The sequence below is a fragment of the Pseudochaenichthys georgianus genome, chromosome 11 (assembly GCF_902827115.2).
Source record: "Pseudochaenichthys georgianus chromosome 11, fPseGeo1.2, whole genome shotgun sequence".
Taxonomy (NCBI): domain Eukaryota; kingdom Metazoa; phylum Chordata; class Actinopteri; order Perciformes; family Channichthyidae; genus Pseudochaenichthys; species Pseudochaenichthys georgianus.
Genome location: NC_047513.1, coordinates 11,037,852 through 11,109,940, shown reverse-complemented (window position 1 = coordinate 11,109,940; position 72,089 = coordinate 11,037,852). Strand labels below are relative to the sequence as shown.

General features: G+C 41.7%; 4 protein-coding genes across 4 annotated transcripts in view; 3 read left to right on the top strand and 1 right to left on the bottom strand.

The window, feature by feature from the left end:
- LOC117454945 (CD209 antigen-like protein E) overlaps positions 1 to 8,393 on the top strand; it is a 16,768-nt gene extending 8,375 nt beyond the window's left edge. Inside the window, exon 6 of the mRNA XM_034094245.2 lies at positions 6,764 to 8,393. Coding sequence (XP_033950136.1) covers positions 6,764 to 6,944 — 181 coding nt within the window. The 3' untranslated portion in view covers positions 6,945 to 8,393. The remainder of the gene's footprint in view (positions 1 to 6,763) is intronic.
- Positions 8,394 to 23,929: 15,536 nt separating this feature from the next.
- gnb3b (guanine nucleotide binding protein (G protein), beta polypeptide 3b) lies at positions 23,930 to 31,155 on the top strand. Its single transcript, XM_034094973.2, has 8 exons — positions 23,930 to 24,013; positions 24,884 to 25,029; positions 27,077 to 27,140; positions 28,220 to 28,376; positions 28,480 to 28,546; positions 28,948 to 29,149; positions 30,284 to 30,500; positions 30,808 to 31,155. Exons 1-8 carry the CDS (start codon positions 23,945 to 23,947, stop codon positions 30,912 to 30,914), a joined length of 1,029 nt encoding a protein of 342 aa, XP_033950864.1. The 5' UTR covers positions 23,930 to 23,944; the 3' UTR covers positions 30,915 to 31,155.
- A 10,668-nt stretch (positions 31,156 to 41,823) lies between these two features.
- tpi1a (triosephosphate isomerase 1a) lies at positions 41,824 to 48,700 on the top strand. Its single transcript, XM_034094703.2, has 7 exons — positions 41,824 to 42,076; positions 43,499 to 43,622; positions 43,750 to 43,849; positions 44,820 to 44,937; positions 45,911 to 45,996; positions 46,376 to 46,463; positions 47,762 to 48,700. The coding sequence occupies exons 1-7, from the start codon at positions 41,965 to 41,967 to the stop codon at positions 47,878 to 47,880; spliced, it is 747 nt and encodes a 248-aa protein (XP_033950594.1). The 5' UTR covers positions 41,824 to 41,964; the 3' UTR covers positions 47,881 to 48,700.
- A 1,115-nt stretch (positions 48,701 to 49,815) lies between these two features.
- Positions 49,816 to 71,804, bottom strand: eno2 (enolase 2). The gene is made up of 13 exons (XM_034094646.2): positions 71,475 to 71,804; positions 64,563 to 64,648; positions 60,950 to 61,045; positions 60,061 to 60,119; positions 57,441 to 57,510; positions 56,027 to 56,160; positions 55,745 to 55,836; positions 55,472 to 55,602; positions 54,766 to 54,963; positions 54,484 to 54,685; positions 52,030 to 52,138; positions 51,436 to 51,494; positions 49,816 to 49,970 (listed from the first exon to the last, which is right to left on the bottom strand). The coding sequence occupies exons 2-13, from the start codon at positions 64,645 to 64,647 to the stop codon at positions 49,901 to 49,903; spliced, it is 1,305 nt and encodes a 434-aa protein (XP_033950537.1). The 5' UTR covers position 64,648; positions 71,475 to 71,804; the 3' UTR covers positions 49,816 to 49,900.
- Positions 71,805 to 72,089: the final 285 nt, after the last annotated feature.

Below are 72,089 nucleotides of genomic sequence, written 5' to 3'. Positions count from 1 at the left end.
CCCGAAAGCTCTCTTCTAAAGTAATTTTGCCACTTTCTAGTATTAATCTCTACTGTCTAAAAACGTCAGTGTTTAGTCCTCGTTCATGGATACATGTTTAAACTCAATGTCACGCTCATTTACTCTGATGCATTTCCACTACAGGGCCTCGCTCGGCCTCATTCGGTATGGCTAGGCCTCGTTAAGCCTTGTTAGGACTGGCTCGCTTTATGCTGCATTTCCATTACAGTTTAGTAGCTGGGGCAGTAACTATAGTAACGCAGTGTAGGCGGAGCTGTGACGTCATCTTCAATGAGAACCACAGAAAAACAACATCAGCTGTTAGCTGTTAGCACTCAAGCTCACAGGTTTTTCGCCTTCCATCTGTCTGCAGACTTGTCAAAGCATTAATTCATGGTTTTTACTAACCGGTGGAAACGCAACCAAAAACGAGCCGGGCACGGCACGCTTAAAGCGAGCTCCGCGCTGTAGTGAAAATGCGCCATTAGATTCAATGCAGAGTTCTTTTTTTAATTCTAGACCAGGGGTGTCGAAACTTTTTTCACTGAGGGCCACATACAGAAAAATATACCAAGGGCTTGCCCCTCACTCGAGGTGAGGTATATGTCCTCATAAATTAAGTTATAAGTTGGTCAAATCAATCGAATGTAGGTGATGCATGCTTGATACTTGAACACAGCTCTCCAGACGGTTTCATTTATTTCTTACAAAAAGTGTTGACAGCCCATTCCTCAAAACAGAAGCCTCAGATTTTTTACAATAAGGGGAAATATGAAGGATATATTTCAAGCTTGTTATGTAAATAAGTTATTAAGCTTTTTTATCAACCAAGATTTGTTTGAACATTTTTTTTGTCTTTGATTTACTGAATTTATTTGAATAGTGGTCTTTGATAACTACCGTATAATATATTTGTACATATATATCTAGTACAATATAAGACAAGCAGAAGTTTCTTGTATGGGCCATCTTCCATTATACTTTTAGAATTAGCTGCGGTTCGCAGTTGGGCCCCGGCCGTTTGGACACCCTTGTAATCTAGACTCGGCCTTCACGAACATCTGGAAACATCGCTACATTGTTGGTCGATTTCTAAACAATAGTCAAAGTACATGCTGTGAATACAGATATCATATATTAAACAATTGGTCAGTGCTTATACTTTAATATAGCATGAGGGACATAAGGAGTTGAATAAGCATGATGTAAAAAATAAAACACATTTCAAATTAAGTGTGCAAAATACACAAAAGTGTAATTCAAAGTGAAAAGTTGAAGAGTTGTTATAAAAGACGTGGCAGGATGTGATATGTAGCCTTGACACATGTTGAAGATTGAGGCTCTGCAGGGTGTCCGCGGGGTCTTCAAAAGTATTAAAAGTTAATAAATCAATTTAGCGAAAATTAAGGCTATTAAAAAGTATTAAACGGCATTTTCCAAGGTATTACATTTTGTAGCTTGTTTTCAATAAGTATATCAATTGTCCAAAGAGGTTGTATTCTACAGTGTGCCTGAATGTAATCATTGCGTAAGGCAAGGCAAGTTTATTTATATAGCACCTTTCAACACAAGGCAATTCAAAGTGCTTTACAAAAAACGAAAAACATTAAGACAATGACATTTAAAATCAGTCATTAAAAAGAAAAGATAATAAAATAAACATTAAAAGAAAAAACACATGGATAAAAGTTACAGTGCAGTTTAAGATGTGAATAGTTCAATTAAAAGCAGCGGCAAAAAGAAAAGTCTTTAGTCTGGATTTAAAAGTAGTCAGAGTTGCAGCGGACCTGCAGGTTTCTGGGAGTTTGTTCCAGATATTTGGAGCATAATAACTGAACGCTGCTTTACCATGATTAGTTCTGACTCTGGGGACAGAAAGCTGACCAGTCCCTGAAGACCTGAGAGTTCTGGATGGTTCATCATTTAGCAGGAGGTCAGAAATGTATTTTGGGCCTAAACCATTCAAAGCTTTATAAACCAGCAGCAGTATTTTGAAATCTATTCTTTGACACACAGGAAGCCAGTGTAAAGACTTCAGAACAGGAGTGATGTGATCCACTTTCTTAGTGTTAGTGAGGACTCGAGCAGCAGCGTTCTGAATCAGCTGCAGCTTCCTAATAGATTTTTTAGTGAGACCTGTAAAGACACCATTGCAGTAGTCGAGTCTACTGAAGATAAAAGCATGGACAAGTTTTTCCAAATCCTGCTGTGACATTAGTCTTTTAATCCTAGATATATTCTTTAGGTGATATTAGGCTGATTTAGTAACTGTTTTAATGTGACTGTTGAAACTCAGGTCAGAGTCCATGACTACACCTAGATTTCTGGCTTTATCTGTTGTTTTGAACATTGCAGACTGAAGCTCAGCGCTAACTTTTATACGTTCTGCCTTGGCTCCAAAAACCATTACCTCAGTTTTTATCTTTGTTTAATTGGAGAAAGTTCTAACACATCCAGTCATTGATTTGTTCAATGCACTTACTCAGTGTTTGAATTGGAGCATAGTCTCCTGGTGAAATTGTTACGTAAATGTGTGTGTCATCCGCATAGCTATGGTAACTTACAGTACAGTATGTTGTTATTTTTCATTATCTGAGCCAGTGGTAGGATGTCGATGTTAAAGAGAAGAGGCCCCAAGATGGAGCCTTGAGGTACCCCACATGTCATATTTGTCAACTCAGATGTGTATTTACCTATAGAAACAAAGTTGTTTCTGTCCTTTAAGTAGGATTCAAACCAATTTATAACTGTTTCCGAAAGTCCCATCCAGTTTTCTAGTCGGTCTAGTAATATGTTGTGGTCAACAGTGTCAAACGCAGCACTGAGATCTAATAATACTAACACTGAAGTTCTGCCACTGTCTGTGTTTAAGTGGATGTCATTGAAGACCTTTACAAGAGCAGTCTCAGTGCTGTGGTTTGGACGAAAGCCTGACTGGAACACATCGAAACAACTATTTAAATGCAAGAAATTACTCCACTGTTGAAAAACAACTTTTTCAATTATTTTACCTAGAAAGGGGAGGTTTGATGTGGGCCTGTAATTGTTCATTACTGAAGCATCTAGATTATTCTTTTTTAAGAGCGGTTTAATGACTGCAGTTTTCAGGGCCTGTGGAAAAATACCTGAGTGAAGAGATTTGTTTACTATATGAAGTAGATCTGAGGCCATCCAACGAAAAACATCTTTGAAAAATCCTGTTGGAATAATATCAAGGCAGGATTTCAGAAGTTGAATAATGTCCTCTAGGTTTTTATCATTAATCTGATGGAATTGTGTCATGGTGTTTTAATTGATATTAGGTGGACATAGGGACAACACATTTGCTGTACCTGATGCAGAGGCACTGACTGCTTGTCTGATTTTCTGAAGGTGTGTAGTGTGATTCTGTGTAGTTTATTTATGGCATCCCATTGGATTTGACATCATCTGAACAGGACATCGCACGCTCACTGCTTGATAGTGCGCGAAGGTCAGTTTACGCCGGTTGTTAAACAACATCGTTATGTGGAAATGCAAGTCTGCGTCCAAATGGTTGGAAGATAAGGAGGAAGGACGATCAATACTGTATATAGTCAATGTGAGGTAAAGTGTGTCGCCAATGTAACCGGTTAAAACTCAAAGTGGCGATGAGGTCTTAATGTATGGAAAGGGTCTTAAAAGGTATTACATTTGACTTCTGGATTCCTGCATATACCCAGTAGTGGATACATGGAGACATGATTAGCAGTTGATCAGAGCCCAACCTTTGAGTTCTCCTTCTGGATCCACAGTCTGTGAAACACACAAACTAAGACAAACAACCACAATCAGATTAACATACCATTGGACCTCTGCTGAGCACTGACCTCTCGCATGCCTACGCACTTTGGAGCAGTTTGTGTGGCCTACAAGCTGCACAGTGACTGTTGTTGTTGTGGTGGACAGGAAAGGCGAAGTAGAAGATTTTCCTGTTTCACTTGAAAATCATCCCTTCGGGGTCAGGACATTTTGGGAGGGCAAATATAAGTAAAGTTCCTGGACTCCAAAAAAAGTTTGGAAAACAAAGTTAGTTACATGGGTCCAACTTCTAGCTTTTCTTAATAAAGGACAAACCCTAGTCATTGTGCCTTAAAATCATGCAGATACCAGTTTATTCTTTTTAAAATGTCAGTTTGTTGAGGAAAATAGTACTGGAGGATTCCTATGGGCTCAGAACAGTCTCATAATACACACATGCACACAGAAGGATTCACACTTGTATTTCATGATCCGCAAAAGGATGCACACTTGTATTTCCGGATCCACACTTGTGTTTTTCAATGCACACACACACATGTGTTCCGTTTCATATACATGTAAATAAAATCCAAATACAGAAACAAGTCTTACATATGTATTTTTGATCCACACATATTAGTTTTCCGTTTAAAACCTCTGAACCTGCAAACACAAACCGCTTTCTGTGCACGGATCGCTGTGCATTCGTGTGTGGGTTTTTTGAGACTCCCCTGACGGTCAGCCGATTCGTACTTGTAATTTTTTCTATCTATAGCCAATCAGATGTCTCCTCAATTCTAAGCCAATCACATGAGTGCGCCCCCACGAGGGTAGATTTCTTGCGTTCATGACGTAGCGCTTCATGTACGCATTTTGCGCAGTCCGGAGCTGACAGCTCCATGGAGCCTGCCTGCAGGCGCTAATCTCAGGACACCTCCACTCTCAGTACAGCGCCACTTTCCGAACAGGAAATGCACGCAAATACAAGCCTTTATATTATTAAGGCACCGCGCCACTTTCCGAACCATTGATGAATGCTTGTGTACACAAAAACGGCAGGCAAAACCGTTTTAAATGTGTGTTTCCTGTGTGGCGAATACAGCTGCTTTATTTATGTCTGTATGAAGTTGTTAGCTTAGCCTAATCGATCAGTGCACTATGAAGCCAGTGCTAGACAGTAGCTGTCAACGGGGGGAGCCCCGCCGGTCATTATCGGCTGATATTCACTCTTAATAGTTTGATCGGTGCTCTCTATAAAGGCCGATCAGGAGAGCTGGATCTGATCGATATGGACATAAACGCGAGTGAAGTGTAACCGGACGCGAGAGAGAGATCAGATCAGCTGCTGAGTCTGACGGAGACACGCAGCTCTGCATAATCACCTGATGCTCCGCCCTCTGTTTAGCGAGCTGACCGGACTGCGCAAAATGCGTATATGAAGCGCTACGTCATGAACGCAAGAAATCATACCCTCGCGGGGGCGCGCTCATGTGATTGGCTTAGAATGAAGGAGACATCTGATTGGCTATAGATAGAAAAAATTACAAGTACGAATCGGGTGACCGTCAGGGGAGTCTCAAAAACCCACACATGAATGCACAGCGATCCGTGCACAGAAAGCTGTTTGTGTTTGCAGGTTCAGAGGTTTTAAATGGAAAACAAATATGTGAGGATCAAAAATACATATGTAAAACTTTTTTCTGTAATTGGATTTTATTTACATGTATATGAAACGGAACACATGTGTGTGCATTGAAAAACACAAGTGTGGATCCGGAAATATAAGTGTGAATCCTTCTGTGTGCATGTGTGTATTATGAGACTGTTCTGAGCCCATAGATTCCCATTGAAAAGCACATTGTATTTCTTTGTTCTTTCTAAAAGGGCCCCATTATGCTTTTCGGGGTTTTCTCTTTCCTGTATTGTGTTTTGTTCGTTTTTGTGCATGTAAATGGTCTGCAATGACTACAATCCCAAAGTGCATGCAAGAATGTGTTTCTCTCCCAACATTATTTTAGGTATTTATTTATCTATTATCTTTACTGACTCTTGACATAATTCAGATGTAACAGTGTGGTGCAGTCTTAAAGGTTCCTAATGTCTGAAGTGAGGTAGCAGCTGTAGGGAGGCCAGGATCGTGTCTGCCTGCTGACTGCAAACAGCAGCTCTGTGGAGCGTTATGTAACTGCTGCAGGGGGCTGCACTGCATGTGACCCTAACCTCTGACTGTTCAATGGAAAACAAATCTGTCAGAGCGTGGAAGGAAACAATTTTGCTTTAAAATGCAAAGCCATCTTAATCTTCTATTATGTCTTGGACCAGTGTTGATATGCTGTGATTTTCTTTGTGCCAACTCAACTTGTTTTTTAATAATCATCTGATTTCTCTTCCTCATTTTGAAAATGACTAACCTTTTATCATACCTCTTTCGGCCCCTAACATCCTCCTTTCCCGCTGAGATGTTTCTTTTTTCTTCCTCGTGTTTTTCTGGCTCGAATCTGTGTAATATATAACCTTTTTCCTTCAATCTTGAGCCACTTTTCATGCGTCTGCCGCTTTTATGTTTTTCTGCCGACAGCTTTTCTGGATAGATTTGTGTTAAATTCTGTGGAATTACTATGTGTTTTTTTCTTCATGGGCACTGCCTGACAGATACAATGAAGCACTGCGCATCTCCACATCTCTTCTTTCAACGTTGCTTTATAAAAGACAAATGACTTTTAAACAGCAATTTAACAACTTCCGCTGCATTCATGTATTCTGTAAAGTTGTGCACAGAGCCTTGTGATGAAAACAGCTAGATGCTTTTGTTTTATGGTTACCCTCCTGCTAACTTGCGCCGCTAAAGACGGCTGTCCTCTGATCCAATCGAGTTTGCCGCTCTCTCCGTAGAAATACAATGGTAGCGTCAGAGCAGAGCCGTTTAATTGGTTGTGTTTATGGATTCCTTTTAATATATCGTTGACCAGAGTGATTTTTGTCTTGTTTTCTTTCTACATACTAGTTTTTGGGAGGATTGCGAGCCCAACAACCACATCAACGAGGACTGTGGCTACATTGTGAAAACACAAGTGATGGAACGGGTAGCGATCCGCAGCTGGTACGACGCTCCCTGCACCATGTACTGGCCGTTCATCTGTGAGAAAGAGATGGTCCCAGGCGCCAGTACCGCTATGCCACACTGACACGACAACACCACTCTGATCGTCCGGGAAACAAGTTGACCATTTTGAGTTTCTCAACTGCACCCTTTGCATCTTAAACCCTTATTAGTTCTGACACAATCAAGTTGGATATTTTAACACATGTTTACAGGAGAAACATGAGAGCAATGAAATGTCTTGTTTTTTTAACTTCTTAATTTGAAACATAGGCAAGGGTGGTCCTATCTGTACCAAATAGCCCTTAAAAGTGTCCTTGAAATGGGTTTACAGCAGTACGAAGAAAATGAAAAGCAGCTGTGATCTGTTGCAGTTACCTTAAAGCTTTTTTTTTCATACTGATTTGAATCTTTACATAATCCATGATTTTTCTGGTCGATACAATACATAATTTAAAAGAATGTAAATATGATTATTATAGGCGTATTACCTTTTAGGTCTGTAGAACTCAAATAAACAAGAAAGCTGAGAGAGAGCTGACCTCTGCCAAGGTCATTTCCATTGGTAAGAAAACATCTTATCAGCTCAGAAATGTAACAGGTTCTTCCTTGGCCGATGCTACACCAAGCTTTATGACAATCAGGCAAGTGGTTTCTTCCTGCTGATCAACAGACAAACAAATCAAAACAAACTCACAAAAGACCTCCTTGGCGAAGGAAATAAACAAAAAAGAACTAATGGATTGTATACAATAGATTGTAGGACCTGACATCAGGTCAGCTAATGCATCCAGTTATGATTGAAAACCTTTTGATTATAACTGTGAACTAGAATGTATTTTAGAGGCAACACATTAAGAGAAAATGCTTTCTGCTGCAATATTGTACTGCCAATTGTTCTGTCAACCAGTATCAGGAGTATCAGATTATAATGTAAATGTTCTCCTGATATTAAATCATCTTTTAATACATTCTAATCATCTACAATGTATTAAAAAGTAGAAATGCTAAGCTGGAAGTCAGTGGCTGTTTCTGAAGCCTCGGAGCAGAACTGTGGTGCTGCCATGACTTATACTACCAAAGGTGTTACCTATGTATCAGTGCCTAATACCACTTAAATCATATTATATTCTTATATTACTTTTTTCTATAGATCAGGGATTCAAGATTGATTTTTCTTTATATTTGCAATGGGTTTTTATTAGCAATACATACTGTTTATAATAGATTTATATTTGCTGTACATAGTGCGAGTGTCATGACGTTGATTGTGAATCAGTATGATTGTGTGATGCGATGTGTTCGCTTTCATTTTAGAAGTGGAAGGGTCAAAACATGTAAGCTGCTTTGTTGATGGAAACTTTTTAATTGTTAATCAAATATTTGACATTATGCAGAAGAGTGTCCTGTGGATCTAGGAAAAATAAATATGAAAGATAATTGTTTTGTATCTTAATTTCTCAGATTGTATAACTTGTGCAATTCTCATCATGAAAAACACAAATGTATGTTGATTAAAAAAACGTTACTTTGCTATGAATTTTTTTTTCAGTATCATTTGCATTACATGTTGCTCAAAATGTTACCACTTTTCTATTGTTAGTGATAGTTATTATTATTTAAGTACTGAATAATTGTATTACTGTTGCTCTTTATCTTTCCTAATCTTCATTTGTTTGCACTAAACTGCTAATAGTGAAATTAAGTACTCAATCTATAATGTGCGAACCTTTGGAGAAAAAAGGAGGAATACAGAGCTTGTTAAATTGTATTTAGAATTGATATTCAACATGTTTACTCCTTAAAATATGGTTTACTGACAGGGCTAAACGCGATACATCGGCCCAAAACACTTCCATTAGGAGAGACGTGCTGCAGTTTCTAGAACAGTATAAAAAAATGTGCCATAACAACACATGCAAATGAAGAAACATCTTCACCAATTTGAAGAAACATGAGCAGCGTTTACAAAAGACACTGTAAAGAGACAACTCTGCAAGAAGCTAAAAACACAACTACAACATGGACACAGCTGGGACTGGAGCACTTGTTAAACTTCGGGAAAATACACACAGTTATTCAGTTGTGTATAAATATATATTAGCATGACACAAACTCCTACAAAAAGCTGATTGATACTTCCTTTTCAGTCATTCCAAAGATGTCCAAAAGCTTTCATTAGTAATTATTTTGTTGATTTCTTGAAACTCCTAAACAGCCAATCTGAGGTGGGAGAAGTACTCAAATATTGTACTTGAGTAAAAGTAGAAGTACCAGAGTGCAGTAACTGTTACAAGTAAAACTCCTGCATTCAACATTTTACTCAAATAAAAGTACAACAGTATTGGCATCAAAATATACTTAAAGTACCAACAGTCATTGTGCAGATTGATCCCTTTCAGAATAATATATATGATAATGTGTTATAATGATTGATCATTAAAGTGTTCTCAAAGCTGGTAAAGGTGCAGCTAGTCTGAATGACTTTGTATACTGCAGGGTAGCTTGTGGATTTACTCCAGGTGGAACTAAAGTCTGATTTAACGGTTGATCATATTTCACATTATTAATCCACATCTGTCAAGTAATTTACCATTTACCTCTGAATTGTAGTAGAGTAGAAATATAAAGTAGCAGTACATTTAAATACTCAAGTAAAGTACAAGTATCTCAAACGTGTACTTAAGTACATTACTTGAGTAAATGTACTTAGTAACTTCCCACCTCTGTAGCCAATACTTTAAAAAAAAAAAACACACATTTGAAGATTATGCAATGATTACTAACGGGTATGATTGTGAAGTGGGACTTAATTTGATAAATGAATAAAACAACTCATCTTCATGAAACATTATTTGAGGGTGTGTAAAGTCTCCTCTAATGTTTCCTTGGTGTGATTGTTGTTCTTGTTGTTGTTGTTATTGCCCAGCAGTAGGTGGCAGTCAAACTGTTAAATACATGGGAGCCTGCAGGTCACATTTAAAGACAGCACAGTGGAAGAGAAGGAAACAATTACATTATTCACAATAAATGAGTTAGATGTTTTCCAGCCAATTGAATATTTAAATGAGAAAGTTTTAGTGCTTAAATAGAACAAAATAGATCATGTATTTGCAGATCACACAGACATATACAGGGTCAACAGGCTTTCAGCTATTATTGTTGTGTTTTGGAAACCAAATCAGGCTACTGCATTTGAAAGTCCTTCTTGTAAGAATTAAGGAAATAAAAGGAAATACATTTATTCATTTGATGTTATGATTAACTCCAATCCGGCTAATGTACAAGAAGAAAATTATTGTACTTACAAATATAGGAGGGATTTTTTCTTAGAACAAAATGTATGGGAAAACGTTGACCTGTTCTACCTTGGAAAGCTACATAGTCCCCCTCAGGTTATTAGATTGTTCTTCTTAAACCTTTTTTAAGAAGAACAATTGCAACTTTATTATTTTAAAGGTATACAGAAAAATAAAAAAAACGTCCACACATACCCAAAATATTGTATTTGAGGATGTTCAGCTTTTCTATACGTATGTGGTATTATTTCTCAAATATGTATTTGGTGTGTTTCCATTTTGTAAATTAGAACAGCTTTATAATGTATTTTATGTCAATGCTCTTTGTTAAAACAAGTCTCAAAAAAGGGGTGCAGTGATGACTTGTTTTTGCAGGACAAACCCAGAGGTTAGCATCGTCATGGTTTCCGTGACAAAAAGCAATCTTATTGGATTCCGTATTTGGAAGAAAATAAGCTTGGGCCAACGCACGTTTATGTTTTCTACAGCAGGATAATCTCCACATATTAACACACATTTTAGATTTTTTAACCATAAGTGCAACTGGCAGCAATAAGAAGCTAACGTATTGCTATAAACAAACTATATTACAGTCACATGGCCAGACCCGGCGGCAGACATACTCTCTGGGCGGGCATTTGATTTACCAGGGCGGGAAATCTGAATTGTCAACTGGGGGGCTGTTAGACGCTCGAGATTTGTACATTTGTACACTAGATATCAGCCTGTGAGCAGTATGAACAGTGTGTATGAATATGCTAAGATATATAAAGTATGAAAACGGTAAGCAGTGCAAGTATAGTATAAAATATATAGATATTAATTTCATGATGATAAACATTGTGGAACAATGATTAAAAATGGGAATGGATGTGGCGACGTAAAACTGACACAAAACAACAACAACTTTTGCCGAGCCAATTGGAGAGTTTCATCAGCAGCACGGGGTAAAAACCACCGATGAGCGCTCAGCTCGAGATACCAGCGAGACGTTTCCTATCAAGTATTTCGCTTCCGCAGCCCGTGGAGAGGAACTGCGCCGCCTCGCCGCGCCTCGCTCTCAAGGCTGCGGGCGTCTTTGTCCCGCGAGATTTCAACGTCTCCTGTAGGCGAGCCTCCCTTATCCCCCATGGGGCCCGCCCATGACGCCGGGTCTGCACATGGCTGCACTTCAGGGATTCATAAGTGGAGTTTTTACTTTTATTTTGTGTCGGAGAACAAAATGTGCAAATCTCTTCAGCTTGTGTTAACCACAGACCTTATTTCAGGCTTTTATTACGCATTTCCACTACAGGGCCTCGCTCTGCCTCGCTCGGTATGGCTAGGACTCGTTAGGCCTTGTTAGGACTGACTCACTTTATGCTGCGTTTCCATTACAGTTTAGAAACTGGGGCAGTAACTATAGTAACGCAGTGTAGGCGGAGCCGTGACGTCATCTTCAATGAGAACCACAGAAAAACAACATCAGACAAGCTCACAGCTCCTCATATCTGTTCAGAAACTAGACAAAAGTTAAACAAGTAGCCTACAAACCACAGACTGTTTGTGTCATGGCGAATACAGTCGCTGGTTTATTTATGTCTGTAGGCCTATAGGCCGTTGTTGTGAGTGTGGACGGTCGGAGCATATACTGCGTTAGCTTAGCCAAGCTCCATTTAGAAAACACGCATTTTAAAAGGGTTTTTCGCCTGCCGTCTGTCTGCAGACTTGTCAAAGCATTAATTCATGGCTTTTACTAACCGGTATCAGTATGTTGTTACTTCGGCATCCTTTTGAAACGTGTATTACAATTAAATCACGGTCAAATATGTTCATTTTGTTGTAGTTGTAGCCCCCTTGCCAGCGATTCTCTCTCTAGTTTAGCATACCAACACAGTCTCACGGCATTTCGTGTTATAGTCACGAAATTAATCTATTGATTCGTGTTCACCAACACGATTTCGCAATTTTTTTCGTGTCACACAGAACGATTTTAAAAGCAATGTAAATAATAACAAACTAGAAGGAAAAACGGATAAAGAAAAATACAGATTTCAGAATTCTGAGGCTCTGAGCCCCATTTATTTTCCTCGCGGACAGCAAAAAAACTCCGACATCATACAATTTAAAATAAAAGGGATAGGGTTAGGCTTAGGGTAAGATATTGAGTAAGAACATGTTTTTATGAACCACACAGCTGGTTTTCCAAGACCCGACCGAACAAAAAGACGTGGCGCAGGCACGAAACATACTACCAATAGAAATACATTGCTTTTAAAATCGTTCTGTGTGACACGAAAAAAATTAGAAAATTGTGTTGGTCAACACGAATCAATAGATTAAATTAATTTTGTGACTATAACACGAAATGCCGTGAGACTGGGTTGAGCATACTCAGCCCGACTCAGCCTAGTTGTTGGCCCGCTAAGAACCTCGATTTTATGGGGCCAGAAAAACTGTGAAATGGTACCCGCTAGCCGGAACTACGCAACCAAAAACGGGCCGGGCATGGCAAGTTTAAAGCGAGCTCCGCGCTGTAGTGGAGATGCGCCATTAGCCACAAACAAGTTAAAAAAAAATGTTGACTTTGAGACAAGGGATTCAGAAGTGATGAAATGCTGAGGCTCTTTCGGGTTTTAGGACTCATTACTTCATCACCCTTTTTCCCCCCTAAAGTTTCGTCTCTTTTTGGCTGGAAGACCTACATTCTGATTTCCATGTCTTCTCGTCCACTTCTTCTCCTATGAAAGTGGGCCGAGAAGTTGAATGGATGTGTAGAGGGGTTTGTTTTGTGTGCGGTTTGTACTCCTTCCCCCTGAGCTCGTTACCACAGGGAGTAATCGGGAAGTCAGCAAGCCCTCTTCTGTCACACTTCATTAGCCCGGATTACAGGCCCGGCACTTAGTGCGAGCGCGAGGGGAAGGAGGAGCCCTCAGGCCCCCCTCTCACTCTGTGTAATATGTGACCCGCTCCATCGAAATCAGTCGGAAGTCGCAACGGCTCATTTCAAAATAAACGTGGATTTGCGTAAAAAACAATATGAAACTTTTATTTCCAAACTCACACGATAAATACATTCTTTAAGCTTGTAAAGGGAAGACGACAGGCAATCTGCTCTTCCGCAGCGCCGCCCCTCCTCCGGCTGACATAATGTAAGCGTAGAGTAATCATAAATAACACGGCAGGGTCCGTTACAGTTTGTTTTCATCTGATTTCAATTAAATAAAGTCTTGGCTTTCAGAATATTAAACTTGTTTTGGCAAATTCAGATGATAAATACAGCTTTGAAGCTTGTAACGGCATAATTACAAGCGGAGAACGGAGTAATTTAACGTCACAGCAGGCATAACAACAGCCGGTGTTTCTCGTGAGGGTTTTCCCCGGGAAACAAACGCAATACACACAAACGCAAAAGTACACAAACACACACGTATACACACACACACTCGTGAGCTCCCCCCAGACCAGTAATCGAAACGAAAATATCTTCCCTCCGTAGTATTTTGATCATTTGCTCCACTAATAACCAATCAGATCGATGGATTCCAGAGAAGAGAAAACTTTGAAGGCCTTTCTCTCAAAATGATGACTCAGTAACAGTCATGATATAATGCGACATATGTTGCTTAATATTTGGAGTACAAAAACAATCCTGATATCATTAGAAAGCTATGAATATCCTCTTTCTAGCAGTGTATACAACTCAAAATGTGTCAACAGAGAAGGCAACAACAGTTGACAAAATCCCCAAGTGGTCACGACTTGTAAAATCAGCGATACTGTCTCCAGTAAATATCCCTTGTCTGAAATTAAAGAAACAAATGTTTTTCATGATGTAGAAAGAATTGTGCACTCTTTATTTCAAGATTCAAGTAAGAAAGTGTGTTGTTGTTGTGATTCAAATTCTCAATTATGCAAACTCATAATAACGACTAAAAGATGTGACTCGCCGATATTTTACTTCCATCATTCCTCCTGTTCGCCGGCCTTTATAGGATATTCTCCTTAAAGAAATAGATGGGGACAAAATAATTTTAATTTAATGACACAAAAAGGATTGAAGAAAGGCTTGTTCGAAAGCAATGGTGTAAAGTAACTAAGTGCATTTACTCAAGTACAGTAGTTAAGTACAATGTTGTACTTAACTTAAGTATTTCAGCCTAATGCTTCTTTGTACTTCTAACCCACTACAATTCAGAGGTAAAGTGTGTACTTTTACTCCACAAAATGTATTTTGTACCTTTAGTTACTTTAAAGATTTGGATTAATGATGTGAAATATATATATGATATATATCTGATATATATCAGAAGGAGGACTCGTCGGCAACACCTCCGCTTCTCCCTCCCGCGGGCCCACCACCTACGGGAAACAGCGATGGGGTCGGGTGCGCTGCCAGAAGGGTGGCAGTGAAAGCGGAGGGTCTCGACGGACCAGACCCGGGCGACAGAAGCTGGCTTTGGGGACGTGGAACGTCACCTCTCTGGGGGGGAAGGAGCCGGAGCTTGTGCGGGAGGTGGAGCGTTACCAGTTGGATCTGGTTGGGCTCACCTCTACGCACAGCGTCGGCTCTGGAACCTTACTTCTGGATAGGGGTTGGACTCTATTCTTCTCCGGAGTTGCTCAAGGTGTGAGGCGCCGGGCGGGTGTGGGGATACTCACAAGTCCCCGGTTCGATGTTGGAGTTTACCCCAGTGGACGAGAGGGTCGCCTCCCTACGCCTGCGGGTTATGGGGGGGAAAACTCTGACTGTTGTGTGTGCTTATGCACCCAACAGCAGTTCAGAGTATACGGCCTTCTTGGAGACCCTGGAAAGAGTCCTGTATGGAGCTCCTGAAGGGGACTCTTTAATCTTGCTGGGAGACTTCAACGCACATGTGGGCAATGATGGAGACACTTGGAGGAGCGTGATTGGGAGGAACGGCCCCCCTGATCTGAACCGGAGTGGTGGTTTGTTACTGGACTTCTGTGCTAGTCATGGATTGGCCATAACAAACACCATGTTCGAACATAAGGATGCTCATAAGTGTATGTGGTACCAGAGCACCCTAGGCAGAAGGTCCATGATCGACTGATGAAGGAGGCCTTCAGGGATTTGTTATCCCGGGGGACTCCCGAGGCAGTTGCAAGGTACCGACAGGCCCGAAGGGCAGCAGCCTCATCCGTGGCCGAGGCAAAGCAGCGGGTGTGGGAGAAGTTCGGAGAAGACATGGAGAAGGACTTTCGGGCGGCACCAAAATTGTTCTGGAAAACTGTCCGACACCTCAGGAGGGGGAAGCAGAGGACCATCCAAGCTGTGTACAGTAAGGATGGGACGTTGTTGACCTCAACTGATGGAGTGTTAGGGCGTTGGAAGGAACACTTTGAGGAACTCCTGAACCCGACAACTCCGCCCTCTATGTTAGAGGCAGAGCTGGAGTATGACGGGGGATCAACACCAATCTCCCGGGGGGAGGTCACTGAGGTCGTCAAACAACTCCACAGTGGCAAAGCCCCGTGGGTGGATGAGATCCGCCCGGAAATGCTGAAGGCTCTGGGTGTTGAGGGACTGTCATGGTTGACACGTCTCATCAACGTTGCGTGGAAGTCGGAAACAGTACCGAAGGAGTGGCAGACCGGGGTGGTGGTTCCCCTTTTTAAAAAGGGGGATCAGAGGGTGTGTGCCAATTACAGAGGCATCACACTACTCAGCCTCCCCGGGAAAGTTTACTCCAAGGTACTCGAAAGGAGGGTCAGGCCGATTGTCGACCCTCAGATTGAGGAGGAACAATGCGGATTCCGTCCTGGTCGTGGAACGACGGATCAACTTTTTACTCTCGCAAGGATCCTGGAGGGGGCCTGGGAGTACGCTTATCCGGTCTACATGTGTCTTGGAGAAGGCGTATGACCGAGTTCCCAGGGAGTTACTGTGGGAGGTGCTGCGGGAGTATGGGGTGAGGGGGTCTCTACTCAGGGCCATCCAATCTCTGTACTCCCAAAGCGAGAGCTGTGTCCGGGTCCTCGGCAGTAAGTCGGACCCATTTCCGGTGAGGGTTGGCCTCCGCCGGGGCTGCGCTTTGTCACCAATCCTGTTTGTAATATACATGGATCGGATTTTGAGGCGTAGTCGGGGGGGAGGGGGTCTGCAGTTCGGTGGACTAAGAATTGCACCACTGCTTTTTGCAGATGATGTGGTTCTAATGGCTTCATCGGTCTGCGACCTTCAGCACTCACTGGATCGGTTCGCAACCGAGTGTGAAGCGGCTGGGATGAGGATCAGCACCTCCAAATCTGAGGCCATGGTTCTCAGCAGGAAACCGATGGACTGTCCACTCCAAGTAGGGAATGAGTCCTTACCCCAAGTGAAGGAGTTCAAGTATCTCGGGGTCTTGTTCTCGAGTGAGGGAACAATGGAGCGTGAGATGGGCCGGAGAATCGGAGCAGCGGGAGCGGTACTGCAGTCGCTTTACCGCACCGTTGTGACGAAAAGGGAGCTGAGCCAGAAGGCAAAGCTCTCTGTCTACCGGGCCATTTTCGTTCCTACCCTCACCTATGGTCATGAAGGATGGGTCATGACCGAAAGAACGAGATCGCGGATACAAGCGGTCGAGATGGGTTTTCTCCGCAGGGTGGCTGGTGTCTCCCTTAGGGATAAGGTGAGAAGTTCGGTCATCAGGGAGGGACTCGGAGTTGAGCCGCTCCTCCTTCGCGTCGAGGAGCCAGTTGAGGTGGTTCGGGCACCTAGTTAGGATGCCACCTGGGCGCCTCCCGAGGGAGGTGTTCCAGGCACGTCCAGCCGGGAAGAGACCAAGGGGTAGACCTAGGACCAGGTGGAGGGATTATATCTCTTCGCTGGCCTGGGAGCGCCTTGGGATCCCCCAGTCAGAGCTGGTTGATGTCGCCAGGGAAAAGAAAGTTTGGGGCTCTCTGCTGGAACTGCTACCCCCGCGACCCGACCACGGATAAGCGGGAGAAGATGGATGGATGGATGTGAAATATAATCAACTCTTAAATCAGACTTTAGTTCCACCTGGAGTAAATTCACAAGCTACCCTGCCGTACACAAAGTCATTCAATCTAGCTGCACCTTTAACAGCTTTGATAATACTTTAATCATCAATAATTATAATCAACGCATATGACATATATTATTCTGAAATGGACCAATCTGCAGAATGAGTACTTTTACTTTTGGTACTTTAAGTGTATTTTGATGCTAATTATTTTTCACTTTAACTTGAGTAACATTTTGATTGCAGGACTTTTAATTATAACAGTAAGTACTATGTACATAGTACCTATGGTACTTCTACTTTTACAAGACTATAGATCTACGTAGATCTGTGTTTAAAGAAAAATCTAAAAGGTTGAAACTGATTAAATAAAGCTAAAATGATAATAATAATAATAATAATAATAACAATAAAATCCCAGATTGCATGCCAGTAAATAGGCTACATAAGACAAACCATTGTGCATGCGTAAAATATTATAACAATAATACTAACACTTTGTTATATGTATGTAATGTATCGCGCAAAGTTATAGTATCTGTGCATGACATTTCATAGAAGAAGTGTGGAATGTGTCTCTTTACAATCAAAGACATAAATGTCCTCACAGTAAGGAAGCACAAATATGGCATGTGTACACTATATTTATGGGAATTGCGTAACATGACTTAAATATACTATATACTAAAATGACAGAACACATGGTCCTTAAAGGACCTTGCAGCCTTTTGGTTTATGGAAAGAAGCACAGAGCCAAGCAGGGCGACTAACAGTGATATCGCAATATGGCGTCACCAGGCCCGAGCTAACAGCCTGAATCAATTACAAAAAAAAGAATTGGTGCAAGTTGAGGCTTATTCTAAATGTCCCCATTAGAGGAGCCCATCAAACTTCACTGATGATCTCAGCGTGATGCATGAGGGCAAACGCAGGATTATCAGGATATTCAGCCAATGAGGAGAAGACCTGTGGAGCTGCAGTGTAGTAATTAGGCTAAACTACCTGAGGCTGAGCAGAGGGGTTAACATTTCCCAAGTGTTTGCACGTCTTGAGAGGACAAACAGCCAATTGGCACATTGTCAGATATCTCTTTGAAAGGTCAAATAGTGTCTGAATATCACTTTGGAGGTTTTAGTGTCCCGTTGGGCAAAAAAACTGATGCAACGCATTCTTTGCATCGCTTGACCTTGACATTGTCAGTGATTTTTCATCATATGTCATCACATTAAGGCCTCTGATCTGTCTTTAAATGCAGTCCTGTCATAACAAAAATACAAGGGTGACTAAGAAAAAGCATCTGTAGAAATAATGTAGAAACATGTTGTGCTTGGAATTAGAAATGAAAACCCAGCTTAGATATCTTCCTGATCACATTCAGAATAAGGTTGGAAATACATTTTCATTCATAATTTGTTTGTGTGTCTGCTCCATCACTATAGATCAGGGGTGTCCAAACTACGGCCCGGGGGCCAAATGCAGCCGCAGACCAGTTTGAATCGGCCCTCAGCTAATTAAAAAAAGTATAATCTAATTTGGCCCACAAATGAAACTTGTGCTTGTCTTATATTGTACTTCTTAAATATATATGTACACATATATTACACAATAGTATCCACTTTTCAAATGAATTCAGTCAATTAAAGTTGGGAACATTTTCTAACAAATCTTAGTTGATAAGAAAAAAGGAACCAATAACTTATTTAGCAAATAAGCTTGAAATAGACCCATCATGTTTCCCCTTATTATAAGCAAACTGAGGCTTCTGTTTTGAGGAATGAGCTGCCAACACAATACATGAACCCTTATGGAGAGCTGTGATAGGCTGCTTTTTGTTCTTAAGGCATTTTCAAGTATCAAGCATAATTGACCTACTGTACATTTAATTAATTTTGCTAACCTATAACTTAACTTATGGGACAATAAACCTCACCTCTAGTGAGTGGCCCAGCCCTTGGTATCTTTTTCTGTATGTGGCCCTCTGTGAAAAATGTTTGGACACCACTGCTCTAGATGAAATGCTTACTGAGCATCTTCCCTAATCCTCTGCCAAACTAATGAAGTAGGGACTGTCATGTGAGCTGTGACACAACACTCTTTGACTGAGGCAGGAAATAAAACCTCTCCCCCTCGAATGTAGTGCCGTATTTGTGCTACTGTGAGAGCTGAAGACCACGGGAAATCACCACCTGACACCTGACGACAATTTGTCCTAACTCCAATGAGCATTGTCATGTCTTTCAGATATTTGTTCTGGTTCTCAGATCAAGAGCTTTCAAACTTTGGTTCACTTTCACCGCTGTCATTAATCTTATTTGCAGAAGCATTGAGCAGGAAAAAATCCCTGATGAACACTGAACAATACCTGCTTGGATGGACACATTTCTAGAACAGTTGGTGAACAAAGTCAAACATTTAGCCGCTAGAGAGACAGATTTTACCCTCAGGAGGTGGTGGAGAACAAAACAGAGCTAAATGCAAGAGAACAATTGACTTCCACTCATCAGGTGGACACACATGTGACTTATATCTAGAGTTCAATAATCTGTTCAATATTTAATATTAATATTCCTTCTGTCATGTATTTATGTATATATATATTTGTATATATAATACCTTTTTAAATTCAACATGTATATTTTGTACTTTCTTGATTATTTCTAGTCTTTTAATGTGTATTGTATTGTGCATTGCCTTGTCTTCTTATGCTGCTGTAGCAAAACATTTCCCAAATTGGGATCAATAAAGTACCATCTTATCTTATCTGAGTAGCTAGTCCTGACCTCTGACCTCCTCAATGGATGAGTAAGGATGAGGGCAAATAATAATTTCTGTGGACATGTAATTAATATCACACAGAATATGTTCCACTTTTCCAAGAAGAGGAAAAAAAGGGGGACATCTCACCTTAAGACACAAGTCTGAATACAGGACGTTAGAAAGGGGCGGACCAAATGAGATCATCCCCCATTGTAGACCAATAACTGCTTTACTTCCTGTCACGGCTTGATCCCCAACCTCCCTCCTGTCCACCCTGTCTGTATGCTGTAAATAAATGTTCTTGGAAAAAAATAGTCCCTGCATTTTGAAGAATAGTTAAAATAGCAGCAACCACATTTTGTCAAACAATTATTGTCTTATTTTGAAGGCGAAACGTCTGACTCTTGATCCACTTGTCTTCGCTGTGTCAGGTGTGACGCACGTTTCGCCTGACCTGTTCTAATTCCCTAACGAGATTGCCCGTCCCCGGATATCCCATTAGACCCTGATTAACCAGGTTTAGCTCATTAGCTCTGACAAACCAATTCACCCATGTCCACCTCCGCCCCATGCATCCATCCCCGCTCCTGCATGACGGTAAACATGCACTGCAATGCCAGAAATCGGAGTGCAATATCACCTCTGTTATCCCAGGACACTGGAGACATGTCCTGAAATGAAATGAACCAAAGAAGTGACAATCATTTCTCACATTAATGAATGAAAGGTTGCAAACGTTTAAACGTGCGTCCTTAGTTTGATTACAAAGTTAGATGTTTGACTTGGTTCTGGCTTCTATGTTGCTGTCATTGCACCTAAAACATGTGTTAGCTAAAAACAACAGCACATTTTTTTAAATGTATGTTAAAGTGCGCAGCTGATTTGTCAGTGTTCTCCCCTATGGGTCAGATTTTTCGGTGCAACAGATTTTTGCAAACCTCCACAATCTTTTTTTCTCTTCTCTCATATTCTCACATTTCATCACCACCTGTTGCGTTTCCCTGACGCCTTCTTCTTTCATTTCTTCACCTGCTCTTGTCTTTCGACCTCATAACCTGATTTTCTCCTTCCAATCGGTTTACCTATAGCTCCTCTTGCCACTCTCCCTCTCCTTACCTCCCTCTCTCTCTCTCCCTCTCCTTCCCTCTCTATTTCCATCTTTGAGCTTTATCCCTTCATCCCTTATCTCCTTCATCCCCTACAATCCTCATCTGTTCTTCACTGTGGAGGAAGGGACACAGAAAGAGAGAGTTTCTCACAAGTAAGCTGCTATCAGTCTACCGGGGGAGAGTGTCAGAGGAGCCAGCGAGCAGGTTGTGCACCCTGGGATTGTGGAATCTAAAAGAGCTCAAAGGGGAAGGTAGAGCCGGAGGTATCTGGGACCAGGAGCTGCACAGGTGCACAAGAAGAGAAGGGAACCACATTGTGTGTACGAAAGGTGAGTTGTCTTCTTCTCTGCTTCTGTAAATGCACTCTCTTCAGGTGCTTCCTGGACAATGTTTGGAGCTGCATCATCTTACTCAGTGATATTTTAAATAAGTTCAACAAACAGGAAGGGGAGTAAAGCATCGGTGTGCAACACAGGAAACAAATGGGAAACTGGTATAGTATGGGGATTCTCTATCTGCACATGGCAAACAATGTAATGTAGCTGCAGCGCTTATTGTGCATATGGAGTGATTTTAAAGAAGCATTCGCTTTCCTACAATGTTGAATTATGGAATGTTTGAATTCAGTAGCCATTTCCTAATGCATGAAGTCTACTCCATTCTTATATTCGTAAGCCTATGTTAAAGCTTTTTGAAAGTCATATACTTAGTCCTTGGGTACAATTGCATCCAAAGTAATGGTTCCTTAAACCCTTTGAAGGTGATCTTTGGATTGTAGGGACACTAGCAAAGAGGATTGGTGCCTCAGGTGTGGCAGCAGTAAGCTGCTGCCTGATCTTTCGCACAAGGCCAAACCTCATCCAGCTCACTTAGTCGGCAGATTTCGATGCTGCAGGTGATATTGCTTGGGTTGCTAGTGCAAACAGGGCTTTTCTGTTTTACTGGTGCACTTTTTCAATTTGCTGTTAGCTTTAGAAAATGGTTTTCCTTGAGAGTGTGAGAGCACAAATGCACCATCATGTGTGTTAAGTAAGAGAAGGGGACAGTAGTGGAGGAGCCGTTAATGTTTGACTACAACAGACCCTCCACATCACCCACCGTCCACAGCACCCTCCCTCCTTCTCTCTCTGATCCCGAGGTAAAGAGCAGTCAGTAATCGGATGACAGGAGATTTTAGCAGTAAAGCTTCCCTTAAGATCTCCTGCTGGGATTTAAAGCCCTGTAGCCTCCCAGCCCAACTCCGCCCAGCAGCAGCACCACTGACCCTCCCAAATCCTCCACCACGCCACTGTACGTAGGCCTCACCCTGAAACTTTAACTTTACCGTTAAACTGATTTGATTTAGATTTATTTATTTGTGCAAGACACAATTTGATTGGACTGCAACTTCCCATGCTCCAATATTCTTAGGATTCAACTTTTGCTGTCACTTTGACAAGGTGACATCTCAAATATTATTGGGGTGTCAATTACATATTTGAAAGCATAGAGATATCAAATGTGTAATGACATACATTTGCAAACTACACCTCATATTTGAGAATCTGGAATTTGGCAATTTTTTGTATTCCTGCATGATCTATTTATATAAACTTCATATGTTGTTAATTTTTTATTTTTTCTATAACTTTCTTTTTTTACTGGCTTGTGTCCCCACACACTTAAGTGTTGAATCACATTTTTAACAAAGTAATACAATGCATACAAATAACAAGAAAAGGGTTGAAACCGATATAGGGCATTTAGATAACAAGTAGTTTTATTCAATTAATATGTTTTGTAACATGTCATGTATACATGGCCTACTTGAGATTTTCCCTATTAAACAGTAAATAAAGTATAATAAGTTTAAAGTTTCGAGAGAGTTTCCTTGCCAATATGCAGTTAATTGGGGTTAAATAAGTCATGCGTCAGTATCTTATTACAGAGCATTAGGCACATCCATCCAACTTCTGCACGAAGGGCTGGAGATGGAAATGATGATGTCGTAAAGGAACCAGCCAGTTAGAAAACACAGTGAGGACAATAAAAAGCAGGAGTGACCTTCAATATATTAATGTTGAAGTCCATGTACATGGCTTGGAGCCTGAGCTAACAAGCCCCTCAAAGAGATGAGCTTACAAATCTGCAAAACAAGAAAGCTGATTGCAAAAGTGTAATTGTTTCTGTAGAATTATAGACAACGTTTTTTTTTAGATACCTCAAAATAAATCCTAAAGCACCGCCTTAATATGAGTGGGTCATAAATTCCATGAGTCAAAATACTCAAAGTAATGTCAGTAAGCACAATTTAAAGGGGAGTTTGGGGAAATTCTAGAGATTTTTGCTTGAACATTTTCACTGTATAACTCAGAAATAGACTGATACAGTTCAGAGAATACTTTTACATCACTGTTTTAACATCACTGCCTTTGTTGTAAAAAATGATTAGGTTTAAGCTCTTAAATTCCCTCCTTTACTTCCTTCCTTTCCTTCTTTGTGCTTTGTTTCCTCCCTTGAAGCTATCGTTCTGTTTTAGGCCTTCTCTTTCCTTCCTTTCTTCCCTAATGAACATCATATCTGTCCTTAAATCTTCCCATGTCTTCTTTTTCCACATCTTTCCCTCCCTTCACACTCAAAACACCATAGCTGGACAAGAACAGTTACAACTTTGGTTTAGGGAGGGATTAAACCAGTCAGGTATGTGTCTAATCTTTGTTGGGACTTGGTGGTGTAACAGCGACCTAAGTGATCCAGATCAAAGAGTGATGCACTGCCTGCTCACTGCATCTCTGCGTATCTGAAATGTGATGTGCTGCAGGAGTTTGAAAATACTTTTTGTTGGTTGATTCTTTATTAACTTGATTTGTGTTCCGTTCTTCATTCCCATCCTCTTATTGTGTCCCTCTTTCCTGTTTCAGAGTGACAGTTTCATTTCTCCGTCAGTAATATCCCCAAGCAACCGTCGCCATGGCTGCAGAGAAAGCTGAAATGGATGTAATGAAAAAGGAGTGCGATGGCCTCCGTACACAGATTGAGGTGAGCAGCTTCCGTACTTCCTGTAGAAGTTTATTCCGATTTGTCATGTGAAAACAATGTATGTCCTTACAAAATCCTTATTTTTTCTCATTTGTTACAATGTATTTTTACAATATCCGTTTTAAAAGGGTTTATCTAGTTTAAACCAACATTTCAACCGATAAAGACACAGTTCATCTCGGGGTTTACATGAAAAGTTCAAAATCATCCACATTTCAGACACAGGGTTTCTATTGGACATACGAAAATAGGCAAAGAAAAGTCAATCTTGTTAGCTAATACCCTTACTCGCCATAACTATTATTAATACATGTTTAATTGGTAGTAATGCTATGTATGTATGTCATTTTAACACCAACTGTTGTAAAAATTGTCCATATTATTTGAAGTAGTTATTGATGAATACTAAATGAGTTGTAAACTTTTAAGAAATTGTAGTTTATAAACTTGTTAAATGGAACTTTGTTTGCATCTTTAAACTTTATTTAGCTGGTTCAAAGTTTGTCTCTTTGAAAAAAGATTAGGGTAAAGGTTATCTGTCTATGTAATGTTAGAAGAGGTTATACACAGGATTTGGTTACCATAAAGAAATCCTTAATAAAGTACGCCTATATAAAATGTTTTAATGTTTGCTAACCCTAACCCTAACCCTAACTGAATGATTGGTTTACTAATGTTATCAGGATGTAGTTGCTCTACCATTTAGCTTTCGTTCCTCAGCTATGGCACAATAAAGTTAGTTAATATTACACAAACTAATGCTACAATGGCAATTTTTATAATATGATTCTCTTTGTTAATTATCATTTAGTTGTTTGATACTGTGTCTGACGATTCATCCTAACATGTAATTCCCTGTTTGACCACCAGGCGGCCCGTAAGGCTGTGAATGACGGCAACATGACAGCAGCAGCAGGATCAGCAACCGAAGTAGGCCGTGTGCAGCTGAAGCTCAGGAAATCCCTCAAAGGTCACCTGGCTAAAATCTATTCCATGCACTGGTCTTCTGACTCCAGGTAAGGAGGAGGAGGGGAACAGGAGCCTCTCCACCATCACACATTGCGGGGGAACCACCCCCATTTTGGAAACTCATGTAGATTATTCCCATGGTCTAAGGCACATGTGTCAAACTCAAGGCCCGGGGGCCAAATCAGGCCCTTGGTGGATTTAATTTCGACCCGCAGGATAATTTGTAATTACTATTAGATCTGGCCCGCCAGTATATTGCACGCACACCGTCATTCAATCCTGAGGGTTTCCTCAGCTCAGAGCCTGAGCCCAAACATTGATGAACTTGCACCCAAGATGAGATGCCAAGTATCTGGCTTACGGTACGTCCACACAGCAGCTTTTCAAAAATCTTGAAAATCTTGGAGCTGGGCGTGTCTGACAGCTTGGGGATTTTTTGCGAGCAATGCGACCAACAACCAATCACATGAGTCTCCCGCCCCCGACATACAAAGCAAAAAACCCTGGGGATTTTATGCGAGCAATATAAACTCCCCAAACAGGCGAAAACCTACCAGTTTCACCCACTGTCTCTGCCACCTCCCTCCATGCCTGGTTCCTCCGGTTTGTATCCCGTTAATAGTTCTGGTCGTAAAGAACCGGGTGATTTGCTACCGTAATTTCTCGTTTGGAATATGAGGAAATGAACTGCGGTCTGGTTCTCCCTACTTACACGCGGTTTGATTGGCTAGCGCTTCTACTGTCAGATTTGCATAAACGTGTTTGATTGGCTGGCGCTTCCAGCTCAGCTTCAAAAGTTGAACATTGCTCAACTTTTGAATCCTGGAGATCCTGGACATCCTGGAAATCTTCGCTTCGCTCCCCCACAATGCAGTTCGGCGAAAAGCGAGGCAAAGTGACGTCATCCCCATTCAAAGTCAATGGGCAGAGAAGCGTTGGAAGCGGTGGAAGTTTCTTCTGAAGCTGCTGTGTGGACGTACCGTTAGTGTGCATCACAGAGCAGCACACTGAGTTTCAATGGATGTTTCCTTCTGCACTTTGTTTCTTGAGACAACACGGCATGTTTGGTTTTTTCTTTGAGGGGAATAGTTTTTTTGAAGCTGTTGTTGGCCTGTGGAAAAATGTAATCATAAGAAATGACTCTGGAAAAGCTGCAGATAGAGCCATAAGAAATTAATGCAACTGATTATGTAATGTTTCATGTTGTTTTTATAGGCAATAATTTAACCTTTGTTAGTTCCAGGTTTAATATGTGCAATAAGTTCATTTCAATAAGTTTTGCAATAAACATTGAACCAGTCCGGCCCTCGACTAGTACCCATTTTTAAATGTTGGCCCCCTGTGTATTTCAGTTTGACACTCCTGGTCTAAGGCAATCCTAGATGCGATGCTAATGTAAACACCGACCATATTACGTCCAAAACAGTCGGGCATTGTTTCTGATAGCAACGTTTCCGATATTACGTCATATCGGACGCAAATCTGGATCAGCTCCGTTGTACCTCAGTTTTTAGAGATTTGGGTACGGAGGAAAAGAGAGAGGGTTTTATTTTCTGACGCTGCGTGAGTTCCCCGACACACCGGGGACAAATATTTATGTATAAAAGACATCAAAAAGTGCATTTTGCATGATAGGTCCACTTTAAGAGAAAGGAGCTCATGTTAACACAAAACATTCATACCATAACAACATACTAAAAAAACTGAGCTTAGGTTGTGTTCCCCTTTAAAGTCTCCAGTTTCCACTGGTCAACTTTAGGAAAGCTTAGGCCTAACAAATAACTTTTATTATGCAAGACAGAGTGACAGTGAGCTAGCATGCAAAGTACCAGGACACTGAAACTTGACTTAGGTATTATCTTTATTTATTCAAAAGTTACAGACTAGATGTGGTCGTCTAAATATGGAAGATTCAGAAAGCCAACATTTCTGAACAGATGCTATGCTACCAAGGAATTTGTCCACCTGTCAGATCATTTATAAAAAAGACACAGATTATGTCATAAAGTAGTACATTTCATGATTAGAGTTTTTTTTAAATTACTGCTCTATAATATTTTATAATATTTTACTACTGTCTCGTCTCTCCCACAGGTCAATGATCAGTGCATCACAGGATGGCAAGCTTCTTGTCTGGGACACCCATACAGGGAACAAGGTACGATTACGATGTTATATTAAGTCTGTATGACAAATATGCTGAAACACTGACATCCATTGGTAGAGGAAGTACACTGAAGAAATTAGGTTAGTTGAAAGCAATAATATTAAGTTTAAATAAAACATTAGGTTCAACCTAATATCATTGCTTTCAACTAACATAATACAATTATATGTGCAATCTTGACATAATACATTTAATTAGGTCAACTAAGTCAGTGTACTCAGATGCTATGCTTATGTAAATATATATGATAATACACTTTAAAAACACTGTTGTGGTGTAACAAATGTTACTTGAGTAGGTAAACAGTCAAATGTAAAATGTATGTACAATCGACTCAGCTGCCCTTGTAAAATATCATATTTAATGTTGTGGCAAACAAAAACAATTTGAAGCAGATACGTTTGTGGAATTGAAGTACCCTCAATTCAAATTCAAATCAGATTGTACATTTATTTTTCACAAATGTTACATACAAACAATATTTTGTTTATTTTGGGAGCCTCCCATATGTCTTATTGTATTTGTGTACGGCTTAGTCGTCTTGATGTTCTTGATAGGCTTAGTCCTGTGTTTCGTGGTTCTTTGGAAGGGAAGTTATTCTTTGATCATGTTTTTTGAATATCAGTGTTTAAGGTAAAGGAGTTGATCTGAGCCTGTGATTGGTCGGTTTACTTTGCCCTTCCTGTAGGAGCTTCTAATCCTCAAATAATTTGATTAGTCTGGATTTCAGTGGTGAGATAAGTCACGTCAGGGATGGTTTAACTTCAGCTTCAACCTTGTCAGAAATAAAGTCATGATAGGAAGATTGATACATTTTTATGCTTGAGTATTATGGTCAGGCATAAAGGGAAAAATGAAAGATGTTCTCTATATTAAATAAATTCTAATTATCGAGAATAAAGACACACTTTTAGTATAAATGCCAGCCATTAATTAAATAGTGAACTTTTTAATGTATTTCTATAATATAATTTGGATTCAAAGTTGAAAAATTGAGAATAATCTTTTGCCCGTCACTAATTATCCTCCATAGGTTTTCAAAACAACTAAACTACATTTCCACTCCTCAGTTGGTTGCTGTCCCACTAAAGTCAGCTTGGGTGATGAGCGTCGCCTTCGCCCCCTCTGGAAACCTGGTGGCCAGCGGTGGTCTGGATAACGTGTGCACAGTGTCCAACATCAAGGCTGCCAGCCCAAAGACCCTCAGGGAGCTGGACGCACACACAGGTGAGGATACAACTCTCGCCGGCCTCATTTTCACAGAATCTCAACTTGTTATTAAAAAGCATACAAAGAAATGAGTCGTTCATCACGTCATCTTCCCACCCAGGTTACCTGTCTTGCTGCCGTTTCCTTAGTGACACTGAGATCTTGACAGCCTCCGGTGACACTACCTGGTGAGTAAATTATCATCATATCACAACATATATTATGGTTAGTTAAATTAACTGCAAACGCATTGGAAACATCTACAAAAGGACATGTCTTCATTGGCTCAGGCTATTACTTATTAATGGCCAACATAAAACAATGTGTCCCCATTTCAGGAAAAGATCGGAAACAAGAAGAGTAGATTTATATTTGATGATATATAATTTGGGTATCCGTCTATGTAGAATACAAAATTATTTTCCATATAGCCATTCAATCTAGCATCAGACAGTAATGTCAGTGTTCTATCATTGGCATGGCAGACACTGTTAATGCGTCGTGGACACATGATCACATTTGTTTGATTGTTGAAAATGTGATCGATCTTTTCTTTCTTTCCCTGACTTTTCCTCTCTCCCCTCTCCAGCTGTCTGTGGGACTTGGAGACTGGCAAGCAGAAGATGATCTTCACCAACCACATTGGAGACTGCATGTCTCTGGCCCTCTCCGCCGACGAGAACACCTTTGTGTCCGGAGCTTGTGACTCTCTGGCCAAGCTGTGGGACCTGAGGGAAGGGACCTGCAAGCAGACCTTCTCCGGACACACCAGCGACATCAACGCCATCCAGGCACGTGCACACATAGAAATCAAAGTGGGCTTCAGCCCCTGCCCTTGTTCTTCCTCCAGATAAAGTGGCCTTTTTTTCCCCCTTTTTTTATTTTTTATAAATGAATATACATCTACTGCAGTTTGCGCACAGTTTCCCTGTCCAAAAATATATTGATTGAATACAAAATTAAAATATCAGGTCGGGAGATTACTGTGAAGTTCCGTAGCTCGTGAATTGCATGAGTGTGAGGGTATTAAAATTAATTGGTCAGTAAGTCAGAGATGTGCAACTATATTTAACTTTTTTTTTTACATTTTTTTTTTATAAATGATTATGGGAAGTGCCCTTTTTCTCACTTGAGCACCTGCCCGTAAAATGTCTGTGCACGTCCCTGACGCCATCAATGTGAGGGACCCAAGAAGCATGGCACCTGAAATAATATCACTTTTATACCTGTTATATTGTGTGCACACATATCTATCACTAACCTGAATGTTAGTTCTGGGATTGTAATACCTGAACCTGTGCCTGTGACGAACCAGCTTTTGGTTTATGACAGTCTTTTAGAATTGCCTTGAAGGTTTTGTCCTGGCCCCGAATGAAAGGCAATGAAAAAAAAGAATTAAGGAAGTTCACAGGTATTGATTACCAAAGTCAAAAAAACGATCGTTTTACAACAACTCCTAGGATAAGGAAGTTTGATGGGGTGAAAAAATATTCTTTATAAAGATTGGAATCATTGTCTAAAACAGGGGGTCCTTGACCCTCAAGGGATCCTCAGCATTCCTGCAGGGGTCCACCAAATTATTGTAAATGATAATGGTTTGATTTTTGTTTTTCTTTTAAAGGTAAAAGTCTGAATTAGTACATTAGAGTAAAGTAAATCCAACATACAATAAGCAAATATGAATGTGTTAAAAAATCCATCAGAAGTTTGCATATTGGATTTGTCTGGTGCTAATTTCAAACCCTGATGTAACCTATGCATTATTGTGCATTAACGTGAGCGATATAACATGTGATAACTACTTTAAAGCACAAACTCAACTAAATTGATGTTTGGATTTTCTGAAAGTTAGGTATTGTATAAAAGGCGTTGAAAAGGCATTTTGAGCTGCCATTCACATTCTCTTCTTCTCTCCCTGCCGGCAGTTCTTCCCCAATGGAAACGCCTTCGTCACAGGCTCCGACGACTGCACCTGCAAGATGTACGATCTGCGCTCCGACCAGGAAGTGATCACTTACCAGGACGGAAGCCTGAACGCAGGCGTCACGTCTGTGTCTCTCTCCAACTCTGGCCGCCTTGTCTTTGCCGGCTACGATGACTTCAACTGCCACATCTGGGACTCACTGAAGGGAGAGAAAGTTGGTGAGTAGGCCTGATTTTTGAGGGATTTTCCCTGTCCCTGAAAAAGGTCTATATCTTCTTTTAGACTGAGAAATGTCCTCTGGAGGTTTAGAGTAGAGGTTGAAGGGAAGGGACAAACAATGACTGTCTTTCCTTTCCTCTACTTGCCTTTCCATTCCCCCTTTTTCCCTTTCTTTGATCTTCTTTCTTCACTTTATTTCCTTTGATTTTCTCTCCTACTCTCTTGTTTCTTTGCATACCTTCTCCCCTTTCCGTTCCTTTCCTTCCTTTTTTAATACCCTCGATTCCTCTTCTCTTTCTCCTCCAGGTGTGTTGTCCGGCCACGACAACAGGGTGAGCTGCACCGGTGTCCCTGCTGACGGTATGGGTGTCTGCACAGGATCCTGGGACAGCTTCCTCAAACTGTGGAACTAAAGCGCCCCGGAAAAACACCGGACGAGAGAGAGTAGGAGGAGGAGGAGAGGAAGATGAGGGCAGGGAGAGTAAAAGTGTGGAGATAGGGAGGAGGAGAGGAGAGGAAAGTAAACTAGGAGACGAGTGAGGTTAGAGGACGCAGATGTTTGAGCACAGATCTTTCTCTCTTTCTCTCTCCCTCTCTGCTTCTTCCTTATACATGTATGCAAAATATGAGAGGTTGCGAGTGTGTCACGTTGTATAAATGGCATCAGGTAAACAGTGCGCGATGCATCCCGCTGTATGTACAAGAGAGTTGTATTGTTGGCGGGACTATTCTAACACTGATAATGTAAACAAATAAAAGAGCACATTAATCAAAAAGGATTGCAGAGCAGAAGCTCCTATTGAGAATTAATTAAACGCATATCGATTTTTGACAATAAAAAAGAAGGAACACTTGAAAATAAGACTGTAGGCATACAGATTTATTTTTATTATTGTCGGTGACCTGTAAAAGAGCCCTGCACTTATTTAGATACAATATTGATATGTACATTTATTTGTATTGTATAGTTTAACACATTAGGATGGAGAGTCTATGTACAGTGTCTTTATTTTTTCTGTACTTTATTTTTGTTTTGGGCTGCACATATCCGGAGTATGTTTGTACGAAAGAGCTGCCATTTTCCTCCTGCCAACCACCGGCAGACTTTGATCAAACATGGCCGCTGCTGTTTCCCTGTTTCACCACGGAAAATCCAATGAGGCACCCAGAGAAATGAAGCTTCCAAGGTGGAGCCAGGCTAGCAGGCTGTGAGACGGTCCGACCTGTGAAAACATTCTGTAAAGACCCCGTAAACTTCATTTTACTCTCCTGGGTTCAGCTGCATTTTGTAGTACTTTTACACAAAAGACGAAATGTTTGTTGAAGATCTTTCTAATAAACATAGAATTCTGCATTAACACTATGTCCGAGTCGGTGTGTTTGTGCTTGCTAATGACTGTGGGATGATCCTAAATATGGGGTGAAATTACACTGATTATTAATTGTTATCTACACGTACACATAGGAAATGGTGGGGGTTTTTCCCCTGCAGGTGCAGCTCTCGAGCTCTGGTGGACAAATTAGTCTCCAGGGAAGTTTCATTTGCCAGGTCAACACACAGCAGCAGCGTGACTCACAGCTGAAGACTGCAGCAGGGTGGACATGCAAATGTTAATGCCTGGCTATACAGCAATGCAGCAGAATAGATTTAACTGTAATAATACCAACACCATGACAATAAGACAATGTCATCTCTGTCACAGAGTAAACCGATTTGACTGAACATCTGAGACTGGGAACATTTTAGTTTTTCCCACAATTAGAAGTTGCCAGTATTAAACACATTGGTGTTATCAAATGTAAAACATATAATTAATAAATGGGTAAAATCGCTTGTGTTCATAATGGGCAGCATTAATATATACCCACATGACAGCTCATTGTTACTTTGTAATTCTACTCCACTACAATTCAGAGGTTAACCTGGTATTTTTACTCCACTGCATTTATTTGAGTTACTTTGCAGATTCTGATTAATTATGTGAAATATAAACAACCCTTAAAGCAGACTTTAGTTACACCTGAGTACAATTCAGGGAAGGTGATTGTCAAGTGCCAACAATCAGGAGAGATATTTGATAGTTGGTGCTTGAGAAGACTAAACATTTATCTGCAGATCTCTATAAAGTATATTCATTACTCGTTATTCTCTACTAATAGTTCATTAAAGACTGTATATAATGGCTATTTTGCACGTCCCTTTCAAGATTTCAAGATTTTCAAAGGTTTATTGACATATCATACACAACTACGGTGTAGTTATGCAATGAATGAAAAACGTGGTTCTATCAAGACATCTATCAATATGTGTGTATACCTCCACCATTAAACTGTCATAGTCTGCACATTTCTTATACTATCTACACTGAGCAAAAATATAAACGCAACACTTTTGTTTTTGCTCCCATTTTTCATGAGATGAACTCAAAGATCTAAAACATTTTCTATATACACAAAATAACCATTTCTCTCAAATATTGTTCACAAATCTGAAAAGATCTGTGATAGTGAGCACTTCTCCTTTGCCGAGATAATCCATCCCACCTCACAGGTGTGGCATATCAAGATGCTGATTAGACAGCATGATTATTGCACAGGTGTGCCTTAGGCTGGCCACAATAAAAGGCCACTCTGAAACGTGCAGTTTTGCTTTATTGCTTTTATTCAGAGTGGCCTTTTATTACGGCCAGCCTAAGGCACACCTGTGCAATAATCATGCTGTCTAATCAGCATCTTGATATGCCACAATTGTGTGTTATTGTTGAGTAAATAACAGTGTGTGTCAAATTCGGTCATAGATAGTCATTGTTATGGGACACCTGGAACACATCCTTCTCGGGGTGTAGATGACACCGAGCCATAAGCGACAACAAATGTGATTCAGTGTCCTCAGCTGTTTAGTCTAACTAATGAAGAATGTTGATTACCCTTAGTGTGAGGGCTACAAGCCTCACAAACGAACACACATCCTAAAGGTTATGCTTTTGTTTACATCAGACATACACAGACACATTGATTTGAAATAGCTTTATTTTGCTAGTTTGAGTGCACGCAATCTTGTTTAAAATATCTATTGTTAATTGTGTTGTGTGTAATCCTATTGTCAGTGTCTTACAGCTCACCTTGCTCCTGGCAAAAGGCTGAGCTGAACACCTGCCTTTATAGATGTGTCAGCTAATTGGACTACGCCATTCTTCTCAAACCCTGAGGGGTGTTTAAAGAGCCCACTCAATTTAAGCCACCCCTTTTTAGAGCCTTTTCCCCCTGCACGCAACAATGGACTGGCCAGTATTGCTATAAATTCCTGCATTGTGGAGATGAGGGGGGGTATGTGAGTTGCTCTTGGGAAGAAGAGCACACAGGATGTCACCCATTTTTGTGACGTTTTGTTTGCGTTAAATGCTAGATTGTCTCTGTTTATATCTACACCTTTTTGTTTAAACCTAATTGATTTTATTACCCATCTTAAAACTGTACATTATAGAGCGGATGAATGGGAGTCGGAGGCAGTGTTTTAAGTATGGAACTCCACACTTTATTATACATTGGATCACAAGAGATGATTACACTTGCTGCTACATGTCATGCTAGCCAGAATGAACAACAACCCCGGTGCCCTCACTAACGGGTCCGGGTTGCAACACACACCAAACACACGGTGAATTATGTCCTATCACGTGGCACCACACAAGCCCCCCCCCCAGAGAGGAACGACACGCTGACGCCCACGACTCCTGCGCACGGGAGTCGGAAAAGCGACGTCCGCCTGTGCGGCCCCCGGAAGAGTTGGGTCCAGAACCGTAGGCCCCGATTCCGAGACAGGGTTCGAGGCCAGGGGGCAGCCCCGTCGCGGAGGTCGAGCCAGCACCACCAGCTGGTCTAAGTCCAGGTGAGCAGCCTTCACCCGGTCCACTGAGACGTGCTCGGCCTTACCACCTAGGTCGACCACAACGTGTTTGTCCCCGTGCTCCAGAACCCGGAAAGGCCCATCGTAAGGGGGCTGTACGGGTCCCCTGTGCGCGTTGTGCCGGATAAACACATGCCCCGCTGAGCGGAGCTCTACGGGAACCCGGGACACCTGAGTACCGTGCCGAGCAGTGGGGATCGGAGCAAAGGCCTCAGCGGCGTCCTGCAGGAAAGCCCGCTGGGCCGTCGCCGACCAGGGAGGCGATGCGTTGGGGAGGAAATCCCCCGGAACCCTCAGCGGCTGACCGTATACCAACTCCGCCGTGGAGCACTGCAGATCCTCCTTAGGCGCGGTCCTCAGGCCCAGCATCACCCAAGGTAGCTTGTCGACCCAATTACCGTCCGTAAGGCCGGCCTTGAGGACCGCCTTGAGGGCCGCCTTGAGGGCCGCCTTGAGGGCCGCCTTCATGGAGCGATGGAACCGCTCACAGAAGCCGTTAGCCTGAGGGTGGTAAGAGGTAGTCCTGTGCAGCTTAACCCACAAACCACTGGCCACGGCGTTCCAGAGCCCGGACGTGAACTGTGAGCCTCTGTCCGAGGAAATGTCTGACGGGGTGCCAAAAAGACACACCCACGTCGCAATGAAAGCTTGGGCAATGTCTGCGTCTGATGTTGACATGAGAGGAACCGCCTCCGGCCAACGGGTCGTCCTGTCCACCATGGTGAGGAGTTAGGAAAAACCCTGAGAGGAGCGCAATGGACCAACCAGGTCGATGTTGACGTGGTCAAACCTCCTCTCAGGCACCAGGAAACGGTCAAAAGGGGCCTTCGTGTGGCGGTGCACCTTAGCGCGCTGACAAGCTACGCACTCACCAGCCCAAGTCCTCACGTCCTTTTTCAGCCCATGCCAGACGAACTTCGCGGCCACCAAGCGCACCGAAGGCTTAACGCCGGGGTGTGACAGGCCGTGCACTGCCTCGAACACAGAGCGCCTCCAGCTGGCGGGAACGACTGGCCGCGACAGGCCTGTGGAAACGTCACACAGGAGGGTAACGCCCGCGTCGCCGAACACAACGTCCTCCAAGCGCAGCCCCGCGCCCTCCACCTTCGGAGCCTGGATGCCGGGGTCTGTGACCTGGTCCGCCGCCATGCGAGTATAGTCCAGGCCCAACTGGACGGCTCCGATGACGACTCTGGAGAGGCAATCTGCAACCAGGTTCGACTTGCCAGCCACATGCTTAATGTCTGTGGTGAACTCCGAGATGTAGGAAAGCTGCCGCTGCTGACGTGCCGACCAAGGCTCCGCCACTTTAGACATGGCGAACGTGAGCGGCTTGTGGTCGACAAACGCCGTAAACTCACGGCCTTCCAGCAAAAAACGGAAGTGCCGCATGGCCAAATAAAGTCCAAGGAGCTCTCGGTCAAAAGCGCTGTACCTGCTTTCTCTGGGCGTCAGCTGGCGGCTGAAAAGGGGAGTGGCTGCCAAGCGCCCTCCACCCACTGCTCGTGCACCGCACCAACAGTGTAGTCTGATGCGTCTGTGGTAATGGAGATGGGAGCCGTGGATGATGGATGCGCCAACAGGGCCGCCTGAGCCAACGCGGTCTTGACCTCCGTGAAAGCAGACGCAGCTTCCACCGTCCAGTCGATCGCCTGGATGGGGGTCGTAGCGAAAAGGGCTCGGAGGTGCGACAGGTGCTCTTCCACCGAAGCGCTGGCGACGAGTATGTCGTCCAGGTAGACGAACACGAACGGCAGGTCCCGCAGCACCGAATCCATCAGGCGCCGGAACGTTTGGGCGGCGTTCTTGAGCCCAAAAGGCATCCGCAGGAACTCGAAAAGTCCAAACGGCGTTATCACTGCTGTCTTAGGGACGTCCAGGGGATGCATGGGCACCTGGTGGTAACCACGCACCAGGTCCACTTTCGAAAACACCGACGTACCGGCCAGATGTGCCGAGAAGTCTTGAATGTGTGGCACCGGTCGGGTGTCCTGGCTTCGTTGAGGCGGCGGTAATCCCCACAAGGGCGCCAACCACCGTTCGGCTTGGGAACGACGTGTAGAGGAGAGGCCCAAGGACTGTCAGAACGGCGGACGATGCCCAGGCGTTCCATGGTTGAAAACTCCACCCTCGCTACTGCAAGCTTAGAAGGATTCAACCGCCGGGCCCTGGCGTAGACTGGGGGACCTTCGGTGGTGACGTGGTGCTCCACCCCATGCTTGGTGGTGAGCGCGGAGAAGGTGGGCAGCGTCAGGTCTGGAAAGTCAGCCAACAGCCTGAGAAAAATGTCCGCTCCCGACAGCGAGCCCGACAGCCCGTCGTACGCTGCCTTGCCAAGTGTACACACGAGGGAGGAAAACGTCAAGGCATCAACCAAGCGTTTATTTTTAACGTCCACAAGGAGTCCGTGAGCACATACCCCGAGGAGGGGGAAATAAATATCTGCCGTCACAAAATCCCAGTTGAACCGCTGTCCTCCAATACACAAACACATAGGCCTCACGCCCAGACCCGGCGCCAGAACAAATCTAAAGGGAGGCCATATGATTTTCATGGGAGGGCACACAAAACCGTCATGTGCTGCGGGCCTGCGGCAAAATATACAGTGGGGCAAAAAAGTATTTAGTCAGCCACCAATTGTGCAAGTTCTCCCACTTAAAAAAATGAGAGAGGCCTGTAATTTTCATCCTAGGTATACCTCAACTATGAGAGACAAAATGAGAAAAAAAAATCCAGAAAATCACATTGTCTGATTTTTAAAGAATTTATTTGCAAATTATGGTGGAAAATAAGTATTTGGTCAATAACAAAAGTTAATCTCAATACTTTGTTATATACCCTTTGTTGGCAATGACAGAGGTCAAACGTTTTCTGTAAGTCTTCACAAGGTTTTCACACATTATTATGGTATTTTGGCCCATTCCTCCATGCAGATGTCCTCTAGAGCAGTGATGTTTTGGGGCTGTCGCTGGGCAACACGGACTTTCAACTCCCTCCAAAGATTTTCTATGGGGTTGAGATCTGGAGACTGGCTAGGCCACTCCAGGACCTTGAAATGCTTCTTACGAAACCACTTTGTTGCCCGGGTGGTGTGTTTGGGATCATTGTTTTGCTGAAAGACCCAGCCACGTTTCATCTTCAATGCCCTTGCTGATGGAAGGAGGTTGTCACTCAAAATCTCACGATACATGGCCCCATTCATTCTTTCCTTCACACGGATCAGTCGTCCTGGTCCCTTTGCAGAAAAACAGCCCCAAAGCATGATGTTTCCACCCCCATGTTTCACAGTAGGTATGGTGTTCTTTCGATGCAACTCAGCATTCTTTCTCCTCCAAACACGTCTAGTTGAGTTTTTACCAAAAAGTTCTATTTTGGTTTCATCTGACCATATGACATTCTCCCAATCCTCTTCTGGATCATCTAAATGCTCTCTAGCAAACTTCAGACGGGCCTGGACATGTACTGGCTTAAGCAGGGGGACACGTCTGGCACTGCAGGATTTGAGTCCCTGGCGGCGTAGTATGTTACTGATGGTAGCCTTTGTTACTTTGGTCCCAGCTCTCTGCAGGTCATTGACTAGGTCCCCCCGTGTGGTTCTGGGATTTTTGCTCACCATTCTTGTGATCATTTTGACCACACGGGGTGAGATCTTGCGTGGAGCCCCAGATCGAGGGAGATTATCAGTGGTCTTGTATGTCTTCCATTTTCTAATAATTGCTCCCACAGTTGATTTCTTCACACCAAGCTGCTTACCTATCGCAGATTCAGTCTTCCCAGCCTGGTGCAGGTCTACAATTTTGTGTCTGGTGTCCTTTGACAGCTCTTTGGTCTTGGCCATAGTGGAGTTTGGAATGTGACTGTTTGAGGTTGTGGACAGGTGTTATACTGATAGCGGGTGTGGTACAAGGTGTGGCAACGCAGGTGGTGATGATGGTAGGGGCAAGGGGCTGTGCCTCGGAGGACAGCGTTGGTGGCGGCCGCCTTGATGAGTCAAGGCTTGGGCTCGCTAACTCAGCCCGGGGTTTGCCGAGGTCAAGCTTGTGACATTAAGGCGTGCTGCTGCAACGGCAGGTGCAGGGTCGCCAGCAGCACCATCGACTGCAGTTCTTTCATCGCTATTTCGTTTTAATAAATCCTTAGACCTTTTAAGCCAATTTCTGATGTCCATTTTGTAATTCAAACAGAAATGGGAGTCTACAGAATGCACAATAAACAAATCCAGAATAGGCGGAAGAGTGTGACGCTGTGATTGGTCTAAATGTGGACGAATCACAAATCACAACAGACACATGCATTTATTTGACGTAGCCTGCGATTTTTTTTTAGTTATTATCTGACATCACATACATGGTAGCATAAAAGTTCACAGTATATTTATAATGAAAAAAATATATATTTAAATTTTTATAAATAATAAAAAACGTGTTTATTGGGGTAGGGCAGGAATGTCAATTGGGGGGGCCTGGCGCTCCCTGGCCGTCTGGACACGGGAAGGCAAGTGGCCTAGGAATGTCTCCATGAATAAAATCCGGGGATCTTCCCCTCCTAGCAGATTTAGCATCCTCTCCATGAGTTGAGATGGCTTGCTATCCCCTAGGCCTTGAATTTCAAGAATCTGGCAGGCCCTCTCCTTAGCAGATAAGCTAACTGTCTTAAGGAGAAGGGCTTTAATCGCCTCATATTTGCCATGGTGTGGGGGGTCAGCGATAAATCCCACCAACCTGGATGAGTGGCGCTGCTATATGGTAGTATTTCAAATCCCCATCACGGACTTGTCGGCAGGCGAAGTGCGCCTCCACGTGTGCAAACCACGCCGCAGCGGCATGCTCCCAAAACTCCGGCAGCTTTACAAAAACATTGCGATTAGCCATGTTCATTGAGTCTTCGGAAACTTTCTCGAAAACGTCAGGGTCACCAGTGTAGAGCCGATGAATGGGAGTCGGAGGCGGTGTGTTAAGTATGGAACTCCACACTTTATTATACATTGGATCACAAGACATGAGTACACTTGCTGCTACTGCATGTCATTCTAGCCATGTATTATATTGGGTAAATAAAATCCTTATTTTTGCACCTCATGCATTCCTGATTTGTGCGTACCCTGGTCCTTCGAACTTAGCGAAACTAGTTAAAACATCATACGAGACTTGCGGTGGCGCCATGAGGTAGGAGACAGGGTGGAAACTAGCTCGTCCAAAAACCAACGAAAACAAGCTCTTTAAAACAATATTTAAGGCAGTAACCTAAGACAAAACTTGACGGATACAAGTAATTTTTAAAAGGATGGATAAAAGAGAATGGAGGGTTGAATCTACCTCATTTAAAATATTACTATTGGGCAGCACAAATTAGAGCAATAATTATGTGGATAATTGAATACACGGAAACAATTTGGGTTGATATGGAACAAAAGTTACGAAAGGAATTAAAGCTGTCAAACTCTATTAGCAGGGCCACTAAAATAGCTACAAACCCAGACTTTTACCATCTAGTATGGACTCAGGATTTAAAACATGGGGAAATAAGGGGTTAATATATATTACACAACTCTTTACTGGACAAACCATTAAATCATTTGAACAACTGAAACAGGAATTTAACCTACCATCCTGTGACTTTTATAGATTCCTGCAACTGAGACATTACCTTCAGAAGCATAAGGAATGGGAAAACATTCGCAAAGCCCCATCTAAACTAGAGGAACTGTTAATGACATATACAGGGGACGAGACAAAAAAGGGGCTATATCAACATTTTACAAGGTACTACATTATGAATGTAACAGCAACAATAAGGATGTCAAAGAAAAATGGGAGTTGGAAGCGAATATTATAATATGCGACGAGGATTGGGAAGAATCATTCAAGGTGGGACATACAATAACAAACAGTCCAACATAGAGGGAATTTGATTGGAAGGTGAAAATTAGATATTTTAACACCCCATCTATCACTTCAAAATACAGCAATACCTCTAATTTGTGCTGGAGGGGCTGTGGACGGGTGGGAGACTTCACACATATATTTTGGGACTGTCCAACCATTCAGGGCTTCTGGAAAGATGTTCAAAAGGAGATTAAACGGGTGCTGGGCATTACCTTTAATTTGGACCCAGCATTTTATATACTGGATAGTGGATATGGACAGAAATGTAGCTTTCTTACTAAGAATTCTTCTTCTAATTGCGAAAAAAATGATAATGGTCTCGTGGCTGAACCCGCAGCCCCCCAGCATATTGCACTGGAGAAACAGGGTAAAAAATGTTTATTTAATGGAGAAAATCACAGCAAGACTACAGCTGAAAACTGACAAATTCAAAGAAAAATGGTCCCCATTAATACAAGCAACAACAGATCTCTAGCAGCACCTCTTTACTTATTTATTTTTATTTATTTATTTTTCATTTATTTTATTCACTGCACTTGTACTTGTTTCATCTGGATGGTAAAGCACTGGCTCTTACTATCATAATGGTTCAGGTATTGTGCGATCATGTTTCCGATGAGGGGGAGTGATAATATCTGTAATATGTTGATAATGTTTGCACAATATAGAAATTGATGACATTAAGAAACTGTATGTCCTTTTGGTGCCCAAGGAGGGTATGTATGATTAATCCTGGTGTACAACAGTTGCAGTTATGTAAGCATATGTTCTATTGATGTTATGTATGAAAAAAAAAAAAGATGAAAAAAAAAAAACATCATACGAGAGGAAGAGTTCTTCAGAATTGATTGTGGCATTTCAATTGCCGTGTGGTCAACTCGTGGCCCGTGACATGTCGCGTGAATTCTCCGGCCGAAGCTCCAAGATAAACCGTCAGTGTTTGCCATCAAAGCTCCAGCTCTCCATCGTGTCTCTCTTTGAGTCCTGATCCAATTGCTTCAGAAGTTTCCCCCACAGTAGGCACAGGGTTATTTATGTTTTTATTGTTATTGGAAATGGTAATTGGAATGGCAGTCTACTGTACATTCAATACAGCATGCTTAAAAATATTTTACATGTTTAAGAAAAGCTATGCTACAGAACAATTGCAAAATGACATATTGCCTACAGTACACATGCATTAGATTATAATGTATATTATTCTGTAGATGTAGATAATATAAAGGAAAGATACCATTTATATTACATTCAATTATTAGTTATTACAATTAATTGTATTTATGGGAACATTTCACATTCAAATGTAACAACCTTTTCCCTAGAATATAAACACATATTATATAATGAACATTAGTAATAAAAAGGAAACCAAACCACATTTGTGTTTGACAAATATATATTTTTTTAAATGTACACGTTTGGGGTGTTTTCATTATTTTTATCTTTTTTGTTGCCTTTTCTTTTTTTAGTTAGTTAGTCCACAGTACTTTCTTGTAACAACAGGTGGCGGTAATTCACCGTGCAGCGAACAAGAAGAAGAGGGATGTTTTAGCCGTCCCGGAGTTGAGTTGTGATATTTCCTACAGCCCCTCACATACCCACCAGCAGCTGAAGTGATCCTCCGGACTGCATCTCCTCTCCTCCCCGGGTATCAGACACCTTCAGCCGGCCATGGCGCAGAGAAACTTCTTCGTGGGAGGGAACTGGAAGATGAACGGGAACAAGGAGAGCCTGGAGGAGCTGATCTCCACCCTGAACACCGCCAGCCTTCACGACCAGACCGGTAAGTAACGGATAATGTGTCTGTGGGTTTATTCTATCTGCTGCACATTAACTGCAGGTTATAGGGTGCAGAGATAATGCAAATCTATAAAGAATGACAGTTAGGAGATACTGCTGCTCGGATGAGAGTCATGTGATCAGGATGAGTTGCATAAAGGCCTAGACGTTTCTGTCTTATCCTCAGGGCTGGAAAGTAACTAAGTCAATGTACTAAAGTAGCTGATATCTTTAAGTCTCAATTGACTGTACTTTTTGCCATGTTGTACTTTTATTCCACTACATCTCAAGGTACAATATTGTAATATTGTCTTTTGACTCCACTTCGAGCGATAGAATTACTAACAAAGCACTTTTATACTAACAAAGGACTGGCTTATCTAAAGCCGGTTGAGTAGCACTTGAAATGTTTTAGCTCTATGAAACCTGATGTACTTAGGCCGATATGATTCTGTTTTCTTCAAGCTTGTATCTTGTTGGTCGAACGCACTTATTGTAAGTCGCTTTGGATAAAAGCGTCAGCTAAATGTAATGTAATGTAATTTTTGCACCACTGCATTTTATATGTTCTTAGTTGTATTGAGTTTGGAAACTAATAGAAAGACCCTGTAAATCATGATGATGAGAAACAATCTTAAAGTAATAATTTAGAAGCTCACAATGATACATCAGTGGGTATACCTTATTCAAAATATCAATAAAGGTTCATATTATTTTTATATCAATATTTCTATGCTACTGAGTATTATTTTGGGATGCTCGGTCATTATTTTGAGATATTAAGCCAATATTTCTGAGATTCTTTTGAGATATTTGCAGATACCGTGTGCAGATTTTGGGTAAATGCTTTGAACAAGGCCATATACAGTAGGCCTATGTTTTTACAAACTCAAATATTTTTTTAGAGTTTACGTCAATATTTGAAAGATATTGAGCACTTTTTTTGATATATTAAGTCATTTATTTGAAATACCAAGTTGTTGTATTGAGATAAACAGGTCAATAATAAGAATAAATAAATAAGATATATTTTGAAGTCATTATTTTAAGCTTCTTTGTAATTATTTTAGAGAAGTTCTCATTCTCATTTTACTAGTGGACATGGACATCCATAACTAATAGTGTAAGAATATGTATTCAGAGTAGAAAACCAAAGTGACAACACCATCATAGTTTCAATAAACTTATCACAGGGAAAATAACCCAAATCTGTGTGCAGTGCTCTAACAGGAGTAGCTTTTACTTCCACTCTGCTGCTATAAGTGATGGAAGTCCCCTGAAAATAAATGTAACCCAATTAAATGTAATTGTATTAACCTTATCAGCCCAGGGCCTAAGGCACATGTTGGCATCAACGTGAGACATAGAAATAGAAGAAGTCACAGATGAGGATGAAATTAAAGTCACGATGAACTCATTTTTTCAGAGGTGGTGTGTGGAGCCCCCTCCATCTACCTGGACTTCGCCCGCTGCATGCTGGATCTCAGGATCGGAGTCGCAGCCCAGAACTGTTACAATGTGGCCAAGGGAGCGTTCACGGGGGAGATCAGGTATCTCACCCACTGGATGAATGCAATATGAATGAATCACAATGCATCCCATCTATTAATAATCCTGCAGGCTGATGCCTTTTTAAATAAATGATCACATGAAGTCACATGTTTGTTCTCCTTACAGTCCGGCCATGATAAAGGACTGCGGAGCAGAATGGGTGATACTGGGACACTCTGAGCGCCGCCATGTTTTTGGGGAAAGTGACGAGCTGATTGGTCAGAAGGTGGGCCTCTTCCTCCTGCTGCTGTAGGAAATGTGTGAAGGTGGACACTGCTCCCCGGGCGCCGTTCAAAATGGCAGCACACTGCTCCTAACACTAGGATGGGTCAAATGCAGAGAAACAATTTCCCCATGAGGGATTAATAAAAGTCCATCTTAGTATATATACAAATAATAATATAAATACTGGCAAGTGTGTAGGGAAGAAAATAAGCTACACCTGTCAGATTTAAATGTCCCCTATTGTACTGTTTTTCATCAATATATTATAGGTCTCAGATATATACAAAACATGTCTCTGAAGTGTTTGGCTCCAAATACCAAACAGATCATTGCAGCATTACCCATAATCCCCTCTGTTTCAGCCCTGTTTCAAAAGTGCTGATTCTCTGTCTGTTACTTTAGATGAAAATAAGGAGCCCCTCCCCACGCCCCTCTGAGAGATATTTGGTTAAAAAGAACACAATGGTGCTCTAGGAGATTCAGGTGATAAGGGGGGGGGGGGTTACCTTGGTTGGTTATTGGCTAATGGTTACACAAGACAACAAAACGTTATGATATCATATAAGTAAATATAAGTGGCCAAAATCTAATCAGCTCATTTGCAGACAGGTTTTTATATAAATGGATCAAGACAAAAAGAGAGAATATTATTTCCTGAAACTTTCAGAATCCTTTACACAGAGGGGACCATGTTTATGTATAAAATAAATGAAACGTGGATTTTGCACAATAGGTGACCTTTTAAGGAGGTAAAATATTAGATACTCTTTAATTTAGCTTTAATTTGACTATTTTTTATTTAAAGTTAATAAAATAAGATAATCTACAGATTAGTCAGACTCGACAGCTGTTTACTTCCACCTGTTTGCCTAGATGTATAGGAGCCACAACAAATCTTTTTAAGTGAGTTAAATCCGGCCTGTTGTTAAATGGTGCAAACACGTCAGGTAAAGGCTGTGGTTGATCCCCAGGTGGCCCACGCTCTGGAGAGTGACCTGAGTGTGATCGCTTGCATCGGGGAGAAGCTGGAGGAGAGGGAGGCCGGCACCACCGAAGAAGTCGTCTACGCTCAGACGCAGGTCATTTCAGGTAAATACAGGAAATTGAACTGAATATAGTTAATTTCAAAAGATTTACAAAAATGAAAAAGAAATATATACATTTCTTAAAAATGTTTAATAAATAAGAACGAACATATACAATAGACTTTCTATAAGCAAAATAAATTAACATTTCATTTCCTAAAAGCAATAGGGAAAAGCTACATGTCAAACGCTTATAAATGCAAATAACAAATATGTTAATTAATTTACAATAACATTAAGTATCTCTTTTTTTTTATTGGCACTTTCTTATGTCATTACTTTTTTTTTTTCATTCATGCTAGTAGATATTATTATCATTTATTATATTACATTGTTGTTCCTTTGGATTTTTTTTTCTGCTGTAACTATTTGCCTGCTGATTTGCCTCTACGGAGAGAATTAACTGATTTATTATTTACCCTAATGTATGTTTCCAAGGCATTGCTGAACATTGACCATAAATAATGTCAATTTTGTGGCTGGTGTACATAATCCTCATGTGTCTGCATATAGGTTCTTACGACCGATTTATAGTATTTTATTGTTGATCTTTCCCTGGTCAGCTCTCTATCTTCATGCAGCCTACTTCTGCAGTCAAAGTGGGCTACACGCTGATTTAAAATACAAATACAGTAGGTCAGTAGTCTCGTAGTAGAGGAATATCTTGAGACACATTTGTCTTGTTCCTCTGGTAATGTGAGATTTTGATGAATGTTTACTGCGCTGCTTTGCCTTTAGGATGTTTCTTATTTTGAAATATATGTACCTTGTTTGTGTTCCATTCTTTCCCTTCTGAAAATGGGGACTGGGAAACAACTCTGAATAGACTTCAGAATATTCAGCTGTTCAGTACAAGCATTATCTTCTGTTCTGTGTAAGATGGCTCAGTGTTTTGGGGTATTTTACCTCAGTTAGCATGGCTGCATACTCATGTTAAATATCAGGAAATACTTAAAATATTAGTTTCTGTTTTCCAGAGAATGTGAGCGATTGGGGGAAAGTGGTGCTGGCGTATGAACCTGTGTGGGCCATTGGGACAGGCAAGACAGCCTCACCTGAACAGGTAACATTCTTAAGGTTATTTTTGTATTGTTTTCTAATTCTTTCTGGCCATTTAAAAAATAAAAATGCTATTATTCAAACTGACTGCCAGTTATTTCTTCACAACAAACCCCAATACTGTATACTCACATCTGAGGGCTGACATTTAGCCAGTGTCAGCTCCAAAGAAATATCTTTGATTTCTTATGGAATTAATATGTATGTAAAAACTAAAAGTTGTCCATGTTCCAGATAAACTAACGAACTGGAATAATGAAGGTTAATTAATTAAAGGTTTTAGATTTTGGTAAATGTGTTCCCGTTAAACAGGAATTAAACTGTAATTTCCTTGTCTAAGGTTCACATTTTAATGTGCAATTTTGTGTGGTATGTGTGTCCAGGCTCAGGAGGTCCATGAGAAGTTGAGGGCGTGGCTCAGATCCAACGTGTCAGACGACGTGGCCGACTCTGTGCGCATCATCTACGGAGGTCAGTAATATTTATGTCAGTTTAACCTAGGCCCTGTTTGGATGGTCTTAGCGATGTGTGTATTTGCCAGCCTGTCCTCCTACAAAAAACAACCATATAGGTCGATTGTTCAGCAGCTTATTACGACCCATAGTCACGTTTTAAAATGTAGCACCTCTAGTGGTCATGTAAGAAACAACATGCTCCCGTTGATTGCAAACGCTCCGGAGGGTCGTTTATTCACAAATAACCCTCTCTAGAAAATCCTAAATTGTGGAATAGTTTGGCCATTAAAATGCTTTTTGATTCGATTTCTAGCGAGAAGTGTATTTTGTACTTTTAGAATCTACGTCCAGCAGATGTGTAGGATCTATAGTTTGATAGATATTACGAAGATGATTTGAGGTCTCGCCAGGAGAACGTGTATGCAGCTTCCATGTAAAGTTAGCGTGGGTGAAAACAGTATTTCCGGTCTCGAAGTTTAAATAATAAAACCGGATATATTCCCCTCACTGTCAAATGATTACACAGCGATATCTGCATTACTCATCCACTAAAAAACATCAGTTTATCCTTGTTAATTACACAATATTGATTGGTTTAAATTGTGTACAATGCTTTTGTCTTTTTAACCTTCGATTCGGAGAAACAAATAGTTTTTTCAGAGTTTAGACACTACAGAGTTTCCGAAGACACTACACTACCCAGAATCCTCAGCTATCATTTGGGACTATAACATCCGCTTTCCTTTACAAACCCCGTGATTAGTCCTCAAGCTCTGTGATTGGATGTTGGAGTGGCAGTGCGACAAGGTTACACCGAGCGTCAAACAGCTCTTTGAAATGGAATGTAACCACGGCAGACTATCCAAAACTGGACTTGGACGGGTCCAGCCCCACCCCCCACCCCCCAGAACTACACATGCTGGCTATTGTGTTTCGCAAAAGGGCAACCATGGCAACCATGCTCGGGGGTCTTCTTCGCTGCTTTTGGTGTATTATGTGGCGAAAGCAGAGCGCCACTTACAGGCCCGGCATATGTACTACAGCGTCTCCAGCGCTCCCGAGCGGTCTCGTGTGAATGGAAGACTTTTTTGATATCGTATTCGGTTCGTTTGCGTTTCGTATGCGTTTGAGTTTGCGTGTAAATGGGGTCTTAAAGGCCTTCACACACAGACGGGTGGTTCCATGTAAATTATATAGTACTCAATTCATTTAGTGGAACTATTGTTTTCTCATGTTTTGCACAGAAGGTGGCACCCTTGCTAATTTGATCATTTCCCACATAATCCCCTTTGTTTCTCCCTCTGTGTCCACCAGGTTCAGTAACGGCAGGTAACTGCAGAGAGCTGGCATCACAGAACGACGTGGACGGCTTCCTGGTGGGTGGAGCCTCTCTGAAACCAGAGTTTATTGAAATCATCAATGCACGTGCTTAACGGACGCAACTTTGGCTCCATCAGCCAGCCCTTCAGATTGACAACATGTCTCTGTAAACTGGGCTGACTGATCAGCAGGTCCGAAAATAAAGTTTTATTTTGCTAAATATATGTTATGAAAGAGGTATAGAATTAATTTAAAGTAAATATCTTTATTTTTGTGGTCTTTGGTTGTCATATGTTGTATTTTCCTCTTTAATGTATTGCCCCGGAGTATTTTGATGTTCTCAATTGTGTCTTAAACTCTGTTTAAATGTTGTATTAACGATGCACTCTCACCCATATGCACTAACTGTTACTTCAGGGCCCTTGACAATAAAAGCTTTTCACAGACTGTACTGTTTATATATCTATATACTATATAGATTTATAAAGCTATATAAACCTGAAAATCGAGTACTCAGCTTTGAGTAGTCAAGACTTTTATTGTGAAGTTGTTACCGATAGGCACCAAAGATTGATGTAGTAATCACTGCACAGTGCTGCTGTATGTTTAACCCTTTGTGTTCCGTGTTTATCATAGGAACTGGAAGAATAAATTAATCAAATGTGAAACACGAAAATATGTTACCTTGTTTTGCATTGTTTGCTCTGCTTATTATGCTTTCTGGAGTTTTCCTTTTCCTGTAGTTAGTTCTATAGGTTTGTGTGCATGTTAATGGTCTGGAAAAAAATAAAGACCTTTTTGAACATTAAAGCATGTAAACATGTCGCAGTAGAGGCACAAAACACTAATATGAACCTGAACATTTGCATAATAGAGCCTCATTAAGAAATTGTGCTTTATTCTGTTCAGATAAATAAAGGAAGGTTCATGTGATTGTGTATGCATCCCTGCTCTTTCAGATAGCTAAAAGTCACAACAAAGTGAGCTAAATAAGCAACACAGACACAAAAAAAGACAAAAACCTTAAAACTGTGATTGAAATAGTAAATTACCATATTTTATTTAACATATTTTCACATTATTTTCAATGACAAGCGTTCTTTTTTTAATTTTCTTTCTTCTTTTTCAACACATCTATTCTATAGACATTCAGGAGAAACAGAATGAACGAAGGGATTCAGGGGTTTAGATTTTCTTTTCTTGTTTCAAGCATAAAGACAAATAATCAGAATCACATCTGGACGGGAAGAAAAAGGGATTTAGAAACTGAGAAACAGACACGACGAGGAGATAAAGGAGACAAAGAGGGGATGAGGACAGAAGTGGGTGGAGTGCAGGTACTTCAGTGTCCAGGTGAGAGTGTGACGCAGCTGAGTGTGTAAGTGTTCTCGTGTTTGTTTTCTTCTTTTTTCACTCAGTCTCTGAAACTGCTGTTTCTTTCTGCGGGTGCATCGTCCTCTTTTGGTGCTGGAAGTTGTATTTTTGTTCATCTCTTTCAGTTGCGTTTCAGTCTACATAGTTCTATTATATTTCTACTTATTGTATTTGTACTTATTTATCTCTCTGTTTTTACAACAATAATCTTTATTTTTGCAGGTCTATCCTCTGGCTGTACATGAACTATTCCTTTAAAACTACAGTAACAGTGCATGTCTGGCTTATACATTAGATATTTCTATGGTATTCCCCTGCATGTGCGTGAGCGTTTGTTGCATCTGCTTACTCTATGAGTGTGTATGGATACACATCCCATCCTTAACTATCCAAAGTCCAGTGCATAATTCATTTTATGGGGTTTTTTGTTTTGCTTGTCTCTTTTGCTTATGTGTTTTCATGAATCTTCATGATCTTTCATTGTACATGGCTCAATGTTAGTTGTGTGTGTGTGTGTTTGTGTACGTGTGTGTGTGTGTGTGTGTGTGTGTGTGTGTGTGTGTGTGTGTGTGTGTGTGTGTGTGTGTGTGTGTGTGTGTGTGTGTGTGTGTGTGTGTGTGTGTGTGTGTGTGTGTGTGTGTGTGTGTGTGTGTGTGTGTGTGTGTGTGTGTGTGTGTGTGTGTGTGTGTGTGTGTGTGTGTGTGTGTGTGTGTGTGTGTGTGTGTGTGTGTGTGTGTGAGTCATTCCTGTCTGTCAGTTTCACAGGGCGCTGGGGTTCCTGAAGTTATGGCCTGCGAAGCGAGCCTGGTCGCCCAACTCTTCCTCAATCCTGCAGAGAATGAAAAACAACGAGGAAAGAGTTGAGAGAATTATTTATAGTTTTAAAAGCATTTATCAATAACAAATGTCTCAAAAAAGAGCTTATCTCGATTGGACTACTTTGTTGCACTTCTTTTGGATAGCGCTCCAACACATTGTACGTGATTAAGGGGCGGGACATCTCCAAACTGTTCATTAATCACAACAGAGCCGGCCAGCTAACCAATCAGAGCAGACTGGGCTCTGGTTTCAGACAGAGGGTGAAAAGAGCTGCTGCATTATGAGCCAAATAAAGAGCTTTTTTGAATATTAAAGCAGGTAAACATGTCACAGTAGAGACACAAAATACAAATATGAACCTGAAAATGAGCACCTTTAGAACGTGTGATGTCATCTCTCTGTAATTTCTGACTATATCCTTGGCAATACATATAGATAAAGACGTTTTCTTGCTATTTAAACAACTGCTGATCAGTGGAATAGTAGGGCTTACAACAAAGCTCAACCAGTTTACTCCTGCTTTGTTTTTGGCAAATCCAATAACTCCATCCCTGTTAAGGATTAAAGGAGCACAGATCATTTCACTTGTCATGGTTGAAAGGCAAGATCCAGTTTTATTTGTTGCTAACAAGGGAGTAAAAGTCAGACTGTCACCCCTCCTGCTTTTGACTTTGACGCTCCTTCAAATGTATGGAATTTCAATACTAAATCACTGGATTACTTGTTAAAAAACATGTCTCCCTATGTGTGACAATTTGTCACAGTATAAATGATTCATTTCTTTCTTGTGTGTCTGTACACTTTAGTGTGTGTATGTGCATGCTTCACTGCACTGATTAGCTTTTATCGCTGGTTAATGCCTCTGTAAATCTTTCCACCCTCCACCTTCTTGTATCTCGTCAGCGGTCCGATGGGATTACAACACTGAGCCAATCCCACCTCCTCCCCCCTCCCCCCTCCTCCCTCTTCCCTCCTCCTCCCTCTGCTGCTGACTGGCTCGGACACATGGGCTGACACTGGCGCTGCTGTCACGTCAATTAGATCTGTGATGCTAAGCGCTAAAACAAAGCGTGAACCTGAGGAGCAGTGTTATACAGAAGCAGGGCCACCGCCACATTTGGAGCCACAAGAAGATACTGAGAATGAAATATTAACTGAAGCAGCAATTCTGACTGTAAAAGAAATGCTGAGAACATGCAATATTTAAACTTCCAATTTCACAATTTATCATTGATTAAATTAAGATTTGTATAGGTTAGTCTAGATCCTGATTTTCTTTTAGCTCGACTAAAGTCTTGTTACGAGGGGAACAAAACTAATCTGCAACATAACAATAAAGAATGTACTAATTGGGTATTAAACATTTTCCAAATCAGGAGAACTCAAATGTGCTTAGAGAGAGAGAGGCTTTGAAGAGATGAATTTGAATAAATCAGAAACATTTGTGTGTTGCAGGAGAGACATTTTGAGATTACCTCATGAGTTGGTTGTACTTGGCCAGCCTCTCAGATCTGCAAGGGGCACCGGTCTTAATCTGCATGACAAAAAAAGGCAAATATAATAAGGCTGTATCAATTGAAAACTGAAGTGTGTGTAGTCTAATGAAGAGAAGGAAACATTTCATGAATAATGTTTTTTTTATTGAAAAGTGAGTTATTACATGCAAGGACGTAGAACAATAAAAGGATATTGAAGCACATTCCTTATTTCTGATTCGTTATATTATTCTAAATATGTGGGAGACAAAAGTCAAAGACAAAAGGAGAAAAGGAGAAAAAGACAAAAGTCTGCCATTTATGTAATGCTCCATGCTGAGTTCTTTAGGTAAGTGTTTTATGAGAAAGACTTTAGTTAGTCATTTTAAGACGTGTATTGAGGAATCAGTTAGTTTTCAAAGTGAGATGAAATGTCACGGCAAGTTGCGTGTTGGTAAATAAAGATGTGGCATCAGTATTGACAGTTGCTTGTTAGCAATTAAAAACCTGTACTCTAAAAGAAAATATGAACCTGTGAAATGTAGGTGTATTATTTGTGTGAGTGTGTGTTTGTGCGTGTGTGTGTGTATTTACCTGTCCAGTGCAGAGTCCCACCACTAGGTCAGCGATGAACGTGTCCTCTGTCTCTCCTGAACGATGGCTGACCATCACACCCCAGCCATTAGCCTGAGCCAGTTTACACCTGAGAGACACACAGAAGGATACTTTACTCAATAACTGTCATTAAGTACCATTTTAAAGCACTTACACTCTCTATGTTCTTTTGTATTTCAACTTAGAGACCTCCCTAAGACATTTTGTACGGGGGCGGGACATCTCTAAGTGGTTGACCAATCAAAAAAAGAGCCAGCCAGCTAACCAATCAGAGCAAACTGGGCTCTGGTTTCAAACAGAGGGTGAAAATAGGTGCTGCAGAATAGTCAGGCTTTTTGAACATTAAAGCAAATAACCTAAAAAATGCATATATGTCCTCTAAGCGTCCAAAGTATTGTTTTCTTTCATACTTAATTCAGTAGCCATCATGTGAATGGGTGTATGAAACCACCATTGTGGGAGTTTCTACTTCTGTTCATCAATCTTAGGGTTAATTTATTAGATTGTGATTTATTAGTGGCGACAGCTCGTCTGACACTTTAACCTGCTAGCATGAAAATTAGGACTCTGGGTGTCTCGGGACAGATTCGAGGTTCTAATAAATGAACAAGCCCTCGCTCTTGTTCCTACTTATCCTACTGAGATATTAGAGCAATATATCATATTAACCACATTATGTGACGGATACGATGCATCACCTTTCCTGTCATCAGCACCATTTCATTTCACCGTGCTCCTCTCTTCCTCCTCCTCCTCCTTCTCCTCCCCTCCTGAAGTAATCCAGCTACACTGTCATGACTGATAGCTTCATAACCCTGAGTGACGTTTTGTTAAGTCAGAGATTGATGACACACACACATTCACAAGAGGGCAGTCAATGCTATAGCTGCATCAAAACATTTGATTGACAGCCTATTGTCATTTCCTGTCCTATGTTTATCTCCCGCAAAGGCCGGTGTGATGCTCCTCCTCTCAAGGCACAAGGTCAACATGGCTGACAGGTAACAAGTGATGTGACTAACACGTGTGTGTGTGTGTGTGTGTGTGTGTGTGTGTGTGTGTGTGTGTGTGTGTGTGTGTGTGTGTGTGTGTGTGTGTGTGTGTGTGTGTGTGTGTGTGTGTGTGTGTGTGTGTGTGTGTGTGTGTGTGTGTGTGTGTGTGTGTGTGTGTGTGTGTGTGTGTGTGTGTGTGTGTGTGTGCGCGCGCGCGCACGTGTGTGTGTGTGTGTGTGTGTGTGTGTGTGTGTGTGTGTGTGTGTGTGTGTGTGTGTGTGTGTGTGTGTGTGTGTGACTGATGGCAGAGCAGCTGGCTATCTATAGGCGCTTTCACACCGGAGTACTTTTCCCAGTATAGTTCTGATAAAACCGGAACTAGAACTTAGTTTATGAGAACCTTTTCACCCCCTTTTTAGTCCCTGCTAGAGAGGTACTAAAAAGTAGAAGCTGCTAGGAGTCCCGGCAGCTTCTACTGAAGCCAGTCCCCAACTCCGGGGACTTCCGGCCGGGGACTTCGGGTGCCAGTATACGCCGTCAAGTTGTGTGCGGCCTGCCAGTAAACCTCGCACGGCTTAGTACGGTATAGTTAGGCCTTGGTAGGCCAGGCTCACTTTATGCTGCATTTCCATTACAGTTTAGGAACTGGGGTAGTAACTATAGTAACGCAGTGTAGGCGGAGCCGTGACGTCATCTTCAATGCGAAACACAAAACCAACATCCATCAGCATCTTTCTCTGGCCTGTCCAAGTTCACAGGGCTGCCAGAGGTGGCCATTTTGGTTTTTGGTTTTCTTACTGAGAAGAAAGTGCGTGTAGCGTGGGCACAACGCTGTGTTCACAACGTAGTGGACTGACAGTGGTGAATTGTGTTCATAGATGTGTGGAGCCAACCCAGTCTCACGGCATTTCTTGTTATAGTCACAAAATGAATCTATTGATTCGTTGACATGATTTCCCCATTTTTTTCGTGTCACACAGAACGATTTTAAAAGCAATGTAAATAATAACAAATTAGGAAAAAAAGATGTTTAAAAATACAGATTTCAGTATTCTGACACAGAACGATTTGAGAAGCAATGTATTTCTATTGGTGGTATGTTTCGTGCCTGCACCAAATAATAACAAATTAGAAGGAAAAAAAGATTTAAAAAATACAGATTTCAGTATTTTGAGGCTCTGAGCCCCAAACTATTTTCTAAACATTTCAGATTTTTGCTGGATGTCCTGTGGTGGGGTGGGGACCATTCTTTCAAATCACTGGGTTGCACTTTCTACCGACTAAGCTAAGATGTCAGAAGGGGTACTAAAAAAACGTTTAATAAACAACTACAATATTTAAATTCCAATGTTTGTTCAACAATGCAAATGATTTGTGATCGCCTTGGTAGTCAATCACCCACTCTCATTAACCTTTCAACATTACAATAAAGCAGACGTACGCCTGTATGGCCTCAGTGACCGAGCCGATCTGGTTGACTTTGAGCAGCAGGCAGTTGCAGGCTCGCTCTTCAGCAGCTTTCTCTATCCTCTTAGGGTTGGTCACTGTCAGGTCGTCCCCCACCACCTGGATCCCCACCTGGGCCGTCAGACGGGACCAGGCTTTCCAGTCATCCTGGTCGAATGGGTCCTCGATGGAAACCACTTGGGAATTAAGAAGAGAGGTGAAAACAGAGGACAAGATTTTCTGTCTCTGATCAACATAAACAAGCAACGTAGCCCACCTGGGTAGTTGTTGACGAAGCCCTGGTAGATTTCAGCCAGCTCCTCTCCTGAGATGTGTCTATCTGGATCTGGTGGGGATTTGAAGTCCAGGTCGTATTTGCCATCACGGTAAAACTCGGAGGCAGCCACGTCCATCCCGACCACCACCTTGTCCGTGAAGCCAGCTTTCTCTATGGCCGTCTGCAGCAGTTCCAGAGCTGAGTAGTTAAAAGAAGAGGCGGAGAGTTAGGAGTAGGTTCGGAGATAGACGGAATTGTAAGGCAGGAAATACAAAATTATAATAATGATGAATTTTCTAAAAACAGGGTTTTCTGAACCTCTCAATCCACCCTTAGAGACAAATCTGAAGACACGACTGAGGAATAAAAACTGTTGATAACTCTTCGACATGTTTATGAGGGGTCAGAAAACGTTAATATGTATTTGCTTTGGGGTGACAATGCGTGATTTCATTATTCTCACAAAAAGTTGCCATAAAATTTATCCAAATTTCACAAGCAAAGGACATCTTTGTCTTTCATCTTTGCAATGACTGCTTTTTACTGATCAAAAAATCAAAGCTTCTTTCATGCAACAATTTTCTCAACATATCAGAATGTTTAGTTGAGATTAAATGGTACCAAAGTGTAAATTAAGCTTCATCACACAACAAACACTGTACACACTGCATTATTAGTGATATTTAATATTGACGAGGAGCCTTACCCTCACTGTTCTCCAGGATGTTGGGAGCAAACCCACCCTCGTCTCCCACATTGGTTGCATCCTGGCCGTATTTCTCCTGGATCACCCCCTTCAGCGTGTGGTACAGCTCCGATCCTATCCTCAAAGCCTCCCTGAGAGACAGGTGGAGGGAGCGAAGAGAGATTGTGACAGAGTAGAAAGAAATGACAGTGGATACCAACATCAGCAGGAGAGAAAGAAATCATGAAGAAATCGAAGAAGTTTTATTAAATTGATTTGGAAACGAACACTTACTTGAAAGACTCAGCTCCTACAGGAAGAACCATAAACTCCTGCATGGCCAGTTTGTTACCTGCATGGGAACCTCCATTTATCACATTGAAGGCCTGAAGAGGAGAGGAGATGGGCGGAAATGAGGAAAGAGGGGAGATGAGAGGAGGAAACAAAAAACAAGTTGACAATGAGAGCAGAGAAAAAAGGCGAATAATAAACTATTTTTAGCACCCTATGATGTCTATCAACACCTGTACATATGTCCAGTACATTTTTAACTTTATCAAAAAGCACGTTTCTTACAGGAACCGGCAGCACCAGCTCTGTGTTTCCAGCCAGGTCGGCTATGTGGCGGTACAGGGGGACCTCTTTCTCCGCAGCACCGGCCTTACAGATGGCTAGAGACACCCCCAGGATGGCGTTGGCCCCAAATTGAGCTGTTGGACAGGATAGAAAACAGGAAATGAATTGTTATATTATGTTATATATATATATATATATATATATATATATTGTTATATATTTTTGTATATTCAACGAAAGTGATTTTTTAAAATAATGTTGACCAATGAACAAACTAAAGTTTTGCAACCAAAGTGCAGTATTTCTTCTGACTAATAAAATAAATGTAATTTAAGTGTCATTATTTAATCATTTCTTCCTAAATGCATTCATATGGTAATAATCTTTTAGTTTGAAGTAAGAGACACACATTTTCCATGTGAAGCATTTCAATTATTTAACCATTGTGACAACAGATTGTGGTACCATATGTCACACGAAAAACAAAAAAAATGGTTGTATCATTAGTCATAGTATGTAGGTATTTTTTTTAAGTACTTTCTATGTACAGCTGGTCAACTTTTAATCCCCAAATGTCAACAAGCGGCACATACCCAGCTGTGTGCATCACTTTTTAGAGCCCCCGTTTTTGTTATGTTTTTTTTTTTTTTAATTTGCAGCGTTTTGTATTTGCAATGCTTTTAGTAAATTCTGCACATTTTTTGTCAAGTTGGCGATTGTTTTCTAAATGCTGCTTATGTGTTATCAAGTTGGTGAAGCTGTTTCTTCATTGGCATGTGCTTTGTCATATTTGTGTTATTTAATTTGAATCGTTTTTGAAACTGCAGGACGGTTCTCCTAACGGAAGTGTTTTGGGCACCTGTCGGCCACCGTACTAACCTCACGTGAACGTTTTAGAAAACTATACTTTTTGAAATTTATATTTTCTATTAAAAAAAATATATTCCTCCACTGTGAGTGGCACAAAAACCTGATATCCCTTTATCGTTCTAAACCTGCTAACAATGTTGTCTATTTATTTATTGGCAGAAAATTAATAAGAATATGTCTCAACACATTCAGCTCCATTCTGACACGTATTCAGTCCTCCCAACACTAATTATTTGCATTCTGTTTACCTTGCTGCCTGAAATAATTAATTGGCATGATTGTAGATCAAAGTAAATGACCATTACATTTATTTATTAAGGGGCTGAGTTTGTGCCAAAGCCTGTTTGGAACAGCAATGTATTCACTCTGTCTTGTAACCTGTCTTTTTGCCTCTTGTTACTTTGTGACAAATGTGCTGTTGGTGAAAAAAAAAAAACCTTGTTCAAAAACGTCTGTGACTTCTGACAACGAGGAGGAGGGTTTCCAGGTGGCTGAGGGAGTCTGACGATGCCGTGTTAAGTCATCACGACTTGTTTTGACTCACATTTGTTTTCTGTGCCGTCCATCTCGATCATCATGTTGTCCAGCTGCTCCTGCTCCACCACGCTGATGCCCTGCAGACACACAGAAGCACATCTTAATTAAACGCACAGTTGGATAATGTATAACATAAATCAAGGTTTTAAATTCTTCTCACGACATCTTCTTAGGTTCATTATAGTTCAGTTTTGTACCTGAAGTTCAAAGGACTTTTATTTCTTAAGTTTTCGACTGGGTAAAGGGGTTTTGAATAAAGTATTGGTGTGATTTACATAATTGTAACACACGCACGCACACGCGCGGACGCACGCACACGCGCGGACGCACACACACACACACACACACACACACACACACACACACAGGGCCTAACTATACCGTACTAAGCCGTGCGAGGCCCTGCAGTGGAAATGCGCCATTAGTTCCTAGTACTTAGTTCATCAGAACTCTTTAGTTCTGATTAACATTAAAGAGCAGATCGCGTTCACACCGGGATAAATCCCTGAGGGAGGATTAGGCAAATGAAGCCGCTGATGTCACTTCTTCTTCTTCTGCTTTGGGTTTACTGGCAGGCCGCAAACAACTTCACGGCGTATACTGCCACCCGAAGTCCCCGGCCGGAAGTCCCCGGAGTTGGGGACTGGCTTCTCCTGAAGCCTTCCGAGTAAATTTCAAGAACGCCGACACCTCCTCATCACTCCACCGCTCCCATGTTTTTTTTTGTGTTGCCATAAGTTAGTCTCTCTCCGTTGGTGCGCTGGGCTAATGCTAATGCTAATAATACTAATGCCAGCAAATACAATGGCGGCTTCACAAAACTTTTCCAAGTTTTACGGGGCGTGGTTTGCAATCCGCCCAGCCAATCAGAAATCAGAACCTTTTTCTCCCATGAAAGTACCTGCTCTCTAGAGCCGCGTTCACACCATAGGGTTCACAACGACTACTTTTCACCCGTACTTTTCGCATTTAGTTCCGTTAGTACCCCTGATGTCGCCTTCACACTAAAGAAATAACTAAGTGCCGGGAACTTTTCACTCCATTTTTAGCGCCTGATGAGAGCAGGTACTTTCCTGGGGAAAAAAAGTACCACAGTTCTGATTGGCTGGGCGATTGCAAACCACGCCCCGTAAAACTCTGAAATGTTTTGTAGAGCCGCCATTTTATTATCCTCGCATTAGCACTATTATCATTAGCATTAGCCCAGCGCACCAACGGAGAGAGACTAACTTATGGCAACACAAAAGAAAACATGGGAGCGGTGGAGATGAGGAGGTGTCGGTGTTCTGGCGATTTACTCGGAAGGCTTCAGTAGAAGCTGCTGGGACTCCCAGCAGCTTCTACTGAAGCCAGTCCCTAACTCCGGGGACTTCCGGCCGGGGACTTCCGGCCGGGGACTTCCGGCCGGGGACTTCCGGCCGGGGACTTCGGGCGGCAGTATACGCCGTGAAGTGGTTTGCGGCCTGCCAGTAAACCCAAAGCAGAAGAAGACGAAGTGACGTCAGCGGCTCATTTGCGTAATCTTCCCTCAGGGAACTTATTCTGGTGTGAACGCGATTGGCTCTTAGTTCCATAGGGAAACTAAGTGTTGGGAACTAAGTGCTGGGAACTAAGTACGGTAAAGTACTTGGTGTGAACGCGGCTTAGCAGGGACTAAAAAGGGGGTGAAAAGGTTCTCATGAACTAAGTTCTAGTTCCGGATTTATTTTTGTGTGAATGCAACATTTCAAGAACTATCGGAACTATACTGGGAAAAGTACTCCGGTGTGAAAGCGCCTATAGATAGCCAGCTGCTCTGCCATCAGTCACACACACACACATACACACACACACACACACAAACACACACCTACACACACACACCAGTACAGCCGTACTGATCTGTCTCTCTGATGTGGCGTTCAGGAGCTCCGAGCCGCCCAGCTGTTTTTTTCCCGCTTGACTGATCACGAACATTCATTTCCCAGGAAAAAACATCTGCTGCAGGATCATGCTATTATACTCACACACTAGTACAATTACCTGCACACAAACAAACACATCTCATCCACTGTTCCTCTCACTCACACATCTTTCTCAAACAGACACATTATCATCTTTCATTCACAGTATCTCACACCACACACTCACTCGTCCCCTCCGTCACTGACAGCTGAATACACTTCATCTTCTTCTCACAGCTTCCTGTCTGCACATCCAGGTGTGATAGTCATCTGCACATTGATCAGCTGAACATGCACTTTGTGTCACGTGCTGCACAGGGTTGTATTCTTCGCATTTAAGGTCCAAACTCACTGCCCTATCAGTAACTTCACTTGCGCCAGAATATCCACATTTTAGCAAAGCTGAATGGAGCTAGAATGGGACAACCAACCACCAGAACTGAGAGAATTAGCCCTAACGTGAAGTTGGATTTCCATCCCACTAAATCTCAAGTAAGAATATCTTTGAGAAATTCTGCTGACAATGCAGTCACAACCTTTAAACTGGCCAATTGCTGAAAGTTATTTCTTTAAAAAGAGCAATGCTATCCCCTCTTTAAGTATGGCCTGCTGAGAACTTACAGAGAACACAAGACATGATATATCTTTAAATATATTTATGAGTATAAATGATTGTTGACTTACTGAGGCTAAAAGGGCGGGACCCAAAGTGTCATTGATGTGCCCGACTGCCTTCAAAACACCTAGAAAAGAGGAGAAAAGATAAGACGATAAGAAAAGGGAAAAGTACATTTTACCAAAGAGCAAATGGAGTGAGGGTTTAGCAAAGATGGACTGCGCCTAGACTGTATGGTTGCTATATGGTCTTATAGCTCTCACCAAATCTACAAAGGGCAAATTATACTTTCCACGCATCCATGAGGGACCGCTATGGTCCTCATGAGACAAATTACGTAATTCACCATGTCTGTCAGTGTCTACCAAAGTTTGTGTCCCTGTGACTGTGCATGCTTCTGTTGCGTTTGACACTCAAGAGAGTGTGTTGGGTGATTCAATATTACTGAGATCACCAACATGAATATCATTTGAGTGTGGATCGGTAGGTGGAAGCGAATCCTCAACTATAAGATTAATCGAATCACATACACAGCCGCTTGTTCAGACGTTCAAGGCAGAAAATATGTACTAGCCTTAGTAATAAAACAATTTTCTGCGGGAAAGCCATCTTGAACGATTGACTTGATACAGACGACCTTCTAAACACCAAACAGCAAAAAAAAATGATCTAGTGATAAAAAGTGGTACATCAAGCTTTTGGCTTGCTATGGAAGCTTCAAGGGAGTTGTAATCGTAAATGTATGTAGAAGTTCTGGGGTTATGGATTCAAGAATACCTGTGCACCATGAGAAAATACCATGAGTTAGCCCAGGTGGAAGAAAAGGGCTTGCTAAAATAGGGCTATATTGAATATGTGTTGGAATTGAACTACACTTTTAGTCAAAAATTGCATAATATAGCTTAAACTTTTTGAAAATATATTGTACATGCCAACACATTCGATCTGTCCCCGTACCTTTGCCCTTGTAGCGGCTCATATCTCCATCTCGTAGCTCTAGAGCCTCGTAGATCCCTGTGGATGCTCCACTGGGCACTGCAGCCCTGAACAGACCTGAAAGTCAGACAAACAGAGAAAAACATTAGGTTTTAAACAAAAAAATGATGGAGGAGAGGAGGAAACCAATCTGCAGGTCAGAGTTTTAATTAACTTAAAGATCCCCTATTATACTGTTTTTCATCAATATATCATAGGTCTCAGATATACAAAACAAGTCTCTGAAGTGTTTGGCTCCAAAAACCAAACAGATAATTGTAGCATCCCATAATCCCCTCTGTTTCAGCCCTGTTTCAAAAGCAAACAACTTCACGTCGTATACTGCCACCCGAAGTCCCGGAGTTGGGGACTGGCTTCAGTAGAAGCTGCTGGGTCGCGTCTTCAGAGTAAATCGCAAGAAGCGCCGACACCTCCTCATCACTCCACCGCTCCCATGTTTTATTTTGTGCATAAGTTAGTCTCTCTCCATTGGTGCGCTGGGCTAATGCGAGAAAATAAAATGGCGGCTTCACAAAACCTTTTGGAGTTTTACGGGCGTGGTTTGCAATTCGCCCAGCCAATCAGAAATTGTTAACGTGGCCGACACACCCACGAACCATTTCCTCCCCAGGATAGTACTACCTCGCTAGCAGGGAGGATCTGGGGGTGAAAAGGTTTGCGCGAACTAGGGAAGTAAGCGACGTATGACATATGCGGAGCTTGCTTTCTAGACCGACAACTTTTTGGTGCATGAAACAAACCGGATTCCGGAGCAGAGGCGGCTCCGCTGCGGTGTGAACAGGAAAACCGGTGCTTTTCAAGCTCCAGCTCCGAACCGGCCCTGGAACCGCATTGGTATGAAAGGGGCATAGGCCGAAAGTGAGCGAATCTTTTTTTTCTGAAACTTTCAGAATCTCTTAACACAGAGGGGACACATGTTTATGTATAAAATACATGAACAAGTGGATTTTGCATAATAGGTGACCTTTAAGATACAAATGTCCATGACCAATATACGTTATCCGGTTAGATGTTTTATAAAAATGTGACGTAAAACTCGACCAGCAGTCCACCACAACGCTGTGGCATTCACAAAGTAGATGTGTCCACATTGACAGGAGACCAAATCGTTATGCTTTTCCTTAAAGCGCAGGACTATGATATTGAGACAGTAACCCTCCACTTTTTTATGTCTTTCATACATAAAACACGTGTCCCCGGTGTGTCAGGGAACTCACGCAGCGTCAGAAAATAAAACCCTCTCTCTTTTCCTCCGTACCCAAATCTCTAAAAACGGGGGAACAACAGAGCTGATCCAGATTTGTGTCCGATATGACGTAATATCTGAAATGTGGACCCACGGCACTATCAGAAAGTTGCTATCAGAAACAATGCCCGACTGTTTTGGACGTAATATGGTCGGTATTTACATTAGCATCGCTAACACTCATAGCTAACCTGTACTGGAGAGCATGTGTGTGAAGAAGCAGGAAATAAAAAGGAACTCACCTTGTGGTATAACCGGCAAGAGAGAAAGCCTTTGAGCTCCAAACTGTTTCAGAGATAATCCTTGATAATCCATGATATGGCGTTTCATCACGGCAGTATTTAGTTTAGACAGTAGTTGCCGGATCCCGCATGAGCTCAGCCCCCTCCTTTTTCTTCTTTATCTTTCTTTTCTTTTTTTAAAGCTTTATATCCAAAATCAGCACTTTTTAAACAGGAAGTGAAATAGAGGGATATGAGGCATGGCTAGAATGTGTGATCTGTTTGGTATTTTGAGCAAAACACTTCATAGACATGTTTTTTATATATTTGTGTATATCTGAGACCTATGCTATTGCCTAAAAATAGCATGAAAGGTGCACTTTAAAATAACATTTTGTTCGATGTGTTTTTATCTTAGTTGGGTCAGCAAGCAGGATTATACTGTATATCCTTGGCCTAGAACCCGCGGCTCTCGAGCCGCATGCGGCCCTTTAAGCCCTCTGCTCTGGCTCCAGTGGCGTAACAAGGTTGTGATTGGCCCCAGTGCAAATATTGTTTTGGATTTGGATAAAATTAAACGGTTATTTATTTATTTATTTTTTTGCATGGGCCCCTGGCTGGCTCTGGGCCCCGGTGCGTTGCACCGGCTGCACCGTCGATAGTTACGCCACTGTCTGGCTCCCTTGAGCTTAGACAAAAATAAGAAGGAAATAAAATAAAAGTATTTGTAGGACTATTTATATTTTCTTGCATGGTTGAAAATGTTTCTTATCTTGTATTTTGAGGTGATACTGTGACACATAAATAAAAAACAAAACGGTTTTAATTAGGTCAACTAAAATATGCGTCACATCTACGGTCCCGCGCTAGCGCCTTTTCTTGCAGGTGAATAACCTGACCCCCGGCTCGATGAGCGAACTATGGATAAATCAAAGAAAAGTACCGGAGGAACACAGGATTTAATTCTGCGTGGACAGAGTTATCTGCTTTCACAGCAAAATATGCTGGTTTACCGGTATGTTTGATATGTAGAGAGAATTGTCAAAGGTGCTGCAGCCTTTACGTATCGAGGAACAACAAGGGAGAGGAAGACAGCTGACGACCTTCAGTCATAATTCAATGGGGTATGTAATTTATTTCAGAAAACACATTTTGTTATATTCCATGGAATGCTCTTAACGTCCCGATAGCAATGAATATATTAAATGCTTTGACAATAAATACATAAAAAAATGTATCTCTGGAAGCCGTAGCGCTGTAAAAAGCACGACCAATCATTTGAGCCGGCCCGGCTAAAGTAACTGGATGGCCTACCTGCCTGTCAGCCTTCCATCTGTGCACAAGCTTATCTCGTGCCCTCATTGGTCATGTGCGCGTTCGTGTGTGTTGGATGAGGGGCTCTGTAAGGAAGTCTGAAGGAAGAGGCAGATTTTTTCCGGTTGTGTATTTTCAAATTCTAGCGCACTCGAGCTGGTTTCTCCATTCTTACCTCCCCTACCTTTAACTCTTTTTAGGGTGCAGCTATATGTTTTATTTATTTCAAAGTGGGCCAATTTGTTTTCCTTCAAATGTGCAGAGACTCCCCAAGTGCTGTGTTTAATTTATTTTAAAGTAGGCCTGTGTATTATTTGTAATTCTCCTTATAGGAGTGCTTTGTTTCTTATTAGAGGTTAACAGTTGTATATAATGTAATAAATAGCCTAATAAATGCAAAAAAACCTGTAGTTTTTGTCTGATATAACAATAAAAACAACTTTATAAGCTATCAAGCTATGAAATATGTTTTGCGGCTCCAGACACATTTTTTTTGGAAAAACGAGCAAAATGGCTCTTTTGGTCAAAAAGGTTGCACCCCTGGCCTAGAAGATGATGGCTCTATGCCCCAATTCCCTTAACTGTAGACTGATTGATCTGGACAGAGGTCAAAGGAAGGTCGTTTGACGTCAGAAACTATTTATATTTTCAGCATTGTGACTGTTGCGTTGCTAAGCTTTCCTAACGCTTTCTGGCACATTTCTGACATGATGAATCTAAGCAGGCATCCATTACATTATGTTATTATGTTTCCGTTGCTCTGATATTTGCAGACAGGCTTGTCGGCAGTCACCTTTCTCTGTGTTAAGGTCCACTTCCACAGTGGGGTTTCCCCGGGAGTCCAAGATCTCCCTGGCAACGATGCTAACGATCGACATCCTGAGAGGCAGAGAGGAAAAGAGGCAACGTTATGTTTTACCTTGTTATAGCTATTGTGCATCGAAAAACGTTTACATTTTTGACAGTTAAATTAGATATGGCAGCTTCAGATTGAATTTAAGAGGAGGGAGAGGGAGAGAGAATAAAGGATGATGGGTAAAAGATTTATTTTTACATCAAACACACACACACACACACACACACACACACACACACACACACACACAAACACACACACAGAACAGCCTGTCAGGGGAGTCGAGAAACAACACCACTGCAGACTCACTCTGAAAATCAAAGCTCACCACAGAGAAATATGGTTATCTCACGCACATATTCAAACACACACACACTAACACACACACACACACACACACACACACACACACACACACACACACACACACACACACACACACACACACACACACACACACACACACACACACACACACACACACACACACTGCATCGGTTTGACAACGCTTCAGTCCAGCAAATCTTTTAGGTGTGTGACTCTTTCGATATCACAATTTGATTCAAAAAACGATTCACGAAGATTCTTAAATCGAAACCCATTCTTCATTCAGTATATTTATAATATAGTACAATAAATATAGCTGCTCATTTATCATGGCAGTTCATCGTTTTTCGACTTGTGGACTCAACACCAAACTTAGGCGAAGGTAATGTGTTGTCCGAAACAAAATGAAAAAAGTAGAAAATACAGTCATAGGGCAGTCTCTGTTGAAACTGACACCACACACTTTTAGTAGGTCACAAAGGAAGATTAAGAAGGATTATTTCTGGATAGACTATACATGTTTTAGGAAAAAGCTGCTATTGAGCCTTTACTGGACGAATCCACTTCGATTGAAAGTGGGAAGTTAGACCTACAAACATTCTAAATTCCTGTATTACCGTGATATCAATACCATCCACAATCCTAACCTCACAAACATTAGAGTCTCCATCCTCGTTGTCATTTCCCTATCATCCCTGAGCTTCTCTCCTCTGTGGGCGTCTCTGCTCTTTTAATCGCAGCACTGCAACGATATGTCAAAAGAAGCCTTTTATGCTGTCCTCGTCTCCGTACTATATGAATACTTTATCGATCTGAGAGGAGCAAAAACTGGCACACGGCTATCTGGCAGAAACCTGTCCTTGCAAAGACACTGACAGAGAGGATGTGTTAACTCCTGTACACACACATTTTCTCATCTTCCTCTTACTGTAAGTGTGCATTCATCACTGCAAAACTACACTGCGTTGCCAGCAGAGAGACAGATAGCGGACAAAGCTGGGGAGAAATTAAATGTTAGAGGGTACAATGATTCAGAACTTCTTCACAGCAGACATTTTAAGTAATAGGCAAGATGTGCAGGTATTATTAAATATATCATTGATGGCTCAGTTCCATTACATGTGCCACTAAGCCAGAATATAAAGTATTAATTTGTAACTTCCAGTTGCTGAAAGGACTGAAGCTTCCTCTGGTAGGACCAAAGTGTAAACAAATATAAGCATAACAATTAATAAAAATATAAATATTGCAGTATGAACCATATCAGAAGCATATCATATTTAAGGACTAATTGTCACGACCTCGACACAAACTGATGAACCCAAATGCACGACCCAGAGACAAAGTCTTGAATGTAAAAAAATTTAATTTTAATTTCACAGATCAGGTAATCCCTCTTAACAGAGTAGGTACTGGAAATAGCAAAAGGCGCTCACGAGGAGGAAAAAAGGCATAACAAAAAGAGAACTTAAGAAAAACTTAAGCCTACAAAATTTACAAAAGAAACAAAAACCTGACAAGAGTGAAAGCGATCCTTTCTGAGCTGAGGACACCATTCGGGGAAACGAACTGACACAGGACAGGGGAGAGACAGGACTATTTAAACATGAGGTGAGTGGGAACAGGTGGAAACAATCAGGGGCGGGGCAGACGCTGATGATGGTGGGAACAACACACAAGGGGAGGAAGAAACAGGGCCTGAAATGAAAGACTAGAGATGAAGAAACAAAATAAACAGACACGACCAGACGTGAGAAAGCATGAAAATGACAGACATAATACATAAACAAAACTAACACATTTGACGAGACACAACACTAATGTATACATAACTTAAAAATACAGCTGGTAAATGTGGAGCTACTTTTAAAACATTTTCTTTTATGTCAATTCATTTATTGGCTTGCATATTTCGTCACCTCAGGATCAGTCTTACTGATATAATAATATCATAATTCATTTGTCAGCTGTATTTTGTGTTATTCATCTGAAATTGTACATAGTAAATGTAGTGGAATAAAAAATCTGGCTCTGTTTTCACTCAAGAATTTATGTTTGAACATTAACAATAATGTGTTTTATTTTACGTCGCGTATTTTCATTATTTTGTCAAAGTGGGTGTGTTTGCTATGTAATTTGAATTGAGTGAAAGGCGGTCTTATTCTTGTGTCGTATGTCTTTCCCTTATATAATCGTTCCTTTTCCTCTTGTTTTTTGCTATCTCTTGTAACCTGATTAACAACACAGATTCCCACATATGTTTTTAACAGCTCTCTCTCTCGCTGTTGTTGTATTATGTCCTATAATCTCCTTCTGCTGTTTATCTCAAACAAATTCTATTTAAATAAAACCTTACTGAAGACATGAGTGTTGCCGCAAAACCCCATTACTCCTCATGTCTTTTCATGCTGTCCTTCGCCTTTGCTCAGCACTCCTCAGAGGTAACTCAGATGTATTTCTATCCACTTTCCCCCCCACTGTTGGGTGATCACAACGTCGACGACCTACCCATTTATGCTTATTCAGGTCTTACACTCTGTAAGTCGCAGGCGACAAAGCGTCAGCAAAATGTATAAATGGTGCTGAGTATAATAAACAGGAGATAAGGTGCCTTAATCGTCGCCAGCATATAAAAACGTACACACCTGAAAAGTCGAGGGGATTGATGCGGGTGCGATTTTCACTACTGGCTTCTTTCATTTTATGGCCTTTCTCTCCCTCTCTCTTTGTTGCTGTTTTGAAGCCCCACCCAAGAGTACTGCAGTTTTCCAAAGTTCCTCCTGAGGGTGGAGCAGCCGGATACAGGACGCATGCCACATGTTTGACATCATTTTTACATCTAGAATAGTTGTCGTGAGAATAACAGCTGAGGCTGATAGGAATGTCGTTAGTATGCAAGATTAGTTAAAAGTCAACATTTTAGACAAGTGGAAGCATGGCTAAATCGATTACGACCGACAAGTCGACATTTCGATAGAGCAATGTTGTATGTGTGGCTATAAATGTACCAGCCCATAATATTTGTGTATGGACATATGTTTTGTACGAAGGATATAGGGCCAGCCATAAGGAAAAGATGAAGATATTTGTATCATTTTGCATTTCAGAGATATGGTAGAAATGTTGAGAACAAAGCATAATTATTAGGATTCCTGCTAACGCAAGTAGTTTTAAACATTTAATATTTATTTCAGACATTTCAGCTTTATTATTGAAATGATTATTCTACTTTATTATCAATATTTAGATTTTATTCTCAAAATGTGAGCACAAGTCATGGATGTACTACATCAGAAAGGTGTTCTTATCTCATATCCATAAACACATATTCCTCCTGTCATGAGTTCATCTCATAACTCTTATCTCCTCTCTCTTCCTCCCTTTCTCTCTGTGTCTCTCACCCGTTGCTGTTTGTGCTGTGGGTTACGTAAAGCTCTACAGCAGCAGCAGCAGCAGCAGCAGCAGGGAGAGGGAGGACACCCATGAACGCACCACACCACACCTACCAGGGACTGCAGTGCTCAGCAGAAAATATACCAGCACTGAAAGAATAACACGTGAGTGGTCGTGCCAGGGAGAGAGTGAATGAGGGAGAGAGGGATGAAGGCACGCGAGGAGAGAGAACATGAGTATCATCATCATCATATCTTCAGTATCTATGCAAAGACGGGACAAGGAAGAAAACGAATGATCAGGCAAGAGATACAAAATGGAAGAAATGCTGTATCTCTGATCTCCGGATTGATTTGTATTCAAGGGGCAGATCAGTTTAATAATCATGAGGTGTATTATATTCGTCATTATCTAAAGTCTGGAAGAAAATGCCACAGATGATGTCACCTGGGTCATGCACTCTTCTTGTCTCCTGCAAAGAACTACACCAAACAGAGCTGTTCCCGTTTGTGCTTGGGACACAGAAAATCTCCTGTTTTAACATGACCTGATTCTCTGGATGAAGTCATTATAATTCATGATATTTCAATGTTTTTCCAAATGTTTCTTGTAAATCCCAATGGCAAAACTCTCTCAGCACAGTGCCATTTGAAATACGTAATGCATATTGGTTTGACAAGTATTAAACTGTAAACTTCAATGTCATACTTTTACTGATTTCCTCAGTATTGACCGGGATAATGTCACAATATTCGTGGTTTATTAAACTGTATTTCCTCTGTCAGTTAGCTATGGCTGATCTTTGCTCCCATGTACAACAAAAACAAATGCATGAGGGTCCTTTGTAGCGTTTGGTCAAAAACGCTGCATCATAGTTGCTGAAGTCATCCAACATTGGCCCAGAATGCAACAGCTACGAACTAACAATGACAACTGAACAAACTCCAATAATAAGACCTTTTGTTAAGATTATTTTGTCAGTAAACATAAAGCACTGTTTGTATTTTCAGATGTATAACATAGTTCATTTCTTGCTCAACCAGGAGACTATTACAAACACTAACTATGACGAAAAAGTTGGGTAGTCTGATACAACTCATCCTTACTTTATATAGAAATCTATGTTAAAAAGATATCTGTAAGAATAAATGTCTACCATTTCATGATTGGAAAATCAATAAAACATATGGCGCGAGAAAGGGAGAAATACCAGGAGAAAGGTTAGGGAATGAAAGGATAGACACAGATGAAGAAAGGGAAGAGTGAAAAGAAAATAACAGAAGAAGAAAAGAGACTGTAATGAGAGAGGAATGGAGACGTGTTCAGGAGGAAGGAGAGCCAAGAGAGAGAAATTGCTACAATAGTGTTCACCTGACATTCGTGCCAAAACAGCCATACTGAAATTGAAATTGAGAGAAAGAGATGGAAGGAGCAATGGAGGACGAAATGGAGAGTGGAAACAAGGCAGGGCAAGAGAGGCGAGAGAGAGAGAGAGAGAGAGAGAGAGAGAGAGAGAGAGAGAGAGAGAGAGAGAGAGAGAGAGAGAGAGAGAGAGAGAGGAGAGGCAGAGATAAATTATTAAATGACCCTGTTTGGCTGGAGAAGAGAGGAGGAATGGGGGGATGAAGAGAGGGAGAAGGATGAAGAGTAAGAGGGGGAACAGAAGGCTGATGGTCTCGCACGTATGCCAAACACACACACACACACACACACACACATAGTGGAGCAGTCTCAAGCATAATGCTAAGAGTGTGTCCCCATTTACCCAAATATTTTTGACTTGCAATTATTACAAGTACTCTAACACACACATTACATCCACCCACACAGAGTGGCAAAGATGCGGATATTAAGCGTGCACACACACTCACACATAAACACATTTCTGTGCCTTCCAAGATACCAATATCTCACACATGGGACTCATAATTGACTGCAAGATCGCTCACACACACACACATTGTTTCTGTTGCCAGAGCATACACTCACATGTGCTGAATGCTATCGTCTCAGGTTTGACAAACACACAAATATGCCGATGCTGGCTATATTAAAAAAAGATGCACCATCAAACACACACACCTGACACACAAGGGACTCGATCATAATTTACTACATGAGCATATTACATAGATTTCCCTTGGCCAAAACTCTCACACACACACACACACACACACACACACACACACACGCAAACACACACGCACACACACTCCTGTGCCAGCCATACACACATCAACCATCTTACACACTTGATATACCGAGGATGACTCTACCATAATTGACTGAAGGCTCCCATCAAACACGTACAAAGACACACACACACACACAATATTGGTGTGGTCAAAACACACCTGAACACACACACACACCCACAAACACACACACGCTCGAAAGCCATTTTGACAAGAAATCCATAGATAAACACATAAATCATCGCTTTGAATATATAAATAAATACACAGACTGTTTTCCAGAGAATGCGTGAAACATAAGACACACACACACACACACACACACACACACACACACATATACTGCTTCCAGAGCTTGCCAAATTACAGTAAAATACATCAACCATGTAGAACACACACACACACGCACACTGGACTGCAGGATCCAATCTTGCACACGTATAGGGCTGCAACACACACTCACAATTCACTTCCTTCCTCCTTTCACCCGCACACACACATATATATTTGACAGCCATGAAGCAAAATCACATTCACACACACATTCACACCTACAACTGACACCTACACACATATGTGGTATGTATTTTGTACTCACACACACACACACACACACACACACACACACACACACACACATGTATGAAGCACACACACACACACACACACACACACACACACACACACACACACACACACACACACACACACACACACACACACACACACACACACACACACACACACACACACATAGGGTAGCACCTTACACTGAAGCATTTCTATCTCACACACACAAGCGGCATCATTCTGCATCCTCTCTGTACCAATCAGCAGACAATCAATATGAGATCAAAAGAAAAAGACAATGGATGGATAAACACAAAACCTCATGAGCGTATGAAAAGAGGAAGAGAGGATTTCCTTCCTTTACCTGCCGCCTGTGTGTGTTCTGCCTTTCACGGCAACCGAGAGAATAGTGGAGAGGCTGAGCAAGAGAGAGGGAGAGGAAAACAGGAGGGGAGAGCGGGGGGGACGAGATGTGTGACACAGGGGGGAGGGGAGGGGAGATGACTCAGAGGGAGATGGAGAGAGGAAGAGGAGGAGTAGAGGAGGGTTAATTAAAAAGGAAGAGATGGACGAAGGGGTGGGATGAAGGGATAAGGACGGGGTGCAGACGCTCGTTGCCCCACAGAGGAGGTAAAAATAGATGAAGGGGAGGACCGGCTCCCTTCCTCCCTCCCTCTGTGTCTCCCTGTCCTCCTCTCTGGTGCTGCAGTGGGGTTCAGTTGCTATACAGTTACATAATCACTTCCTTCTCCACCACACTCAGACATGATGATGCGTGTGTGTGTGTGTGTGTGTGTGTGTGTGTGTGTGTGCGTGCGTGCGTGCGTGCGTGCGCGTGCGTGCGTGCGTGTGTGTGTGTGTGGGTGTGTGTGGGTGTGTGTGTGTGTGTGTGCGTGCGTGCGTGCGTGCGTGCGTGTGTGTGTGTGTGTGTGTGTGATAGCATTTAACGCACACACAATGCAGCAGCAGAAATCCCTTT

Excerpts from the sequence above, each read along its gene's own strand:
- gnb3b (XM_034094973.2), top strand. The coding sequence starts at position 23,945 with ATGGCTGCAGAGAAAGCTGAAATGGATGTAATGAAAAAGGAGTGCGAT. Across the intron at positions 28,377-28,479 it reads GGAGCTGGACGCACACACAG|GTTACCTGTCTTGCTGCCGT; the intron begins GTGAGGATACAA and ends CTTCCCACCCAG. Across the intron at positions 28,547-28,947 it reads GCCTCCGGTGACACTACCTG|CTGTCTGTGGGACTTGGAGA; the intron begins GTGAGTAAATTA and ends TCCCCTCTCCAG.
- tpi1a (XM_034094703.2), top strand. The coding sequence starts at position 41,965 with ATGGCGCAGAGAAACTTCTTCGTGGGAGGGAACTGGAAGATGAACGGG. Across the intron at positions 43,623-43,749 it reads GCGTTCACGGGGGAGATCAG|TCCGGCCATGATAAAGGACT; the intron begins GTATCTCACCCA and ends TTCTCCTTACAG. Across the intron at positions 43,850-44,819 it reads ACGAGCTGATTGGTCAGAAG|GTGGCCCACGCTCTGGAGAG; the intron begins GTGGGCCTCTTC and ends GTTGATCCCCAG.
- eno2 (XM_034094646.2), bottom strand. The coding sequence starts at position 64,647 with ATGTCGATCGTTAGCATCGTTGCCAGGGAGATCTTGGACTCCCGGGGA. Across the intron at positions 60,120-60,949 it reads GAGCCGCTACAAGGGCAAAG|GTGTTTTGAAGGCAGTCGGG; the intron begins GTACGGGGACAG and ends CCTCTTTTCTAG. Across the intron at positions 57,511-60,060 it reads GTCCCGCCCTTTTAGCCTCA|GGCATCAGCGTGGTGGAGCA; the intron begins GTAAGTCAACAA and ends GTGTGTCTGCAG.